Source organism: Sorex fumeus, unplaced genomic scaffold (genome assembly GCF_029834395.1).
Source record: "Sorex fumeus unplaced genomic scaffold, SorFum_2.1 ptg000345l, whole genome shotgun sequence".
Taxonomy (NCBI): domain Eukaryota; kingdom Metazoa; phylum Chordata; class Mammalia; order Eulipotyphla; family Soricidae; genus Sorex; species Sorex fumeus.
Window position 1 is genome coordinate 113,667 of NW_026606401.1, and position 70,539 is coordinate 184,205.

The 70,539-nt window shown below is 51.9% G+C and overlaps 2 protein-coding genes and 2 pseudogenes across 2 annotated transcripts; 2 read left to right on the forward strand and 2 right to left on the reverse strand.

Annotated features, from left to right (window-relative positions):
- The first annotated feature begins 15,189 nt into the window (after positions 1-15,189).
- LOC130018970 (paired immunoglobulin-like type 2 receptor beta) lies at positions 15,190-18,969 on the forward strand. Its single transcript, XM_056109621.1, has 4 exons — positions 15,190-15,241; positions 15,471-15,857; positions 17,284-17,433; positions 18,962-18,969. The coding sequence occupies exons 1-4, from the start codon at positions 15,190-15,192 to the stop codon at positions 18,967-18,969; spliced, it is 597 nt and encodes a 198-aa protein (XP_055965596.1).
- A 1,731-nt stretch (positions 18,970-20,700) lies between these two features.
- LOC130018971 (paired immunoglobulin-like type 2 receptor beta-2) lies at positions 20,701-26,709 on the forward strand. The gene is made up of 4 exons (XM_056109622.1): positions 20,701-20,752; positions 20,982-21,368; positions 21,436-21,498; positions 26,663-26,709. The coding sequence occupies exons 1-4, from the start codon at positions 20,701-20,703 to the stop codon at positions 26,707-26,709; spliced, it is 549 nt and encodes a 182-aa protein (XP_055965597.1).
- A 14,881-nt stretch (positions 26,710-41,590) lies between these two features.
- Positions 41,591-48,338, reverse strand: LOC130018972 (metallo-beta-lactamase domain-containing protein 1-like; annotated as a pseudogene).
- Positions 48,339-67,470: 19,132 nt separating this feature from the next.
- The window catches only part of LOC130018973 (metallo-beta-lactamase domain-containing protein 1-like), a 3,906-nt pseudogene continuing 837 nt past the window's right edge, over positions 67,471-70,539 (reverse strand).

Consider the following 70,539-nt stretch of genomic DNA (forward strand, 5'->3'; position numbering starts at 1 on the left):
TTCTCAGGCCTGCAAAGGAGGAAAAGAACTTGTCAGTGCAAGGGGAAACCTGAGAAGTGATGCTGAGGTTGGGGACAGGAAGAAGGGAAGTTACTTTGTTTTTCCATCACAGAAGCTGAGAGCACTTATTCTGTGAAATCCTGGTTGCCCACCCCTTGGCCTAGTTCTTCAGCCCTGGACCGCCTCAGCCTGTCACGGTGGGCAGAGCCCCCAGAGAAGGTGCTGAGGGTGGCCAGGTGCCAGCCCCCATCTCTCAGCCTCTTGCTCTGAGGGAGCCCAAACTTGGTCAGGACCTGTCCCGCACCAAAGGCAGCTGCTCCCCCCACCACCCAGAATGGCCACAGGGAGGCCCTTGTGCAATACAGGAACAGAGCAGCCTTGGTCACAGGAAGTGCTGGTCACACCCGGGCTCCCTGAGCCGTCCCAGACTGCTCCTGCCTACGCTGTGCCCCAGGCAGTCCCCCAGAACAGCACCACTGCCACCCTCCCCGAGCAGAGCAGGGCATGGGCTTGGCCCCACTGCTGCTGCTGCTGCCCCTTTGGCCTCCCTGCTGGAAGGGGAGTGACCAGACAGGGGAACCCCATGGGGTGCGGCTGGCAACTGGGGGACGTGCTCTGGGAGTGGAGGGCAGAAGCAAAGGACTACCCTGGTTCTGGATCACCTGCTCTCACCCTGTCCCCTAAGTCTGAACAGAGGACACTGCTCAGTAGACGGTCCTGCCCTGTCCAGGGACATGGAGCCACAAACATGACACTTACACTTCTGTGTTTCTCCTCCCCAACCAGCTGCCCCTGAAAACTGTGACACCAGCTACTTGGTCTCTCAGCCACAATACCTGGAAGCCCCCGAGGGCGGCTCCGTCCGCATCCCTTGCTCCTTCCAACATAGCTGGGAGTTAGCTGAGAATCCTCAGGTGAGAATAGGCTGGAGATGGAAGCAGTTCCATGGACAGTACATCTACATCCAGATTCCGAATTGGACCAATAAGGAGTTCAAGGACCGTGTCCGCCTGGACTGGACACAGGGCCAGACCCAGGGCGCCCTCCTCATCTGGAACCTGCAGAGGGGCGACTCAATCACGTACTACTGCCAAGTGACGCTGAACACAAAGAGATGTGGGACACAGAGGATTCAGTCCATCCCGGGGACCAAACTCAGCGTCATCCCAGGTGAGTGAACTGCTCGGGCCAACCCCTTTGTCCTAAAGCCTCCCCTTTTCGCATTCTCCATTCCAGTTACATTTCTGAAGAATTTGATCATCAATATAAAATTTGCGGGCTGTTGACAGTGGGTAGGAGAGTGGGTAGGACACTCACCTTGCATGTGACTGAGCTAAAATTTCAACTGTATTAGAGCAAACACCAAAATCTTCCTGGTCTTTCTTTTCTTCTTTTCTTTTTTTCCTTCTTTCCTTTATCTTTTTCCTTATTACTTTTTAAATCATATTTTCAGTAATTTCTTTCCTTGAATGGATGAGCATGAGCTTAAACTCTCCACCACAAGTGTCATTTCAAGTTGGAAAGTTTACTTTGATGAGAGAGAACGGGAGGATGAGAGAGACACAGAGAGAGAGAGGGAGAGAGAAAGAGAAAGAAAGAGAGATAGAGGAGAAGGCAACTGGGGCACTGTAGCGATAGTACAGCGGGGAGGGCACTTACCTTGCATGTGACTGACCCAGATTTGATCTCTGAGCACCACTAGGAATGGCCCCAAAACAAGCAACAACAAAAACAGTTTTTCAAAAATGAAGACAACTATCAAGGAGGTAGAGAAGCTTCCGGTCCTGGGCCTTTGCTGGGGCCCTTGATCCCAATTTCTGCAGCTTCTTCCATGGCCCAGAAGGTTTCAATCCTTAAGGCTTCAGGTTCAGCTTTCTCAGGGGTGGCCCAGCATGACATGACCACCACAACCTGGCATTGTGAGGTGCCCAGATATACTAGACCCATCACTTTTGGAGCATGGGACCCGAACCACAATGATTGAGCTCCAATATGTATCTGCCAAGGATGAAGGTAGTGGGTAGGAGAGAGCCTGGAGGGAAGGGATGGGGTCACGAGGTCACGGGAATGAGGGCAGGAACATGGATGGCTGACCTACTGAAAACACCTTTGGAAATCGTTGTTTAGAATATACAAATAGAGGCTGAAAGTGTGATACAGCTGGCAGGGTGCTCGTCTTACATGCGGCCAACCCGGGTTTGAGTCTTGGCCCCCCATATGGACCCCTGAGCCCTCTAGGAGTGATACCTGAGACAGAGCCAGAAGAAAGCCCTAGGCACTGCCAGGTGAGGTCTAAAAACCAAAAATTATACATATAATATATGTATATTATAGCATTGTAACACTGTCTTCTCTTTGTTCATTGATTTGCTCGAGTGGATACCAGTAATGTCTCCATTGTGAGATTTGTTGTTACTGTTTTTGGCATATCGAATATGCCACAGGGAGCTTGCCAGACTCTGTTGTGCGGGCGGGATACTCTTAGTAGCTTGCCGAGAGGAACGGAGGAATCGAACCTGGGTTGGTCGCGTGTAAGGCAAACACCCTACCCGCTGTGCTATAATATAAATATATATGTTAAGAGGCAAAAAGTGTATAGGACTGACAGACAAGGGTCTCTGTGAAGACACTGAACCTCCTTCCTTAGCCCTGTGAGGGAGAAAAGGAGAACTTGGCAGTGCAAAGGGGAACCTGAGAAGTGACGCTGGGCTTGGGGACAGGGAGGAGGGAAGTCACTTTATTTGCTGCCACTGCAGAAGCTGAGAGCACTTCTTCTGTGAAATCCCAGCTGCCAACCTCTTGGCCTAACCCTTCAGCCCTGGACTGCCTCAGCCTGGGCACGGGTGAGCACAGTCCCTAGAGTGGGCACTGAGGGTGGCCAGGTGCCAGCCCCCATCTCTTGACCCCTTGCTCTGACAGAGCCAAGCACCCGGGTCAGGACCCGGCCCTGCACCTAAGGCAGGTAGGACACCCTCACTGGCCACGGGGAAACCCTTGTGCAATACAGGAACAGAGCAGCCTTGGTCACAGGAAGCGCTGGTCACACTCAGGCTCCCTGCGCTGTCCCTGCCTGCTCCTCTCTCCTCTGTGCTCAGGAGCCCCTGGCAGCTCCCCAGAGCAGCCCTGCTGCCGCCCGCCCTGAGCAGAGCACGGCATGGACCCGGTCCCGCTACTGCTGTTGCCCCTGTTGGCCTCCATGCTGGACGGTGAGTGACCGGACAGGAGAACCCCTCCGGGTGCGGCTGGCACCTGGAGGACGCACCTCTAGGAGTCCAGGGCAGGGCGCCTATGGACAGGAGTAAAGGGCTTCCCTGGTGCTGGGTCATCCCTATCCATTAAGCCTGGACAGAGGACACTGCTCAGATTGACCATCCTGCCCTGCACATGGGGTGTGGGGCTCACACTTCTGTGTCTCTCCCTGCAACCAGCTGCCCCTGGAGACTGCAACACTGACTTTGGGGTCAACCAGCCAGAGCACCTGGAAGCCCCTGAGGGCGGCTCCATCCGCATCCCCTGCTCCTTCCACCACAGCTGGGAGTTAGCCAAGAATCCTGAGGTGAAGATAGGCTGGAGGTGGAAGCACTTCCATGGAGATTTCATCTACAACCAGACTCTGAATTGGAACCCATGAGGAGTTCAAGGACCATCTCCATCTGGACTGGACACAGGGCCAGAACCAGGGAGCCCTCCTCATCTGGGACCTGCGGAGGCGGGATGCGACCACGTACTTCTGCAGGGTGATGCTGAACACAAAGAGATGCGGGCCATGGGTGATTCAGTCCATCCAGGGGACCAAACTCAGCATCCCAGGTGAGTCAGCTGCTCGGGCCAGCCTCTTTGTCCTAAAGCCTCCTCCTTTTCGCATTCTCTATTTCAGTTACATTTCTGAAGAATTTGGTCATCAATAAACAAAATTTGGGGGGCTGGAGACAGTGGGTAGGACAGTGGGTAGGACGCTTGCCTTGCATGTGGCTGACCCAGGTTCAATCCCTACTACCTTATATGGTCTCTTACCTCACCAAGAAGGATCCCTGAGCAGAGAGCAGAGGGAAGCCCTGAAGAGTGCCAGGTATGCTTGTCCAAATACAATTTTTAATTCATGGAATTAAAGTGATATTCGTACTCATTTGTTCTTTAAATAAATATAGGAAAATAAAGTAATTTTGAGTTGACTTTCACCATGCAAAGTCATCACAGCAAAAGAATCTTGTCAGCCATTGACACTCCTAAGTTTGCGTTTACTTATGGATTCTTAACCTGCAGAGAATTTGCTTTGTAGACTAACCCATTGCATTACTGGATAGGGGCAGTTGTCTACTTTCTTATTTCTAAGCCCCAAATTCTTATTTTTCTACATATTAAATTTTTCATAAGTAAGTAAGTAAGTAAGTAAGTAAAGGCCCTCCCATTGATCATCGATTTGCTCGAGCGGGCCCAGTAACGTCTCCATTGGAGACTTTGTTGTTACTGTGTTTGGCATATCGAATACGTCATGGGGAGCTTGTCAGGCTCTGCCCTGCGGGCGAGATACTCTCAGTAGCTTGCCGGGCTCTCCGAGAGGGGCAGAGGAATCAAACTCGGGTCAGTCATGTTGGCTGCGTGCAAGGCAAACGCCCTACCACTGTGCTATCACACCAGCCCTGTTTAAAAAATTGTTTACATTCAGACTTCAACACCAATCCCACCACCATTGCACCTTCCTCCCATTATTACTTTGACATTCCCCCCCACGCCCAGCCTGCCCCTGAGACAGATGCTAAATAGATTATTGAGCTTGTCTAGCTGAGCTGGAGCTCGTTTGTGACTCCCATAAACCTAACTTTTGACCATTGAATTTCTCCAGAAACTTGGTTCCAAATTGTTGGGGTCTGCACAGCGGCAATTTTGGGGTATCAGGAAGCCTGAAGACACCTTAGCTGCTCATGCACTTGCCGCAGGGGTACATGCTGACCTCCTGGGTGGCACCCCTTAACCCCCAAGTTCTACAAAGCAATATAGAGTTCAAAAGATTTTCTGGTAATGAGGGGCCTCCCAAGTCATTCTCAGGGGCCCCAAGGGCCACTCCTGGTCACTGTCGGTCAGCCAGGCCAGCATTCCAATCAAGGGCCCAGGACACAAGGCTGTTGAGCCCTGTGTGTTGGGGTCACCCAGGCCGCACTTGGGGTTCTGCAGAGCTGAACCTACCGTACTCAGGAGGTCACATGGTGCCAAGGGTCAAACTGGGTTTTCCACAACCAGACAAGAGCATGGAGTCCTTAGCTATCTCTGCCACGGTCAAGGAAGAAAACTGGGGCTGTGTCAGGCGGTGCTCAGAAACCGGCCTAGCTCTGTGCTCAGGGACAGACACTGAGCTGGGGTCTGCACCGTGACATGGCTAAACTACATTTAGGCTGGTGCCCGAGCCCTGTGCTCTCTCTCCTGCTCTCCGGGTCGGGGGGCAGGGGGCGCGGGGATTTGAGCAGAACTCACAAGGGAAAACTTCTGTGAGCTGAGTGAAGAACTGTACTCTGTAACAGGAAGCAATCACAGGGAATTAGAAGATAAGCCCTAATGGTAGTGGGGGGACCCAGGAGGAAAGCAGGTGACCCTGTAGAACATCTCCAAGGCCCAGGACGGTGCTGGGTGACGCTGGGAGCAGGATGGGGGGGAGATGGAAGGGGTGGCAGGGGTCTGGAAATCAGAGCAATGCTGAGAGTTGTGCAAAGGGCAAGGGAGTGAGACCCCCACTGCCCCACAAAACAACCTGGAGTTTTGCTTTTGTGAGAACTGGGGGGAGGGGGGTGTGTTTCAGGAGGAGACTCCCAGCACAGCAAAATCGGGGCTCAGCCCCCAGAACTGGGAGTCTGCTAAGTGGGTCGGGCCATACATGCCGGGCAGCCAGGCTGGGGTCCTACTACCCTGTTCAGAATATCCCCCTGCGTTCACACGATCCCTCTGGAGCCCACGACCACGCGCTACCCCTGAAGCCACACACACTTTTCTGTTGGCCAACAGTAGGGACACAGACCCAGCACTGAGCTGGGCCCTCTCCAGCTGTGCCAGGGAAGCCCTGGACTGCCCCTGGTCCTCGGGCATTAAAGCCTCCTCAGAGCACAAGGTCCCCAGGGAGTACCGCCTGTCCCCAAGCCAACAAGGTTCCTGGGTTTGGGTTTGGGTTGTTTTGTTTTTGTTTTTTGTGTTACACCTGATATAATTCAGGGGCTACTCCTGGCTCTGTGCTCAGGGATCACTCCTTGTGGTGCTTGGGAGACTCTATGGGATACTAGGGATAGAACCCAGGTCGGCCACGTGCAAGGCAAATGCCCTCCACGCTGGACTATCGCCCAGACCCCAGGCTCTTTTCAAGAGTCTCGATGCCACATGCCAGCAGGGCTCTGAGGATCACTCTGGCCCAAAGTCTCTGAATTTCCTGGCACTGACCTCCCTGGAGCCCTTGCTGGGCTGGCCCGAAGTGGGGGAAGGAGAGAGAGCTCAAGATGCTGATAGATGCATCAGTATGTTCACAAAACTGTGTCCACTGACAAGAGGGGTCGCACACGTCCTGGTAATCAACTGCTGTGTGAGCGGTGGCGTTTTGGCAGCTGTAGCAGAGTATCAGCTTCCCACCCTCCTGCAACTTCAGCCAGGAATCAGAACAGCCTGCGTCCCGGGTTTTTCCGTGTCCTTAGAGTATTTCCTTAGGGCTCGTTCTTGAGAACAACTTTCACCAGAGTTTCCCCATCAGACCCCCATAGGTATCACTTTATAGATTTTCTTCTTTGGGGAGGATCTATAGTCCAGACAGGAGGGCGTTTGCCTTGTGCTCAGCAGACCTGGGTTCCATCCCCAGCACCTCATAGGGTCCCCCAAGTACGACCAGGAATGATCCCTGAGTGCAGAGCCAGGAGTAACCCCTGAGCAGTGCTGGGTGTGACCCAAAAGAAAAAAAATTAAAGATTTTCCTCTGTGTCTACAGAAGAATAAGGGCTAATTATCTCTTTTTTCAAAAACTTTTTAAAACTGAATCACTTTGATATAGAACCTTATAAAGTTGTTTATGATTTCAGTCATACAGTATTCCAACACCCATCCCTCCAACAGTCTACATTTCCCAGCACCAGTGTCCTCAGGTTCCCTCCCATCACCCTCTAATGCTGACCCCCTGCCTGCCTCTATGGCAGGTGCATTTCTTCTCCACCCGCACCTCTCACCCCGTCTCTTCTTTTGGGCATTGTGGTTTGGAACATTGATACTGAAAGTTTATCTAGAATGAGAGATAGTTATCTCTTACGTGCATTATAAAGATTGAAGATTGAGGGTGGGGGGAAGGGCTATGGTGCCACCAATAGGTCAACCTGTACCTGCAGGGCGAGAGCATCAGCAGCTGATGGTGCCTGCAGGCTTCCTGGTACACCAAAATTGCCGCTCTGCCTTTGGCTGGACCCAATACTAGAGGCCAAGTTTACTAAGAACTTAAATGACCAAAAGTGAGGTTTGTGGGAACCATACCCACAAACCACCTCCAACTCAGCTAAACAACCTATTTCAGAGACCCATAAATCTCAAAAGAAATCAAAAGCCACAATTATCCCCAGACCTGTGCATGGCTGAACAGACCTGGGTAAATTGTAGGGGCACATGTTGTCCAGGGGCCTGCCCAAGCAGAGCCCCTGGCAGCCACTTGCTTCCACAATCCAAAATTGCAGCCATACCCCTGGCCTGACTCCATCATCTCAGGATGAACCTCACCAACATAGAATCTGCAGAAAATTCAAGTATGTGGGTTTGTGACTGAAATCTCCAGGCTTTCTCAAAGTTGGGATGGGCTACCTTCCCCCACCACCCTGAACTTCCGGAAGTGTTGGCAGTTATATCCACACCCCATAGTGGCCAACCAATTGGAAAGCTACTCCACCCTTACTGTCCTGATAAAAATACCTTGTGCCCTGAACAAACACCATGACCCTTTAGCACCTGTATTGGAAATCATAATGCACAAAAGGAAAAGGAGAGAGAGAGCAAAAAGGAAGGTGCCTCCCATAGAGGGAGGCGGGGGTGGGGAAGTGGGGCTTGGGGATGGTGGTTGGGAAAAAGGGGACATTGGTAGTGGGAAATATACATTGGTGGAGGGATGGGCGATGGATCATTATATGACTGAAACCCAATTATGAACAACTTTGTAATGGTCTATCTAACAGATATTCAATTTAAATTCAATTTTAATCACTTGATCGCTTTGCATCCTGTTCCTCATCGATTTGCTCGAGCAGGGACCGGTAATGTCTTCATTTGTCCCTGTTGCATGCTAGTGTAGCCCAATGGCGTCTGCTCGCTCCAGGAACATGAAGAGCCTCAAACTGATTGTTCAGGGTCTTGACAAAGAAGTCTGACCATCTTGTAGGTTATGTGTACCTAGGTCGAGAACTCAACATGATGAATGACCTGGCACCTGGCCGTGCCATCTTTTGACATCTCGTGGAATCCAGTCAGTAACGGCTCTTGTCTAGAGGTCATCTCCAAATCAAATTACGTGTCCAGCCCATCTGATTTTCGACAACTTGGCAAACGAGACAGCATCCCTGATTCTTGATCGTCGATGGAGGTCGGAACTCCGGATTCTTTCTCTCACTTGAGTGAAGCGTGATACTCCAACCATAGCTCTTTCGATTCTTCTTTGGGAGGCCTGAATAGTGTTTTCATCCTGTTTTCATAGGGCCCAAGTCTCTGAGGCATATGTTAATGCAGGAAGAACAGTGGAATTGAAGAGGTGTGCAGGAGCTAGAGGTTCTTTATCCTCTTAGCTATTGGTTCGACACACTTGAAGGCGTTCCAAGCTGCTCTCTTTCTCCTGTGCAACTCAGGTGCCAAGTCATTCGTCATGTTGAGTTCTCGACCTAGGTACACATAACTGTTTCATTCGGAGATGGTCATTCCATTGAGAGTGAATGGAATGTCAGAAACCAGTCTGTTTCTCGTAAACATTGTCTTTATAAGATTCAGCTCTAGACTGACATTTCTACACTCAAAGTCAAAGTTGGCCAGCATTTGTGCTGCTTGGCTAATGTTTGGAGTTATTAGAACGATGTCATCAGCTAAGTGGAGGTGGTGTAGTTGCTAAGCGTCTATCTTCACTCCCATTCCTTCCCATTCCAGTCATCGCATGACATTCTCGAGGGTGGCACTGAAAAGTTTCGGTGAAATGGTATCACCCGGCCGAACCCCTCTCTTGATGTCAATGATCACCTCCCTGTAGAATGGTGAGATCCTGGTAGTGAATCCGTAATACAGCTCATGGAGGATCCTGATGTATTGAGTTTGAACGCCCTGTTTGGCTGGGGCTTTGATGACCGCTTCAGACTCAACAGAATCAAAGGCCTTCTTTAAATCAATGAACATGAGACAGAGCGGCATCTTGAACTCCTGACGAACTTCAATGAGCTTGGTTATTGTGTTTATATGGTTGATTGTGCTGAATCCTTTGCAGAACCTGGCTTGCTCGCATGGTTGTCCTTCACTAGTGTTCTGCCAATCCTATTCAGGATGACAAGTGAACAGCTTGTAGATGACAGACAACAGGCAGATTGGGCAATAGTTGCCAATGTCGTGAATGTCTCCCTTCTTGTACTGTAGAATAGTCCTGCTGGTTTTCCATTGGGATGGACCTTGCATTCAGACAGGTAGCGTGTGAAGAGCCGAGCCAGTGTATTGATGAGTTCTGATGGCAGGTTCTTCAGGTTCTTCAGGTGTTCAGGTCTGACCTTGTTTGGGCTGGGTGCTGTTTGCCTCTTTACCGATGAAATGGTGTGTTGGATTTCGGAATGGAGAACGTTGGGAATGACATATCCATCCTGTGAAATTTGGTATGTGGGCAGGTGGATGTGGCTATCGAAGAGATCCGAGTAGAAATCAAGGATAATCTTCTCCATTGCCCTTCTGGAAGATGTGATAGATCCATCAGGATGTCAGAGGGCAGTCATCTTGGTCTTGTAGTTAGCGAAGGACAGGCGGGCATTGCGAATGCTTTTCCCAGCTTCTGCCGCATCGGCCAGCACTGCTGCTCTTCTCTCTTTGAGGTCTTCCTTTATCGTTTCTCTGACTGCTTTGCGAGCTCGGATGTTCACTTGTGGTTGCTTGAGGTTCTCACCAAGCCACGTTGGCGAATGAGCTCGAGAGTTTTCGAAGACAGTCATCTTTTTCTGGCTATCTTTCTCTTGGCGTTCTTTGCACAATCATGGAGGTGCTGAACCAGTCGATCGTATTCTTCGTCAACGTTGTTAATGATGGCATCTTCCCATATTGTCACAATAGTGCCAAAGAGCTCCCAGTTGGTGGTCGTTCTGGAAGTTCTCTTCTTAAACTTTGCAGCCCTTTCTCCCTGCTTCATGAAGTAGAATTTTGCACAAAGGAGATGGTGGTTCGATCCTGTTGGGCATTTTGGGACAACAGCGACATAGGTCAGGCAAGACCGTCGATTGAATATGATGTGGTCAATTTCATTGTGGAACCATCTACCGGGAGACTCCCATGTCCAGTGTTTAGACTCGCCCTTCTGAAACTGTGAGTTACCATGGATGGTCTTGGTCGACATCATGAACTCAGACAGTCTCTCACACAGTTCCTTCCATTCTAGGTCTCGGGTCCCAATGAGGAGTTCTTTGGCTGATCTTCTCGGTCCTATCTTGTCATTAAAATCACCAACAATAATCTTGTAAAAGGTGTGGTCTTCCTTATAGAACTTCTACAGCTCCATGTAGAATTTCTCAATTTCTTCTTTATCATAATTGGATGTTGGTGCATAGACAACGAAGATAGAAACTGCTGGCAGTGAGCCACATCTATTCAAGTGTAAACGACCAATTTGGGTTGTTAGGCATTCGAATGAATCAATGCTCATGGCCAAGTTTGTGTTGACAAGGACACCGACACCACCGACGCCTCTTTTGTGGCATGTTCCGAGGAACAGTTCTTCTCCAGTATCAAAAATGGCATGATGTGGTTGATGTCTTCTCGTCTCGGTCAGACCAATGATGTCGTACTTGATCTTTTGTGCTTGCACCATCAGGGCCTTGATGGATACATCTGATGCCAGCATACATGCATTGAAAGTACAGATAGTAATTTTAGTCCTTCTTCATTTCGGCAGCCTAGTTCAGCCTTGAGATTTTATCAGCCTCTCCTTCCTCATCCTTCTTTACACTGCTGTATTGGTGGCTCTTTCAGGGTCAGGGCAATGAGACCCATTGTATTTACTGTTTTTGGCATAATGAATATGCCACAGATAGCTTGCTAGGCTCTGCCAGGCAGGCGGTATACTTCAGGATACTCTCAGTAGCTTACCAGGCTCTTCGAGAGGGATAGAGGCTTTTAGGGCGGCCTCTAATCACCCTTGCAGGTGTTCCCATGTTTTAAACCATATTTAAATAAAAGGCCCTCCCGTTGATCGTCGATTTGCTCGAGCGGGCCCAGTAATGTCTCCATTGGAGACTTTGTTGTTATTGTGTTTGGCATATTGAATACTCTCGGTAGCTTGCCGGGCTCTCCGAACCCCATCAAATATGGTGTGGTAATCTTGGAAGATGGATATTAAGTGTTTAACAGATATTTAATTTAAAAAACAATTTTAATAATAATAATAATAATAAAAAGTAATGTGGAGTTCATACCCAATTCAATCAGCTTAATCAATGGCTGAATAAATAGCAGTACCTCTAGACACAAAAAAAAGTATTTGGGGCACCAAAAAGAGTGTTCCAGGGATTAGAGCTCATCCTGGCTGAAGTCCTGGACCACCTGGTCCCCTGAGCACTGCTACGAATAACACCCACCCAGACGAGGTGGAGCAGAGCCCCGGACACCAGGGGAGTCATCCAAAAACCCAAAACCCAAACATAGCTTTTTGCTTGTTTCAGAAAATCATCTCATCCATGGAAGATTTTAACTAAGTACACACTCACTCCTGACAGCATAGATTCCCGCTGGTGTGGTGTCTTTCTGTCCATCTGTCCAATCTGTTCTCTTGTCTTTTGGCACCCATTATTTCTGCTGATTCCCTGTTTGGGGTCAGTTTTCCTAGTGATTTTCTGACTTCCTTCCAGGTAGGCTCTCCTCAGACTAGGAGACTGTTTCCATATCAACTGACTATTTCATTCACCTAGAGCAAATTCTTCCCCTAAATGAGGATGAATTTGGTGGGGCGGAAGATAGGCCAGTGGGGATGCGATACATGATACGCCTGGGTTTGAGCTTCCAAAATCAGGACCAACTCAGCATTACCAACAGGATCCAGATATGGGGGAGAGAAAGGAAATATTGCTAAGGGAGGGCAGCAGTGGTGCCCTCAGGAAATAAATTTTATTTCCTCGGGAAAAAAATTGTTTCCTCGGGAAATACATTTTCTATATGTGACACTGCTCTGGCCCTTTCCCCGGCCACCCACTTTATACAGTCTGTCCACCCCCCCCCCCCACCACAAAAACTCCAGGCCTCCGCCTCCTCCCTGAGGCCCTTTGTGAGCAGGGCCATAGCCACACATTTGTCAGGATTCTAGTTTCTGGAGAAGGGAGGATGGCGCCCCCGTGAGTCACTCTCTCTTTCTGAACAGAAATGTCCCCTCAAGGTCACTGTTGGGGATGCAGCCAGGCCAGGGGCGGAACGTGGCATGAGACGTGCCCCTTTACTGCGATGTGTATATTTGTGTGTGGCCTTTGAAATTCCTTTCCTCAGAAACTGGAAGAAACCTGAATGCCCAAGAACAGATGACTGGTTAAAGAAACTTTGGTACATCTACACAATGGAGTACTATGTAGCTCTTAGAAAAGATGAAGTCATGAACTTTACATACAAGTGGTACAATATGGAAAGTATCATGCTAAGCGAAATGAGTCAGAAAGAGAGGGATAGACATAGAAAGATTGCATTCATCTGGGGGATATAAAGTAACAAAGTATGAGATTAATACCCAAGAATAGCTGAGATCAGCACCAGGAGGATTACTCCATAACTTAGAGGCCAGCCAGGTATCCTAGAGGAAAGGGCAGTTCAGATAGAGAAGGGAGCACCAAATAAAGTATGTTTGGAGGATCCTCCCAGGAGGGGAGATGCATGTCGAAAGTAGACTATGGACTGAACATGTTTGCCACTCAATGCCTCTTTTGCAGACCACAACACCCAAAAGGAGAGAGAGAACACAGGGGAGTGCCCTGCCACAGAGACAGGGGGGATGGGGGGATGGGGGTGGGAGGGATATTATCCATGGTGGTGGAAAATGGGCACTGGTGGAGGGATGGGTATCTGATCATTGTATAATTGAAACCAAAGCACAAAAAATTGTAAATCTACAACTTTAAAAAAATAAAATAAAATAAAGGGAAAAAAATCTGTACTGCAAATTAAGAGAATTACCAGAGAAATGTGAGCTTGTCAAAGTGTAGATTTTAAGTGTAGATTTGGTCTTTAGCAAGTGAACTTAAAGAAACGGATTACAGTTTGAATGAATGAGTCTGTCACTGTTGTCCATAACTGGTGGTTGCTGTTTACATTCCTTTATTGAGGCTATATAAGCTTTTAGCAAGTATATATTGAACTTCTGTTTCATGGTCAAGATAGGATCAGAGGCCATGAATACTAACAACTAATTTGTTTTGTTTTCTTGTCTTTTCTCCATGACTATTATCTACTGCATCATCTTGATTTATAAGTAAAACTTGGAGAACTCACAAGAATTATTGTTTTGTGGGTTTCCCAGGAATGATATAAAAATATTGCTGTTATTTTTAGTGAAGGAAATCAATTATGTATAGTTTCATTTCATTTCATTTCATCATCCTGTTATTCGTCGATTGTCTCGAGCAGGCCCCAGTAACGTCTCTTTCATCCTAGCCCTGAGATTATATTCAAGGCTATTTAGGGGCAGTCTCTGCCCCCGCGCCTGGGTGTTCCTTCCCGGAGTCCCTTGGAGGGGAGCGGGTTGAGCTTTCCTCCCCGCCCCGACCAGGGCTACGGCAGCCGAAGACCTCCAGGACCAGCCACCACCATGCTGAGACCACTCTCCGCACACATGTATAGTTTATTTCAACCTAAATAAAATGTGAATTTTGTTTAAAAAATAAATAAAAGTGGGGATAGGGTTGTAGTTGGTGTGGGGAGGGAAAATGCAAGCACAAAAAAAAAAAATTCCTTTCCTGGTCTTTTGCTTCTGCTGGAGCTTCTGGGGTCTGTTGCTGTAGATAGGTGAGGTCTTATCAGGCCTTACTTCCGGTTTTTCCTATTTTCTGCAAGGTCTGCTTTTGCCATTGCCTTGGAGGGGATCTTCCCTATCCTGCCTACATCACCTTGGTTCTGAGAGACCCATCAGGAGGCAGCAAGGCTTGAGGCACCTGACAGCATTTACTTGGTGCTGTCAGCTAGGGACCTGCTTTGGGGACATTCTGCATTGCCCTGTGGAGTGGGCAGTGGTGACTGGTGGGTCAGTGCCCTCCCCAGGCAGTAGGGCTGGGAGGAGACTTTGCAACTGCGTCCCCAGCAAGTGGGATGGGAGGGAAGCCAATGTCACCCTCAGGCAGGCCTGGATGCTCCGTGAGCTCTCCAGCTCTCCCCAACTCTCTCAAGCAACTTTCACAGCCCAGGGCTCTGGCCAAGGCTATCCCAGGGGAGATAAGACACGCTCCAACCACGATGGGATGGGACAGAGCTAAAAGAGCTGACAGACAACGATCTCTGTGAAGACACTGAACTTCCTTTCTCAGGCCTGTGAGGGAGGAAAAGAACTTGGCAGTGCAAGGGGGAACCTGAGAGATGACGTTGGGGTTGGGGACAGGGAGAAGGGAAGTCGCTTTGTTTGCTGCCACCCAGAAGCCAAGAGCACTTCCTCTGTGAATTTTTTGGCCACCCACCCCTTGGCCTAGTTCATCAGCCGTGGACCACCTCAGCCTGTGACGGTGGGCACAGCCCCCAGAGAAGGTACTGAGGGTGGCCAGTTGCCAGCCCCCATCTCTCAGCCCCTCGCTCTGAGGGAGCCCAAACCCGGTCAGGACACCTGGTCAGGACCTGTCCCACACCTAAGGCTGGAGGGGCCCCCTCACTGGCCATGGGAGGCCCTTGTGAAATACAGTAACAGAGCAGCCTCAGTCACAGGAAGTGCTGGTCACACTCAGGACCCCCCGGCAACACCCAGAGCAGCTCCGCTGCTGCCCATCCTAAGCAGAGCATGGTATGGGCCTGGCCCTGTTGCTGCTCCTGCCCTTGCTGGCCTCCTTGCTGGACGGTGAGTGACTGGACAGGGGAACCCCATGGGGTGCAGCTGGCACTGGGAGACGTACCTCTGGGGGGGCGGGACAGAAGCAAAGGGTTACCCTGGTGCTGGATCACTCCCTCTTCCCCTGTCCCCCAAGCCTGGACAGAGGACACTGCTCAGAGGGACGGTCCTGCCCTGCCCAGGGACATGGGGCCGGAGATGTGGCGCTCATGCTTCTGTGTCTCTCCTCCCCAACCAGCTGCCCCAGAAGACTGTGGCAATGGAAACTTTGGGATGGACCAGCCAGAGCATCTGACAGCCTCCAAGGGTGGCGCTGTCTGCATCCCCTGCTCCTTCCACCACAGCTGGGAGTTAGCTGAGATTCTTGAGGTGAATATAGACTGGAGGCGGAAGCAGTTCCGTGGAGATTTCATCTACGACATGACTCTGAATTGGACCCATGAGGAGTTCAAGGGCCGTGTCTGCCTGGACTGGACACAGGGTCAGACCCGGGGCGCCCTCCTCATCTGGAACCTGCTGAGGGGGGACGCGACCATGTACTTCTGCCAAGTGACGTTGCAAACAAAGATTTACGGGCCAAGGAGGTTTCAGTTGTTCCGGGGGACCAACCTCAGCATCACTCCAGGTGAGTCAGCTGTTCGGTCCAGCCCCTTTGTCCTAAAGCCTCCTTCTTTTCGCATTCTCCATTTCAGTTACATTTCTGAAGAATTTGGACATCAATAAACAAAATTTGGGGAGCTGGAGACAGTGGGTAGGATGCTTGCCTTGCAAGTGGCTGACCCAGGTTCAATCCCTACTACCTCATATGACCTCTGATGTCACCAAGACTGATCCCTTAGCGCAGAGCAAAAGGAAGCCCCAAATTTTATAAGGCAGTTTAGAGTTCAAAAGGTTTTCTCTTATTGAGGTGCCTCCCATCAGTCTCAGGGGCCTCAAGGACCACTCCTGGACACTGTTGGTCAGCAAGGGCAGCTTTCAATCAAGGACCCAGAACTTAAGGCTGTTTGAGCTCTGGGGTGTCGGGGGTCACCCAGGCCGCACTTGGGGTTCTGCAGAGCTGAACCTCCTGTGGTACTCAGGAGGTCACATGTTGCCAAGGGTCAAACTGGGTTTTCCACATGCCAGACTCGAGCATGGAGCCCTTTGCTGTTCTCTCTGCCATGGTCAAGGAAGAAAACTGTGGGGCTGTGTCAGGTCGTGCTCAGGGCATGATTCTTGATGCTGGGGACTGGACCGGGTCAGCTGTGCATAAGAAGTGCCTAATCTGCTGGTCTCTCTTTCTAGCCCTTAGCTGCTCTTTGATGCTGACTTTACTGTTTTTGTTTTAGTTTGTGATTTTTGCTTTTTGGGTCACAACCAGACAAGCATAGGGGTTTCTCCTGGTTCTGCACTCGGGAATTACACCTGGTGGTTCTCAGGGGACCATGTGAGATGCTGGGAATAAAACTCGGGTTGGCTGCATGCAAGGCAAAGGTCCTACCCGCTGTGCTATTGCTCCAGCCCCTGACTTTACTTTTTAAAATTCTTTTATGGGACCTGGAGTAATGGTACTGCGTGGGGTGGGCGCTTGCCTTGCCTATGACAGACGCGGTTTCAATCCCCGGCATCCCGCTGGTCCCCCAAGCACTAACGTGAGTGATTCCTGAGTGCAGATTTGGAGCAACCCCTGAGTATTGCTGGGTGTGACACCCCCTAAAAAAAGCTTATAGATAGATATTTTAAGGATGGGGCAGGAGCAATATTGTTGTGGGAAGGGCGCTACCTTACACCTGGTGAACCCAGGTTTGATCACTGGCATCCTATACAGTACCCAGAACACTGCCAGGTGCAATTTCGTAGTGCAAAGCCAGGAAACCTCCCCCCCCCCAAAAAAAAAACCCAAAAACAAATAAAAAGAAAAAAAAACAAAAGAAAAAATATTTTATGGAAATTCCACTGCACTATAGCATTGTGTCATGTAATATAGTGTCTTGAAAGTTGTATTGGAATATTGGCATCAGAGTCTTCTGGGCCTCCTGAAGAGAATTTGCTGATGTCCTGTGTCTCCTCAGCCCAACCTGATGCTGGCCTAGATATGACCAACAGCACACAGAGCTCTCCCCTGACACTGGACACCATGGTTGTAATCATGGTGATCGTCACACTATTGAAAATGACAATTTTGGGGCTGATCTCCTACCTCGTGTGGAAGAGAAGTCAAGGTAGGTGATGCCAGGCCCTGCCCCTGCCCCGACCTTCTACCAGGTGACTCCAGTTCCTGTGCCAGGAAGACAGTCAGAGGCAGGGCTGGGCCGGTGGTTCCCTGTGAGGCCGTCAGCCAGGCATAATCCCAGAACCACAAGGTCCGTTGAACCCTGAGCACCAAGGGGACACACACACACACATACACACACAAAGATGCACACAGAAATACACAGACATACACACAGAAACACAGAGATACACAGACAAATACACACAGAGAGACACACAGAGATAGACACACACACACACACACACGACAGACACACACACACAGTCTGGAGATGGATGTGAGAGAGGCCACATGCCTTGTGATGTGGTTTGGGGGAAGATCCTTCAGTTCCCCGGGGGGGGGGCAGCATCGCAGCCCTGGCAATGTGGGGGTTTCAGAGGCTGCTGAGAAGCTTCTGGGTTCTGTTACCCCCATACGGGTGAAGGCTTCCTGCACGGGTGGGCGTCCTCTGAGATGGGCCCCCAAGGCTGTGGGGGAAGGGGAGCCCCAGGAGGCTATGGGGAGGGGAGCCCTGATATTCTAGGGAAGAAGGAGGCCGAGGGGGAGGGGAGTCGGAACCACAGTGGCCTCCTAGGAAGGGCTCTGAGAGGTTCCTCATGGGAAGGTGTGGGCACAAGGCAGGGGCTAGGCAGGATCCAGCCGTGGGTGTCCAGGCAGAGAGAGCAGTGGGCAGGTCACTCCTCAGGTCTGGTCAGGGCAGGAGAGCCACAACTCCAGACAAAGGTAGGGGGCCCCCTCTCACCCCTGCCCCCAAGAGAGGGGGAGAAAGATACAGGGGTTCAGGCTGCAGAGCGGGGCTCCCGATGGGCTGCGAGGACAAGAGCAGGTTGGGGGTGGGGGGAGCCTCGGGCCCTCCCCGTGGGCTCATGGCGCTGCTTTGCAGCTAGTCTTGGGGGGGTCTCTGGTAGGTCAGAGTAGAGACATGGGTTTGGGAGGGGGACAGCGGCCACCAAGACACATTGTCTGTGGACAGAGGAGAGGACAGCCGCCCTGTCTGACCCTTTCTCTCTTGCTCCCCGGACTGACGTCTCCCCCACCCTTCATTGCTTTCTCTAGCTCCAGAAGCAGCCCCTCCCTGCCTGTCCCAGACCCTCCCAACAGGAGCCCTGAACTGAGGGACTCCCCAACCCCACCGTCACCGGCATGGGAGGACCCAGCCAGGGCTCCAGTGGCTTTTCTGCCCCTCCAGCGCCTCACAGGAAACGCAGCACAGTCCACTGGGGCCCTGCAGCCCCGCCTGAGTTGATGGAGCCTCAGCCCTGGCAACTTCCTCCAAGATTTGTACAAGGCCAGGGAACAAGTGTCCTTCCCAGGCTGGCCCCAGGCCACCCAAATCAGCAGCCCCCGCCGTCTCCTGTGGTCTGGGCTGTACTCCCCGAGGCCAGGATGGAAGAAGTGGGGGTTCTCCGGAGCTCTTCCAAGCCACACAACCCGTGAGCCGTCAGCTCAGGCCTCAGCGACCTGGCCCTCTGCAGGATCCTGAGATGGAGCCAGGGAATCTGCTGGATACAGCTGCCTGGACCACTGCCTGGTGCCCAGTACCCCACTGGAAGGCCAAGTGCGCGTCTCCAGAGAACATAGCAAGAGGACACTGTGGGAATGAGCAGCTCAAAAGAGAAAGGGCCCTAACCAGCTGGCCCTGCACCCAGGCCACCCTGCCCACTTCTCCTTCCAACCCCCACGTACCAAGGCCTGGGCATAGGCTACAGGAAACACTTCGGGCTTCCCTTGGTCTCTGGTCCATCCTATTCCAGACAGTCTGACCCAGAGACAAAGAAGGGGAGACACAGGGATGGGTTCAGACCCCAAAGATGCGCGAACATCAGGCACCCCCTTCCTCATACACGTGTCCTGGCGCTGCCTCTCCCGCACTCCCTGCCTTCCTCTTCATCCTAAGAAATGTTCTGACACTCTGTCTGGGATGCAGAACACAGTCGTTTGTGCTATTGCTCCAGCCTATACGATATATAATAGTAATATATATATATATATATATATATTTTATGAGGCAGCTACTGAGAGTATCTCGCCTGCACAGCAAAGCCTGGCAAGCTACCCCACACCTAAGTATTTGATATGTCAAACACAGTAACAAGTGTCACAACGGAGATGATACTGGGCCCACTGGAGCAAATCGATGAACAACAGGAGGACAGTAACAATGATTTTATGAGGCAAGAAGTGTGTAGGGCTACTCAAAGTAATCTACGGACCGAACATGATTGCCACCCAATGTCTCTTCTGCAGACCACAGCACCCAAAAGGAGAGACAGAACAAAAGGGAGTGCCCTGACACAGAGGCAGGGTGGGATGGGGGATGGGGGGGTGGGAGGGATACTGGGATTGGTGGGGGTGGAGAATGGGCACTGGTTGTGGGATGGGTACTCGATCATTGCATAACTGAAACCCAAGCACAACAACTTGTAAGTCTACAACTGTACCTCATGGTGTTTCACTAATAAAAAAAAAAAAAAAGAAGTGTGTAGGGCTAACAGACAAGGGGCTCTGTGAAGACACTGCACCTGCTTTCTCAGACCTGCGAGAGAGGAAAAGAAGAATTTAGCAGTGCAAGGGGGAACTTGAGAGGTCACGCTGGGGTTGGGGACAGGGAGAAGGGAAGTCACTATGTTAGCTGCCACTGCAGAAGCCGAGAGCACTTCTTCTGTGAAGTCATGGCCGCCCGCCCCTTGGCCTAGTCCTTCACCTCAGCCTGGGCATGTGTGGGCACAGCCCCCAGAGTGTGCGCTGAGGGTGGCCAGGTGCCAGCCCCCATCTCTCATATCCCTCTCTCTGAGGCGGGGCTGAGAGAGGCCCAAGGTCAAGATGTCCCTCCTGGGAGCTTCGACAGGCCCTGCAGCCACTCCATCCCCGGGTAGGAATAGCCAGGGAGGAGCAGAGACAAGGGCAGAGCCAGAAATGCACACCGGCGAGCTCCCTCAAGGTGTCCGGGGCAGCTAAGCAGGGGTGCAGGGGAGAGGGGAGAAAGTTGAGCACACGGCTTAGGACCCGACCCCACACCTAAGACAGTGGGGACCCTGCACTGGCCAAGAGAGGCCCTTGTGCAATACAGACAGAGCAGCCTTGGTCACAGGAAGCGCTGGTCACGCTGGGGTTCCCTGCGCTGCCTCCGCCTGCTCCTCCCTCCACTGTGCTCGTAAGCCCTCAGCTGCCCACAGAGAAGCATCGCTGCCGCAAGCCCTGAGCAGAGCACGACATGGGCCCGGCCCTGCTGCTGCTGCTGCCCCTGCTGGCCTCCATGCTGGACGGTGAGTGACCAGACAGGGGAACCCTATGGGGTGGCGCTGGCACCTGGGGGACGCACCTCACGGGGTCCAGGGTAGGGCCCCCATGGCCAGGAGCAAAGAGCTCCCCTGGTACTGGGTTATCCCTATCCATTAAGCTTGGACAGAGGACACTGCTCAGATGGACGGTCCTGCACTGCCCAGGGACATGGGGCATGGGGTTCAAACTTCTGTGTCTCTCCTCCCCAATTAGCTACCCCTGAAAACTGTGGCAATCAAAACTTTGGGGTCGACCAGCAAAAGCACCTGTCAGCCCCCGAGGGCGGCTCTGTCCGCATCCCCTGCTCCTTCCACCACAGCTGGGAGTTAGCCAAGAATTCTGAGGTGAAGATAGCCTGGAGGTGGAAGAACTTCCATGGAGATTTCATCTACAACCAGACTCCGAGTTGGACCCTTGAGGAGTTCAAGAACCGTCTCCGCCTGGACTGGACACAGGGCCAGAACCAGGGCACCCTCCTCATCCGGAACCTGCGGAGCAAGGACGCGACCACGTACTTCTGCCGAGTGTGGCTGAACACAAAGAGATGCGGGCCACGGGAGTTTCAGTCCATTCAGGGGACCGAACTCAGCGTCACCCCAGGTGAGTCAGCTGCTCGGACCAGCCCCTTTGTCCTAAAGCCTCCTCCTTTTCACACTCTCCATTTCAGTTACTTTTCTGAAGAACTTGGTCATCAATAAACCAAATTTTGTGGGCCGGAGACAGTGCATAGGTCAGTGGATAGGACGCTTGCCTTGCATGTGGCTTGTCGTGCCTTGCCGTGCCTTGCATCCCGGGTTCAATCCCTACTACCGCATATGGTCTCTGGCGTCAACAAGAGGGATTCCTGAGCACAGAGCAGAAGGAAGTCCTGAATACCGCCAGGTATGCTCACCCAAATACAATTTCTTAATTCATGGAATTAAAGTGATATTCAAACTCATTTTTAAAATAAATATAGGAAAATAGAGTAATTTTCAGTTGACTTTCACCGTGCAAAGTCCTCACAGCAAAGAAATCTTGTCAGCCAGTGTCACTCCTAAGTTGGTGTTTACTTATGGATTCTTAACCTGCAGAGGGTTTGCTCTGCAGACCAACCTCACTGCATAATTGTATAGGGACAATTTGTCTACTTTCTGATTTCTAAGCCCCAAATTCTTGTTTTTCTACTTCTAAAAATTTTTATAAAGCTGTTCACAGTAATTGTTTACATTCAGTATTTCAACACCAATCCCACCACCATTACTTTGACCCTTCCCACCAACCCCCAACCTGCCCCTTTGGCAGATGCTAAGCAGATTATTGAGCTTGCTAGCTCTGGGCGTGACTCCCACACACCTAACTTTTGTCCGTTTAATTTCTCCAGAAACTTGGTCCCAAAGTGTTAGGGTCTGGCCAGAGGCTCAGTGGCAATTTGGGGGTATCAGGAAGCCTGAAGGCATCTCAGCTGCTGATGCACTCGCCCCATGGGTACAAGCTGACTTGCTGTGTGCACCGTACCCCCTAAGTCCCAAATTCTATAAAGCAGCATAGAGTTAAAAATATTTTTTGTTATTTGGGGGCCTCCCAAGTCTTTCTCAGGGTCCCCAGGGGCCACTCCTGGCCACTGTCAGTAAGCCAGGCCAGTCTTTGAATCAAGGGACCAGGACACAAGGTTGTTTGAACCCCGTGTGTCAGGGGTCACCAGGGCCGCACTTGGGGTTCTCCAGAGTTGAACCTGCTGTACTCAGGAGGCCATGTGGTACCAAAGATCAAACTGGGTTTTCCACATGCCAGACACAAGCATGGAGCCCTTTGTTGTCTCTCTGCCATGGTCAAGGAAGAAAACTGTGCAGCTGTGCCAGGCGGTGCTCAGAATCCCGGCCCAGCTCTGTGCTCAGGGACAGACGCTGAGCTGGGGTCTGCACCGTTGCCATGGCTAAACTGCATCCAGGCCAGTGCCCGAGCCCTGTCCTCCCTCTCTCTCTCTCTCTCTCTCTCTCTCTCTCTCTCTCTCTCTCACCAGCTCTCCGGCGGGGGAGGGGGTGGAATTTTGAGCAGAGCTCACAAGGGAAAACTTCTGTGAGCTGAGTGAAGGAGAGCTGTACCCTATAACGGGAAGCAGTCACACGGAATTAAAGGAGATAAGCACTAACGGTAGTGGGGGGACCCAGGAGGAAACCGGGTGACCCTGCAGACTACCTCCAAGGCCCAGGACGGTGCTGGGCGACGTGGGATCGGGGTTGGAGGGAGGATGGAAGGGGTGGGAGGGGTCTGAAAATCAGAGTGGCGCCGAAAATTGTGTAAAGGGCAAGGAAGTGAGACCCCTTCTCCCCAACAAAGCAACCTGGAGTTTTGCTTTTGTGAGAACCAGAAAGTTTCAGGAGGCTTCCCAGCACAGCAAAGTTGGGGCTCAGCCCCCCAAAACTGGGGATCTGCTGAGTGGATGGGGCCCTACATGCTGGGCAGCCAGACTGAGGTCCTCCTACCCTGCTCAGAATTTCCCCCCGTAGTCAGATGGTCCCTCAGGAACCCAAGACCCCCACAGCCACACACACTTCCCCGTCTGCTGGCTTCAAGGACACAGACCCAGCACTGAGCCGGGCCCTCTCCAGTTGTGCCAGGGCAGCCCTGGACTCCCCCCTGGGCCTCAGGCATCAAAGCCTCCTCAGAGCACATGGTCCCCAGGGAGCACTGCCTGTCCCCAAGCCAACCAGGTTCCTGAATATGGGTTTGGGGTTTTTTTTTTTGTTGTTTTTGTGTCACACCTGATAAAACTCACAGGCTACTCCTGGTTCCGTGCTTAGGGATCACTCCTGGTGGTGCTCAAGGGACCATATGGGATGCCAGGGATCGAACCCAGGTGGGCTGAGTGCAAAGCAAACACCCTCCTGTTGCACTATCACCAAGAGTCCAGCTCCAGTTTCTTGAATCTCGGCGGTGGCCACATGCCAGCAGGGCTCTGAGGATCACTCTGGCCCAAGGTCTCTGAATCCCAGCACTGGCCTCCCTGGAGCCCTCACTGGGGCCGGCCCTTGGGGGGAAGGAGAGAGAGTTCAAATGCTGATAGAAACTTCGGTGCGTTCACAAAACTATATCCACTGACACCTGGTGGACCAGCCCGGCCGCTGCTCCTGCACACATATCCGGGTAATCAGCTGCCTTGTGGGCAGTGTTGCTTTGGCAGCTGTAAGGGACTATCAGCTTCCCGCCCTCCCGCAACTTCAGCCAGGAATCAGAATGGCCTCGTGTCCCAGGTTTCTCTGTGTCCTAGAGTCTTTCCTTAGGTTTTGCTCTTTTTTTTTTAAAAATTTATTTCTTGAATCACAGTGAGAGCAGTTACAAAGATTTCAGGTTTAAGTCCTGGTCACACAATCATAAAACACCTGTCCCTTCACCAGTACACATTTTCCACCACCAAAAATCCTAGAGTACCCCCCATCCCACACCCTCCCCCTACCTGTGTGGCAGATGATTTCTACACTACTCTCTCTCTACTTTGATTACATTCAGTATTTCATCACCAGACCCACCATTATTATTTGGTATTTTACCCCAATACTCAGATCTGCTGAAAAAGCAGCATTAGACAATTTGTTTTCTATTGTTGATTATGAATAGCATATGATGTTGCCTGCAAAACAAACACCCTACCCGCTGTCTCCTATTATGTTACTTTATATTCCACAAAAAGGTGCAGTCATTCTGTTTCTGCCCCTCTGTGACTCATTTCACTTAGTATTATATTCTCTATGTTGATTCACTTATATGCAAATTTCATGGTTTCATCTTTTCTACCAGCTGCATAGTATTCCATTGTGTAGACATACCAAAGTTTCTTTTTATTTTTATTTTTTGAGTCACACCCGGCAATGCACAGGGGGTCCTCCTGACTCTGCACTCAGGAATTACTCCTGGCGGTGCTCAGGGGACCATATGGGATGCTGGGAATCAAACACGGGTCGGCCACATGCAAGGCAAAACGCCCTACCTGCTGTGCTATTGCTCCAGCCCCTACCAAAGTTTCTTTAACCAGTCATCTATTCTCGGGCACTCGGGTTTTTCCAGATTCTGGCTATTGTATATATGCTGTAATAAACATACACATGCAGATGTCATTTCTACTGTGCTTTTTTGCATCTCTGGGATATTCCCCAAAGCATCCATAGAAGATTTTAACTAAGCACACACTCACTCCTGACAGCACAGATTCTGGTGTGGTGTCTGTCTGTCCATCTGTCTGATCTGTTCTCTTATCTTTCAGAACCTGTTATTTCTGTTGCTTCCCTGTTTGGGGTCCGTTTTCCTCGTGGTTTTCTGACTTCCTTCCAGGCAGGCTCTCCTCAGACTAGGAGACTGTTTCCATAGCAACTGACTATTTCATTCACCTGGAGCAAATTCTTCCCCTAGATGAGAATGAAGTGGGGAGGCCTGGGGGGAGATAGGTCAGTGGGAATGCGTTATATGTGGGACGTCTGGTATTGAGCTTCCAAAATCAGGACCAACTCAGCATTACCAATGACCCAATATGACAACGGGGAGGAAAAAAAATATTGCTGAGGAAAGGGAGCAGTGATGCCCTACGGAAATAAATTTTGTATATCTAACACTGCTCTGTCCCTTTCCCTGGCCACCCACTTTATAAAGGATGCCCCTCCCCACCCCTTGGCCCAAACCTCCACCTCCTCCCTGAGGCCCTCTGTGAGCAGGGTCGCAGTCATGAGCTGGTCAGGAGTCTCGTTTCTGGGGAAGGGAGGATGGTGCCCCCATGATTCACTCTCTCTTTCTGAACAGAAATGTCCCCTCACAGTCACTCTGGGGATGTAGCTGGGCCAGTGGCGTGAAACGTGCCCCTTGATTCTGAGAGACACATTAGGAGACCTGAGCACCTGACAGCATTTACTCGGGGCTGTCAGCCAAGGGCTGCTTTGGGGACATTTTGCACTGCCAGAGGGAGTTGGCAGTGGTGACCCTGATGTGTCTGGGCCCTCCCTAGGCAGCCTGGCTGGGAGGAGATGTTTAAGCCTTGTCCCCTGGTGAACGGGCAGGAGGGAAGCCGGTGTCACCCTCAGGGCAGACCTGGTCACTCCAGGTTCTTTACCTGCCCTTGCCCAGCTTTTCAGCTCTCCCCAACTCTCTCAAGCAACTTTCACAGCCCAGAAAGTTCCGGTCTCTGGCCACTACTTTCCCAGGGGAGATAAGACTCGCTCCAACCACGACCGGATGGGGCCGAGCTAAAAGGGCTGACAGACAATGGTCTCTGTGAAGATACTGCACCTCCTTTCCCAGGCCTGTGAGGGAGAAAAAGAAGAACTTGGTGGTGCAAGGGGGAACATGAGAGGTGATGCTCGGGTTGGGGACAGGGAGAAGAGAAGTCGCTTTGTTTGCTGCCACCCCAGAAGCCGAGAGCACCTCCTCTATGAAATCCTGGCCGCCCACCTCTTGGTCTAGTTCTTCAGCCTTGGACCGCCTCAGCCTGCGCACGATGGGCACAGCCCCCAGAGTGGGCGCTGAGGGGGCCAGGTGCCAGCCCCCATCTCTCAGCCCCTCGCTCTGAGGCAGAGGCTGAGAGAGGCCCAGGGCCACCGGGTCTCTCCTGACAGCCTCCTCTGGCCCCGCGGTCGCCCTGTCTCAGGCAGGAGGTGATCAGGAAGAAGCAGAGACAAGGGACGTGCCAGAGACACACACCAGCCCTCGGGCTGTCCAGGGACAGCTAAGCAGGGGTGCAGGAGAGTGGGGAGAGAGCCCAGCACCTGGGTCAGGACCCTGCCCCACACATAAGGCAGGTGGGGCCTCCTCACTGGCCACGGGGAGGCCCTGTGCAATACAGGAACAGAGTAGCCTTGGTCACAGGAAGTGCTGGTCACGCTCCAGCTCCCTGCGCTGTCCCCACCTGCTCCTTCCTCCACTGTGTTTAGGAGCCCCCGACAGCCCCCCAGAGCAGCCCCACTGCTGCCCACCATGAGCACAGCATGGCATGGGTCGGGCCCCGCTGCTGCTGCTGGCCCTGCTGGCCTCCCTACTGGGCAGTGAGTGGCCTGGACAGGGCAACCCAGGGCTGTGTCTGGCACCTGGGGGACGTGCCTCTGAGGGTGTAGGGCAGAAGCAAAGGGCTGCCCTGGTGCTGGGTCACCCCCTCTTCCCTTGTCCCCTAAGTCTGGACAGAGGACACTGCTCAGATGGACGGTCCTGCCCTGCCCAGGGACATGGGTCCAGAGACATGGGGCTCACACTTCTGTGTCTCTTCTCCCCAACCAGCTGCCCCTGAAAACTGCAACACTGGCCATGGGGTCAACCAGCAAGAGCACCTGGAAGCCCTCGAGGGCGGCTCCATCCGCATCCCCTGCTCCTTCCACCACAACTGGGAGTTAGCTGAGAATCCTGAGGTAAAGATAGGCTGGAGGTGGAAGCACTTACATGGAGATTTCATCTACAACCAGACTCTGAATTGGGACCATAAGGAGTTCAAGGACCGTCTCCGCCTGGACTGGACCCAGGGCCAGACCCAGGGTGCCCTCCTCATCTGGAACCTGCGGAGGCGGGACACGACCACGTACTTCTGCCAAGTGACGCTGAACACAAAGAGATGCGGGAAACGGGTGATTCAGTCCATCCGGGGAACCAAACTCAGCGTCACCCCAGGTGAGTCGGCTGCTCGGACAACAGCTGCACACACCTCCCCCCCCCCGCCCTGGAATCCTGCAAGGACCCTGGAATCCTGTCCCCAGGTCCCCTCTTCCTTCCTTTCTAACTCCTCTAAGCTCCCAGGACCCCTGTGGGCTCTGCCACATTATCTTTTTCTATTGTTGATTATGAATGTCGACCTAGGCTGACACAACGAAGGAAGACAAAAATGATCGTGTGTACTTTCAATGCACGTACGCTAGCATCAGATGCATCCATCGAGGACCTGATGGTACAAGCGCGAATGATCAAGTACGACATCATTGGTCTGACCAAGCCAAGAAGGTACGAATCTCACCATGCCGTTTTCGACACTGGAGAAGAATTGTTCCTCGGAACATGCGATAAAAGAGGTGTTGGAGGCGTCGGTGTCCTTGTCAACACAAACTTGGCCAAGAACATTGATTCATTAGAATGCCTAACAACCCGAATCGGACGTTTACATTTAAATAGATGTGGCTCACTGCCTGCAGTTTCTATCTTCGTTGTCTACGCACCAACATCTCATTATGATGAAAGAGAAATCGAGAAGTTCTACATGGAGCTAGAGAAGTTCTATAAAGAAGACCACACCTTCTACAAGATCATTGTGGGTGATTTTAATGCCAAGATAGGACCGAGAAGATCAGCTGACGAACTTCACATCAGGACCCATGGCCTAGAATGGAACGAACAGGGTGAGAGACTGTCTGAGTTCATCATGTCGACCAAGACCATTCATGGTAACTCACAGTTCCAGAAGGCAGAATCTAAACGATGGACATGGGAATCTCCCGGTGGACGATTCCACAACGAAATAGACCACATCATATTCAATCGATGGTTTTGCCTGACCGATGTCGCTGTTGTCCCAAAATTTTGAATGGGATCGGACCACTGTCTCCTTCGTGCAAAATTCTACTTCACAGAGCGGGGAGAAAGGGCTGCAAAGTTCAAAAAGAGAACTCCCAGAATGACCACCAACTGGGAACTCTTTGGTACTATTGCGACAACATGGGAAGATGCCATTGTTGACAACATTGACGAGGAATACGATCGACTGGTTCAGCACCTCCATGAATGTGCGAGGAACGCCAAGAGAGAGATAGCCACAAAAAATCGCCTATCTTCGAAAACTGTTGAGCTAATTCATCAGCGTGGTTTGGCGCATGCCTCAGGCAACCGCAAGCTAACGTCCGAGCTCACAAAGCAGTGCAGAGATGCGATCAAGGAAGACCTCAAAGAGAGAAGAGCAGAAGTACTGGTAGATGCGGCAGAAGCCGGGAAAAGTATTCGTAACGCCCGCCTGTCCTTCGCCAACTACACGACCAAGATGACTGCCCTCCGACGTCCTGATGGATCCATCACATTCTCCAGAACGGTAATGGAGAAGATTATCCATGACTTCTACTCAAATCTCTTCGACAGCCATGTCCACTTGCCGACATACCAAATTCCACAGGATGGATATGTCGTTCCCAATGTTCTCCCTTCCGAAATCCGACACGCCATTTCTTCGGTAAAGAAACAAACAGCACCTGGCCCAGACAAGGTCAGAGCTGAACACCTGAAAAACCTGCCGTCAGTACTCATCAATACACTGGCTCGGCTCTTCACTCGCTACCTGTCTGAATGCAAGGTTCCGTCCCAATGGAAAACCAGCAGGACCGTACTACTCTTCAAGAAGGGAGACATCCATGACATTGGCAACTATCGCCCGATCTGCCTATTGTCTGTCATCTACAAGTTGTTCACTCGAGTCATCCTAAATAGGATTGGCAGAACACTAGATGAAGGACAACCATGCGAGCAAGCCGGGTTCCGCAAAGGATTCAGCACCATCGATCATATCCACACGATAACCAAGCTCATTGAGGTTTCTCGGGAGTTCAAGATGCCGCTCTGTTTAACGTTCATTGATTTAAAGAAGGCCTTTGATTCTGTTGAGACGGAAGCGGTCATTGAAGCCCTAGCCAATCAGGGCATTCAAGCCCAATACATCAGGATCCTCCGTGAGCTGTATTGCGGATCACTACCAGGATCTCACCATTCTACAAAGAAGTGATCGTTGATGTCAAGAGAGGGGTGCGGCAGGGTGATACCATTTCACCGAAAGTCTTCAGTGCCACCCTTGAGAACATCATGCGACGACTGGAATGGGAAGGAATGGGAGTGAAGATAGATGGTTGGCAACTACACCACCTCCGCTTTGCTGATGACATTGTTTTAATAACACCAAACATCAGCCAAGCGGCACAAATGCTGGCCGACTTTGACCGTGAGTGTGGAAAGGTAGGACTACAGCTGAATCTTACGAAGACAATGTTCATGAGAAACAGCCTTGTTCCTGACACCCCATTCGCTCTCAACGGAATGACCATCTCCGAATGCAACAGCTATGTGTACCTAGGTCGAGAGGTCAACATGACAAATGACCTGGCACCCGAGCTGCGCAGGAGGAAGAGAGCGGCTTGGAACGCCTTCAAGAACGTCGAAGAAATAGCTAAGAGGACGAAGAACCTCCGGCTCCGGGCACATCTCTTTGATTCCACTGTTCTTCCTGCATTAACATATGCCTCAGAGACCTGGGCCCTACGCAAACAGGATGAGAACGCTATTCAGGTCTCCCAAAGAATAGAAAGAGCTATGCTTGGAATATCACGTTTCACTCAAATGAGAGAAAGAATCCGGAGTTCTGACATCCATCGACAATCAAGAATCAGGGACGCTGTCTCATTTGCCAAGGTGTCGAAAATCAGATGGGCTGGTCACGTAATGAGATTTAAAGAAGACCGCTGGACTAGAGCTGTTACCGACTGGATTCCACGGGATGTCAAAAGACCGTGTGGCCGCCCACCTACCAGATGGTCAGACTTCTTCGTCAAGATCATGAACAATCGGTTTGAAGCCCTTCATGTTCCCGGAGCGAACAGATGCCATTGGGCTACACTAGCAAGCAACAGGGACAAATGGAGATGTTACTGGCGCGCGCTCGAGCAAATCAACGACTAACGGGAAGTTAAGTGATTAAGTGATTAAGTGATTATGAATAGCATATGATGTCACCTGCAAGACAAACACCCTACCCGCTGTCTCCTATTATGTTACTTTATATTCCACAAAAAGGTGCTTTATCTTCCCCACAACTGGGCTCCTTTTGGCCTGCCCCTCACATCCCACATCCTGCCCCCCACATCCTCTGGAGCCTCTGGGGTCTCCGGGACCTTTCTCTGTCTCCAATCCAAGGCGGAGCCCCAGAAGTTGACTTTCTCAGATGTGGCCAGTGTCTCCTTCGTCAAGTGGCTATGCGAGGACCTCTGGTAGCCCCCAGGGCTGTCCCTCCTTTTCGCTGCACTCAGTCAGAAGACCCCTGACAATGGCCAACACCCCCATTACCATGTGCCCCACCAGGCTCAGAGTGCCCCAACAGTGCCTAAATGGCACCTCCTGCGGTGACCGCAGCCCAGTGGCTGCGGCTCTCACCCTGACGGACCCACCATGCCCTCGGACCTGTTGGTCACCTCCAAGGGGTGTGTTGTGGCATAGACACCAATCCCACCACCATTGCACCTTCCCCCCACCATTATTTTGACTCTTCGCACCACCCCCCAGCCTGCCCCTTAGGCACATGCTAAGTAGATTATTGAGCTTGTCTAACTGAGCCGGGATTGGTTTGTGGGTATCTATCCAATACACTTAACTTTTGGGCTTTTCATTTCTTAAGAAATTTGGTCCCAAGTTGTTGCGGTCTGGCCAGAGGCACAACGGAAATTTTGGGGTTTCAAGACTCCTGAAGGCACCTCAGTTGCTGATACACTCACTCTGCGGGTATAGGCTGGCCTGCTGGATGGCACCGTACCCCCAATCCCCAAATTCTATAAACAGTGTAGAGCTCAAAAGATTTTTGTTATTGAGGGGATAGCTCAGTCATTCTCAGGGGCCCCAGGGGCCACTCCTGGTCACTGTCAGTCAGCCAGGCAAGCCTTTCAATCAAGGGCCCAGGACACAAGGCTGTTGAGCCCTGTGTGTCTGGAGTGAGCCAGGTCACATTTGGGGTTCAGCAGAGCTGAACCTGCTGTACTCAGGAGGTCACTTTTTGCCAAGAGTCAAACTGGGTTTTCCAAGGACAGACACGAGCATGGAGCCTTTTGTGGTCTCTGCCACGGTCAAGGAAGAAAACTGTGTGGCTGTGCCAGGCAGTGCTCAGAAGCCCAGCCCAGCTCTGGGCTCAGGGACAGACGCTGAGCTGGTGTCTGCACCGCGCCACAGCTAAATTGCATCCAGGCAGGTGCCCAAGTCCTGTGCTCTCTCTCCAGCTCTCTGGGTGGGGAAACTTCTGTGAGCCGAGTGAACGAGAACTGTACTCTGTAACGGGAAGTACTCACACGGAATTAGAGGAGCTAAGCCCTAATGGTAGTAGGGGGACCCAGGAGGAAAGCAGGTGACCCTGCAAAACATTTCCAAGGCTTTTGGCTTGTTTCAGAAAATCATGTCACCCACAGAATATTTTAACTAAGCACACACTCACTCCTGACAGCACAGATTTCTGCTGGTGTGGTGTCTGTCTGTCCGTCTGTCTGATCTGTTCTCTTGTCTTTCAGTCCCTGTTCTTTTTGTTGCTTCCCTCTTTGGGGTCATTGAGGAAACATAGTTTTCTGACTTTCTTCCAGGCAGGCTCTCCTCAGATTAGGAGGCTATTTCTAGAGAAACTGACTTTTTCATTCACCTAGAGCAAATTCTTCCCGTAGATGAGAATGAATTGGACCAGAGGGGTGGTGGGGGGAGATAGGCCAGTCGGGATGTGATACACATGGGACGCCTGGGTTTGTTCGAGCTTCTAAAATCAGGACCGCGTCAGCATTACCAATATGAACCAGATATGGGGGAGAGAAAGGAAATATTGCTCAGGGAGGACAGCAGCGGTGCCCTCGGAAAAGAAATTTGGTTTCCTCAGGAAAGAAAGAGCCCGGCAAGCTACCGAGAGTATCTCGCCCGCATGGCAGAGCCTGGCAAGCTCCCCGTGACGTATTCGATATGCCAGACACAGTAACAACAAAGTCTCCAATGGAGACGTTACTGGGCCCGCTCGAGCAAATCGACGATCAACGGGAGGGCCTCCGGAAATAAATTCTGTTTATTTAACACTGCTCTGGCCCTTCTCTGGGCCACTGATCTTATACAAGCTGTCCCTCCCCCCTCAACCTTGACCAAACACCAGCCCTCGACCTCCTCCCTGAAGCCCTCTGTGTGCAGGGCCCCAACCATACATTTGTCAGGTCTCTCATTTTTAGAGAAGGAGGATGGCACCCCGTGAGTCACTCTCTCTTTCTGAACAGAAATGTCCCCTCACGGTTATTCTGGGGGATGTAGCTGGGCCGGGGCAGACCATGGCATGAAACAAGCCCCCTGATTCCAAGAGACCCATCAGGAGGCTGCGCGGCCTCAGGCATCTGACAGCATTTACTCAGGGCTGTCAGCCAAGGGCTTGCTTTGGGGACATCCTGCACTGCCCTGTGGAGTGGGCAGTGGTGACCCTAGTGAGTCTGGGCCTCCCCAGGCGGCCTGGCTAGGAAGAAGACGTGTAAGCCTTGAACCCCGGGTCAGCGGGCGGGAGGGAAGCCGGTGTCACCCTCAGGGCACTCCTGGACACTCCTGGTTCCTCACCGGCCCTTGCCCAGCTCTCCCCAATCCTCTCAAGCAACTTTCAAAGCCCAGAAAGTTCTGGGCTCTGGCCATGGCTTTCCCAGGGGAGATAAGACACACTCCAACCACGACAGGACGGGGCAGAGAAAAGGGCTGACAGACAACGATCTCTGTGAAGACACTGAACTTCCTTTCTCAGGCCTGCAAGGGAGGAAAAGAACTTGGCAGTGCAAGGGGGAACCTGAGAGGTGTCACTGGGGTTGGGGACAGGGAGAAGGGAAGTGACTTTGTTTGCTGCCACCCAGAAGCCAAGAGTACTTCCTCTGTGAATTTTTTGGCCACCCACCCCTTGGCCTAGTTCATCAGCCGTGGACCACCTCAGCCTGTGACGGTGGGCACAGCCCCCAGAGAAGGTGCAGAGGGTGGCCAGGTGCCAGCCCCCATCTCTCAGCCCCTTGCTCTGAGGGAGCCCAAACCCAGTCAGGACCTGCCCCGCACTTAAGGCAGCTGGGATCCCCCTCACTGGCCATGGGAGGCCCTTGTGCAATATAGGAAGAGAGCAGCCTCGGTCATAGGAAGTGCTGGTCACAGTAGGGCTCCCTGTGCTTTCCCTCCCTGCTCCTCCCTCCGCTGTGCTCAGGAGCCCCCTGCAGCCCCCCAGAGCAGCCCTGCTGCTGCCCGCCCTGAGCAGAGCACGGCATGGGCCCGGACCCACTGATGCTGCTGCCCCTTTAGCCTCTCTGCTGGACGGTGAGTGACTGGACAGGGGAACTCCTCAGGGTGGGGCTGGCACCTGGGGGACATGCCTCTGGGGAGCAGAGCAGGGTCTCTATGGCCAGGAGCAAAGGGCTGGCCTGGTGCTGGGTCATCCCTGTCCATTAAGCTTAGACAGAGGACATTGCTCAGAGGGACGGTCCTGCCCTGCCCAGGGACATGGAGCCAGAGACGTGGGACTCTTACTTCTGTGTCTCTCCTCCCCAACCAGCTGCCCCTGGAGACTGCAACACTGGCCATGGGGTCAACCAGCCAGAGCACCTGGAAGCCCTCGAGGGCAGCTCCGTCCGCATCCCCTGCTCCTTCCACCACGGCTGGGAGTTAGCCGAGAATCCTGAGGTGAAGATAGGCTGGAGGTGGAAGCACTTACATGGAGATTTCATCTACAACCAGACTCTGAATTGGACCCATAAGGAGTTCAAGGACCGTCTCCGCCTGGACTGGACACAAGGCCAGACCCAGGGTGCCCTCCTCATCTGGGACCTGCGGAGGGGGGACGCGACCACGTACTTCTGCCAAGTGACTCTGAACACAAAGAGATGTGGGCCACAGGTGCTTGAGTCCATCCAGGGAACCAAACTAAGCGTCACCCCTGGTGAGTCAGCTGCTCGGGCCAGCCCCTTTGTCCTAAAGCCTCCTCCTTTTCGCATTCTCCATTTCAGTTACATTTCTGAAGAATTTGGTCATCAATATTAAATTTTGCAGGCTGGAGACAGTGGGTGGGACAGTGGGTAGGATGCTTGCCTTGCATGTGGCTAAGTCGGGTTCAATCCCTATTACCTCAGATGGTCTCTTACCTCACCAAAAGGGATCCCTGAGTACAGAGCAGAAGGAAGCCCTGAATGCCTCCAGCTATGCTCACCCAAATGCAATTTTTAATTCATGAAATTCATGTGATATTCATACCCATTTCTTTTATAAATAAATATAGGAAAATAGAGTAATTTTGAGTTGACTTTCACCATGCAAAGTCATCACAGCAATGAAATCTTGCCAGCCAGTGTCACTCCTAAGTTTGTTTTTCCATATCAATCTTATCCTGCAGAGGGTTTGCTTTGCAGACCAACCCATTGCATAATTGTACAGAGACAGTTGTCTACTTTCTTATTTCTAAGCCCCAAATTCTTGTTTTTCTACTTTTTTAATCTTTCATCAATCTATTCACAATATTATTGCATTCATTATTTCAACACCAATTCCACACCATTGCTCCTTCCCCCTCACCCTTACTTTGACCCATCCTACCAACCCCCTCAGCCTGACCCTCAAGCAGATGCTAAATAGATTATTGAACTTGTGTAGCTGAGCCAGAGAGGGCTGGAGTGATAGTACAGCAGTTAGGGCATTTGCCTTGCATGAGGCCGACCCAGGTTTGATTCCCAGCATCCCCTATGGTCCCCTGAGCACTGTCAGGAGTAGTTCCTGAGTGCATGAGCCAGGAGTAATCCCTGTGCATCGCTGGGTGTGACCCAAAAAAGAAAAAAAAAAAGCTGGGCCAGAGCTGGTTTGTGGGCGTGACTCCCACCTACCTAACTTTTGGCCATTTAATTTTCCAGAAACTTGGTTCCAAATAGTTGGGTCCTGCCAAAGGCACATTAGCAATTCTGGGGTTTCAGATGCCTGAAGTCACCTCAGTTGCCTATGCACTTGGCCCGGGAATCTAGGCTGACTTTCTGGGTGGCACCAAACCTCCTAAGTCCCAAATTCTATAAAGCAGTTAGAGTTCAAAAGATTTTCTTTTATTGAGGGGTTTCCCAAGTCATTCTCAAGGGCCTCAAGGGCCACTCCTGGCACTGTTGGTCAGCTAGGCCAGCCTTTCAATCAAGGGCCCAGGAATTAAGGCTGTTTGAGTCCTGGGGTGCCGGGGTTCACCTAGGCCAGACTTGGGGTTCTGCAGAGCTGAACCTCCTTTGGTACTCTGGAGGTCACATGGCGCCAAGGGCCAAACTGGGTTTTCCCACATACCAGATTCAACTAAGGAGTCCTCTATTGTCTCTCTTCCATGGTCAAGGAAGAAAACTCTGGGGCTGTGCCAGGCGGTGCTCAGGGCACGATTCTTGATGCTGGGGACAGGACCGGGTCAGCTGCGCACAAGAAGTGCCTAACGTGCTGATCTCTCTTTCCAGCCCTTTTTTTTTTTTTTATTAGTGAAAAACCATGAGGTACAGTTATAGGCTTACAAATTTTGTGCTTGGGTTTCAGTTATACAATGATCAAGTCCCCATACCTCCACCAGTGCCCGTCATCCATCCCCATGGGTCCCAGCATCCCCCCCCCTCATCCCCCCCCCCCCCGTCCCATCCTGCCTCTGTGGCAGGGTATTCCCCCTTGTTCTCTCTCTCTTCTTTTGGGTACTGTGTTTTGCAAGAGAGGCTTTGAGTGGCAATCATGTTTGGTCTATCGACTACTTTTAGCATGCTTCTCCCACCCTGGGAGGGCCCTCACAACACCCTTCATTTGGTACTCTCTTCTCTATCTGAGCTTCCTTTTCACCTAGAGCCTGTGGCTGGCCTTCCATTCATGGAGCAAAATTCCTGGTACTAATCTCAGCCATTCCTGTGTGTCACTCTCACTTTTTGTTGCTTTATGTTCCCCAGATGAATGCGATCTTTCTGTGTCTATCCCGCTCTTTCTGACTCATTTCGCTTAACATGATACTTTCCATGTAGTACCACTTGTATGTAAATTTCATAACTTCATCTTTTCTAACAGCTACATAGTACTCCATTGTGTAAATGTACCAAAGTTTCTTTAACCAGTCATCTGTTCTTGGGCACTCAGGTTTTTTCCAGATTCTGGCTATTGTAAAGAGTGCTGCAATGAACAAACAATTGCAGATGTCACTTTGACTATACCTTTTTGCCTCTCTGGGATATATTCCCAGGAGTGCTATAGCTGGGTCAAATGGCAGATCAAATTCTAATTTTTTGAGAGTCGTCCATACTGTTTTCCAAAAGGGTTGGACCAGCCGGCATTCCCACCAGCAGTGAAGGAGGGTCCCTTTCTCGCCACATCCGCGCCAGCACCGGTTGCTTTTGTTCTTGTGGATGTGGGTCTTTCCAGCCCTTATCTGCTCTATGATAATGCTGACTTTATTTTTGAAAATGGTTTTATGGGGGCCAGAGCAATGGTGTAGTGGGGTGGGCATTTGCCTTGCATGTGACTGACCGGGTTTCAATCCCTGGTATCCCAGATGGTCCCTGGAGCACTACCATGAATGAGTCTGTGTGCAGAGCCAGAGTCACCACTGAGCATTACTGGTGTAACACCCTTCCAAAAAAAAAATATATATATATATAGTTATGTTATGGATGGGCTGGAGTGATAGCACAGCAGTAGGGCGTTTGCCTTGAGCGCAGTCAGCCTGGCCGAGCCAGGTTTGATTCTTCTGCCCCTCTCAGAGAGCCTGGCAAACTACTGAGAGTATTCAATATGCCAAACACAGTAACAAGAATTCTCATAATGGAGATGTTACTGGGCCCGCTCGAGAAAATCGATGAACAATGGGAGGACAGTGTGTGTGTGTGATGTTATGGATGGGATGGGAGTGATAGCACAGTGGGGAGGACACTTGTCTTAGATGTGGCCAACCCAGGTTCGATCACCAGCATCCCACACAGTACCCTGAACACTGCCAGGAGCAATTCCTTGTGCAAAACCAGGAATAAACCCTGTGCGTCAACAGGTATGGCTCAAAAAACCAAACAAAACCAAAAAAAAAAAGAGAAAAAAAAAAGAAAAGAGAAAATGTTTTATGAAAATTCCACTGAACTACAGTATGGTTTCATGTCATGTAGTATCTTGAAAGTTGTATTGGAATATGGGCATCAGAGTCCTCTGGGCCTCCTGAGGAGAATCCGCTGATGTCCTGTGTCTCCTCAGCCCAACCTGAAACTGGCCTGGATGTGACCAACAGCACAGAGAACTCAGGGCCCCGGAGGCTGGATGCTGTGGTCATAGTCACGGTGACCATTGCCCTTCTCAAAATGACAATTTTGGGGCTGATCTCCTACCTCGTGTGGAAGAGAAGCCAAGGTAGGTGGTGCAGGGCCCCTCCCCCTCCCCAGCCTCCTACTGGGTGACACCAGCTCCTGTGCCAGGAAGAGAGTCAGAGGAGGGGCTGGCAGGTGGGTCCCTGTGAAACCATCAGCCAGGTGTGATCCTAGAACCATGGGGTCCACTGATTTCTGAGCACCATGAGGACACTCACTCACACACGCGCACACACACACACACACACACACACATGACCACACACACACACACACACACACACATACATGCGCACAGAGATACACACACATGCGCGCACACACAGACACACCAAGATACACAGACACACAGAGATGCACACAGAGATACAGATATACACACAAATGCACAGACACACAAACATATATATACACACAGAGAGATGAGAGATATATATACACACATACATAGAAACACAGAGATACACAGACACACATATGCACAGAGACTCACAGAGATACACAGACACACATATGCACAGAGACTCACAGAGATACACAGACACACACGCAGATACACATGCAAACACACACACACACATATACAGCCTAGAGATGGGTGCTGAGGAGGCCGCGTGCCCCGCGGTGTGGTTTGGGGGAAGCCCCTTCAGTTCCCCAGTTGGGCAGTGTGGGGGCTGCAGAGGCTGCTGAAGTGCTGCTGGGTTCTGTTGCCCCCACAGAGGTGCAGGCTTCCTGCATGGGTGGGTGTCCACTGAGATGGGTCCCAAGGCTGTGGGGGAGGGGGCCCCAGGAGGCAGTGGGGGGAGGGGAGTGGGAACCACATCGGCCTCCTGGAAAGGGACCTGAGAGGTTCCTCTTGGAAAGCATGGGCACAAGGCAGGGGCTGAGCCTGTTGTGGGTGTCCAGGCAGAGAGATCAGCCAGCAGGCAGCTCCGCAGGTCCTGGTCAGGGCAGGAGAGCAACAGCACAGAGACAAAGGTGGGGGGCCGCTCTCAACCCTGTCCCCACGGGGGGGAGGAGGCAGGTACAGGGGTGCAGGGTGTAGAGAGGGGCTCCTGATGGGCTGCTGGGGACAAGAGCAGAGCGGGTGGTGTGGGAAGCCTCGGGCCCTCCCTGTGGGCTCATAGTGCTACTTTGCAGCTAGTCTTGGGGAGTCTCTGGTGAGTCAGAGTAGAGACATGGGTTTGGGCGGGGGACAGCGGCCACCAGGACACATTGCCTGTGGCAAGAGGAAGGGACAGTCACCCTGCCTGACCCATTCTCCTCTGGTCCCCAGGCTGACACCTCCCCCACCCTCCCCTGCTCTCTCCAGCTCCAGCAGCAGCCCCTCCCTGTCTGTCCCAGAGCCCCCCAACAGGTGTCCTGAACTGAGGGCCTTCCCAAACACGCCATCCCCAGCATGGGAGGACCCAGCCTGGTCTCCAGTGTCTTTTCTGCACCCCTGGGGCCTCGCAGGAAATGCCGCACAGTCCACTGGGGCCCTGCAGCCCCGCCTGAGCTGCTGGAGTCGCAGCCCGGGCACCTTCCTCTCAGACTCGTACCAGGACAGGGAATAAGTGTCCTTCCCAGGCTGCCCCCAGGCCACCCTCATTAGCACCACCCCACCCCCCCGTGGTCCCCTGTGGTCTGGACTGTGCTCCCTGAGGCCGGGATGGAAGAACTGGGGTTCCTCCAGAACTCCTGCCAAGCCACACAGCCAATGAGCCATCAGTTCAGACCTCCGTACCCTTTGCCCTATGCAGGATCCTGAGATGGACCCAGGGACTCTGCTGGACACAGCTGCCCTGACCACTGCCTGGTGCCCAGCACCCCACGGAAAGCCAAGTGCGCGTCTCCAGAGAACATAGCAAGAGGACACGGTGGGAATGAGCAGCTCAAAAGAGAAAGGCAGAGACCCGTGCCCAGCACCCTGGCCACCCTGCACAGTTTTCCTTCCAGCCTACACGTACCAAGGCTGTCTCCCGGAACCTGGGCAGAGGCTATACGAAACACTCCAGGCTCCCCTTGGTCTCTGGTCCATCCTATTCCTCCTGGTGTGACCCAGAGACAAAGAAGGGGAGACACAGGGATGGGTTTGGACCCCCAAAATGCGCGAGCATTAGGCACCCGCTTCCTCATACATGCGTCCTGGCGCTGCCTCTCCTGCACTCCCTGCCTTCCTCTTCATCCTAAGAAATGTTCTCACACTCTCTCTGGGGTGCTGAACTTGGTCATTTGGGAGGGCTGGTGGGGACCAAGGACTGCCTGAAAATGCCTCTGGGGTTTATCGCGCCCGAGGATTCCTCTTTCCCTTGAACGAGAGACCAGTCAGGCCCTGGAAGGCTGCTTCAGGGTGTCAGAGCCCCTGGAGGAGGAGGGGGAGGAGCAAAAGAGGAAGAGGAGGAGGAGGAAGAGGAAGAGGAGCAACAGGAGGAGCTCACTGACCAGAAGAGAACCATCACAGAGTCCAGTGCGGACAACCTCAAGTCAGACCCTCTGCCCTGCCCACAACCTTAAACTCCTAACTTACATTCTCAGCCAGCCCGATAAGCCCCAGTCCCAACTTGATGGTTAAGATTGGGGAGGGAGGAGGTGGGGATGGGGTCACACGAGAACACATCAAAGTTGGCTCTTCCTGATGAAACCATTCTCAACTCAGCCCTGAGTAACTGGTCTGAGTGGCGGGTACCCAAACGTGGGTTCTGTGAATCTGTGTCATCAGCCTGTTCACAGGCCAAAGGCCTGTGTCTCAGAAGTAACCCAGAACCTTCCTGTGCCCTTCCAGGGCCTGGCGTAGAGGCAGGACCTTCCTGCTCTCCCAGCAGGTCAGGCCCGCCTGTCTCGAGCTTCATAGCGGCTGCTCCTGGGGCTGGAATCGCCTCTCCCCAGTTGTGTAGGTCTCCTTCCACTCAGTTCTCATCAAGCTTCCGCTCCTGGGATGTTCTCCCAGAGTGCTCTAAAGGAAGATACCTCCCCCCCCCCCCCCACGGCCCCCTTCTTTCCCCTTCCTGTTGGATCATTCTCTTTCCTCAGTCAGCACAGGTATTTCCTCTCTGATAACTCTGAAGTCACCTCGAGGAGAGACGGCCGTTTGTCTGTCGCTCACTGTCTCCTATCCTTCTGAGCAAGCAGTGGCTGGAACGTTTCAGGTGTTGAAAGGCTCTTCAGGACTGAGAGAATGAATGATGACCGGGTAGAGGGACAAGGGTGATATGGTGTGCTGTGTGTTTTTGTGTGTGTGTGTGTGTGTGTGTGTGTTGTGTGTGTAAGGGGCATACCTGGCATTGCTAAGGGATCCCGCCTGGCAGAGCTAGGAGACCATGTGGAATACCAGGGATTTCACCTGGTTGGCTGCATGCAAGGCAAATGCCCTCTTAGCTGTACCTTGGCTCGAGCTTGGGTGTCCTACAGCGGGCACCTTCTTTCTGCAGCCTGCACCCTAAGAGAACTAGCAGGCTAGAGTATCCAGGGGCCGTTCTAGCCCACTGCATTTGCAAGATTCCCTGTTCATGGCCAGCAGTAGGCTTGGGGGCAAGATGGTTGGTGGTTTCCCGTTTTTATTTTTAACCACATCCCCGTTTTACAAATGAGGTCCCAGAGGAGGCAACACCGCCCAGGCCAGTCCTTGGACTCAGCTTGGTGATGAGAGAGAAAAGAGGGGTCGGTCCTCAAAGGAGACTTTGAAGCCCGTGGCCATCACCCGCTGGCTGCTCGGCCCATGCACCTCCGGGTCCTTAGTTCCTGAAGCAGAAGCAGGGTCCCCGGGATCCGTAGTGCCCAGTAGCGGTGCCAGATTCACGGGACACTCGTGCAGCAGGACCGCGGGGCTCCCCTGATCACCCGGAAGGGGGCCCCGTGGCCGGGAACCACCAAGTCGGCGGTGGCCAGGACCCTTCTGCGGCTCCGCTCCTGCGCCACCGGGTTTTTGCTCAGCGCCCACCACGACTCCTCGTCCCCGTGGCGCTCGAACACGTCGCCAGCCACCACCACGGGTGCCCAGGGCCAGTGCCCTCCACCACCACGCTCACGTCCCGCTGGCCGCCATGGCCCAGCGTGGCCCACACCTTGAGCCTGGGTCCGAGCCATAGGGGCCGCTCCTTGCTCAGCGTGTGCGGGAGGTAGAGGCCCCTGGGGAGGACACCAGCAGGAGTGCCCCAGGGAATAGCCCCAGGTTCCCGACGGGGTCCCTGTGCCCGTGCATGCCCACCACCAGCCCCATGTCGCCTGGGCCCACTCCCTGCCTCTCCAGGGACCCCAGCAGCACCTCCCCAGCCCAGGGCGCCACCCCGCCCCCCGCCCCGTCCCCGTGTCCAAGAGGATGGGGCCACCGGCCACCTCCCACAGCGCCGTCTTCGTCTCCGCGCCCTCGCGACGGGCAGATCTCGAGACTGCGGCCGGGCCCACACCACGGGCAGGACGAGGGTCACCAAGCAGTTAGCCTGCACCATCCCGCTCGACCCCCCCGGGCTCCACAGCAGAACCACCACTGAGCAGGGGCCGCCTGGCACCCGCAGCAGGATCTCCCCAGGCAGCAGCTCAGTCCCACCAGACTTCTCATCACCGGAGAAGGCTGTGCTGCAGAAAGAACATAGATTGCAGGTGCCTGCCCTGCTCTCCAGGTTGCAGCACCGGCCTGGACTGTCCACCACTCCCACCACCCCCCCATGTGCACCCAGAAGGGGACCATGTCATTTTCCTCATTTGGACTCTGGCTGCTCTACATCTTCCACTCCTTTGATCCTTTGATTATTTCTTCTTCTTGTTCTTCTTGTTCTTCTTCTTGTTCTTGTTCTTCTTGTTCTTGTTCTTGTTCTTCTTCTTCTTCTTCTTCTTCTTCTTCTTCTTCTTCTTCTTCTTCTTCTTCTTCTCCTTCTCCTTCTCCTTCTCCTTCTCCTTCTCCTTCTCCTCCTCCTCCTTCTCCTTCTCCTTCTCCTCCTCCTTCTCCTCCTCCTCCTCTTCTTTTTAATTTTTAAATGAGTCACTGTGAGGTACAGTTACAGACCTACAAACTTTCGTGCTTACATTTCAGTCATATGATGATCCAGTACCCATTCCTCCACTGGTGCCCATTCTCCACCACCAATGATCCCAGTATCCCTCCCACCACCTCCACCCCATCCCCCCACCCGACCCCGCCTCTGTGGCAGGTCATTCCCTTTTGGTCTCTCTCTCCTTTTGGGTGTTGGGGTTTGCAATATAGGTATTGACAGGCCATCAGGTTCAGCCTATAGTCTACTTTCAGTACCCATCTCCCATCCCGAGCAGGCCCACCAAGCACCCTTTACTTGATGGTCCTTCTCTATCTGACCTGCCTTTCCCCCAGCATGTGAGGCCAGTTTCCAAGTTGTGGAGTAATCCTCCTGGTACACATCTCTACTATCCTTGGGTGTAAGTCTCGTTTGATCGCTTCTTCCTGGTCAGATCTCCATTAGGAAGAAGGATGGAAAAGCGAGGAATTTTTGTCCTCGGCGAGGTCCCGTAGGCCGGCCAGCGGCCAAGCGGCAGCTCCATTGGAATTCGCTTCCACCACACTTTCCACTTTGAGCAGAAGGGGCTGCTCTCCACTGGCAAAGACCACTGACTGTCTCCTAAACTGCAGGTTTGGAGAGCCCCATTCGCTTCAGTTTTTTTGTTTTTGGCATGCGGCGCTCAGGGTTGACTCCTGGCTCTGTGCTATGGGATCACTGCTGGGTGACTTCGGGGAACGTATGGGTCACTGGGCATCCAACCCAGGTCAGCTCTACCCGCAGGACCATGCTCAAAACCCAGCTCCAGTTTCAAGACTCTCAGTGGCTGCCACATGCCTGCAGGGCTCTGAGGATCACTCTGGCCCAGGGTCTCTGAATCCCCCAGCACTGGAGCCATTACTGGGACTGCGGCTCAAGATGCTGATGGATGCTTCATGCGTTCACAAAACTTTGTCCACTGACACCCAGGGGTCCAGTCCGGCCACAGCTCCTGCACGCACATCATGGTAATCAGCTCCCATGTGGGCAGTGGCTTTCTGGCAGCTGTAATGGAGCATCAGCTTCCCGCCCTCCCACAACTTCACCCAGGAATCAGAATGGCCACGAGTCCTGGTTTTCCCAGTGTCCTAGAGTCTTTCCTCAGGGGTTGCTCTTGACAATAACTTTCACCAGAGTTTCCCCATCAGACCCCCAAGGAAACACTTTATAGATTTTCTTCTTAGGGGCTGGAATGAAAGTACAGTGGGTAGTGGAAGGGTGTTTGGGTTCTATCCACTGCTGGGACCCATCCCACAGGGTTCCTCAAGCACCACCGGGAGTGATTCCTGTGTGCAGTGCCAGGAGTAACACCTGAGCATTGCTGGGTGTGATCCAAAAAGCAAAAATAAATAAGTAGTGATTTTTTCTGTGTCTACAGAAGAATGAGGGATCTCTCTCTCTCTTTTTTTACAAATAACTGTTTAATTGAATCACTGTGAGATAGAACCTTACAAAGCTGTTCATTATTTCAGTCATATAATATTTCACCACCCATCTCTCCACCAGTGTATATTTCCCAGCACCAGTGTCCCCAGGTTCCCTCCCATCACCCACCTTCCCAACCTCCTGCTGCCTCTATGAAGAGCTTTTCTTCTCTCTCTCTCTCTCTCTCTCTCTCTCTCTCTCTCTCTCTCTCTCTCTCTCTCTCTCTCTCTCTCTTTATTGTCTGTCTCTTTGTGTGTTAGTTTGGGACTATGCCCAACAGTGTTCTGGGTTACTCCTTGCTCTGGATTCAGGAATTACTCCTGGCAGTGCTCAGGGTACCCTATGGCATGCTGGAGATGGAACCTGGGTCAGCCATTTGCAAGGCAAGCATCCTGCACTCTGAATTATCTCTCTACTCCCTCTCTCTCTTTTCTCTCCCTCTCTCACTCTTCTCTTTCTCTTTCCTCTCTTCTCTTGCACTTCTCTATTCTATTCTACTGCCCTCTTGTGTCTAAAAAATTACTCTTTCTTGACCACTGATTTTGTCTTCACTGTATTTCTAAAACTTGACCTGCAAACTTTCCGCATATGCGCCGCCAAAGCGAGCCCAACCTGCAAACTTTCTGAATTAAAATGATAACCATGATAACCTCCCTCCAACTCCAACTCTGTCCAAGCTGACCTCGACAGCAGCCTGACCTCTATCCTGTACCAGCCTCCCATCCCAGAAGTCCAGGAGGTAAGACTCCTTACCACCTGAGGGGTGCCATCCAGGACATCTATGCCATTAGCAGCTTTTGGGAGATCATTTGGGTGGCTAGAGACCACTGTGATCAACCCAAGACTGACAGCGGGGACCTGTTCTGGGCATAGCCTCTGGATTTTCAACTTGAAGACGGTGGACTCAGGGGAAGTGGCACCAGCCTGTTCTCCATCTCCTGCTCTGAGTGGTCCCAGGCAGCTGCACCTGCAGCTCATCCACTCCAGTGGGTGGTGGGGGATTCTGCAGACAATCTGGGGAGGGAGAAGGGGCCCACCATAGACTTTAGTGACTATTTCTGACCTCTAAAATAGGTCAGCTAGATAGGGTAAGAAAGACGGGTAAGAAAGACGGGGACATATTTTTCTGGGAAAAGGGCGATTTTTTTGTTTTGTTTTGTTTTTGTTTTTTTAAGCTATTTGCCTTAGCAGATCAAAGCCGTGTGATCTGAGTTTGGAGATTTTTTTTATAGTGTAGGAGCACTGCTATTTATTTAGCCATTGATTAAGCCGGTTTTGGAATTTTGGTGCTGTTTTGCAAATCAGGTGTTCAATGAACGGTGCTTGTTTCACAGACTGGTCCGATTTTGGTAAACGTGATTCCATCACAATCCAGAGGTGGAAGCACACCCCCTAGAGGTTCCCACAGTCCCTGCAGCCATTGCATATCCGACACCAGTCCCAGTCAAGGATTGATGGATTTTCTCTGAGCCATAAAGCATGTGGGTACCTGGCTTCTTTTGCTTAGTGACATAATTGTTTATTATTTTTAAATTTTTTAATTGAATCACCGTAAGATACATAGTCACAAAGCTTTCACCATGGATTTCAATCTTGCAATGTTCCAATACCAGTGTACATTCTGATCACCCATGTCCCCTGGTCCCCTCTCGCCAGCACCACCACCCAGCCGACCTCTGTGGCACGCACTTTTCTTCTTTTTCTCTCTTCTCCCTGAAATGTTTCTGAGTGGTTTTGTGTAATCAATGGATTGACCAAAGACCATCTGGGTCAATTCCAGACTGCGAGGGGACTCTAAATACAGTCGCTACGAACAGAAGGTGTTTGTGGGCAAATAGTTCTTTCTCTTGGATAAAAACCTGTGAAAGAGTGGGAATTTTTGTATGACTTTGTGGGAGAACAGCTTTCGATTTAGGAAGAAACTGAGCAGATGGTAGCATGTTCTCGTACTTTCTCTCCTTATGCTCACACATCCTCCATCAACCTGGAATATCGGTTGCAATTCCTGAGTGACCAATGATGCCTTGGTATTAGTTAATGTCCACTTCTTCTTCCAATTTCTTTGCCTTTTGGAAGTGTCGGTAGGGATCCTCCCAAGCTGTGCTCCAGAGGTCTGGGACCCCCACCATGATTCCAGGATCCTGGCTGGAGTAATATATAGAGGGGAGGGCTCTTGCCTTGCATGCAGCTGACCCGGGCTTGATCCCCAGCATCCCATATGGTCCCCCAGCACAGCCAGGAGTAATTCCTGAGTACATAGCCAGGATTAACTCCTGAGCACCACCAGGTGTGGCCCAAAAACCAAAAAAACAATAATGATTCCAGGATCCTCCCCAAGAGTTCTAGACTAGCAGGGCCAGAGGGACAGTGCAGGTCCTAAGAATGTGAGTGGTACGCTGGCTCTGCAGTGCTGGGAGTTCCCCGGGCCACCCCAAGTGAAAACCCCACACCCTTCAGTGCTCAAGAGCCTCTGGACTGCACCCAAGATCCTTAGGCACCAGCTGATCAAATCCAGGTCGGCCACAGGCAAAAGCATCAGACTTGACCCTGTAGAATGTCTCTGGTACCAGATTTATTTACTTTTCACCTAATACAATTTTTCTGTTGCAGAACCCCCTTCAGAATGAAACGTTCCATTAAATTTCTCATTCTTTTTTTGCTTTGGGTGAGTGTTGAGAATCCATTCAAACCTTGGCTCCCTCATCCCAATTTAATTCCACTTTTCCTTTTTTTCTCCCTTGTCTTTCTTGTCTTCCTTCTTTACTTACCCTACTTCTGTTTTGGTTTTTTTTTTTGGTTGTGTTTGTGTTATTTTTGTTTGTGTTATTTTTGAGCCCAATGATGCACGAGAAATCCTCCTGACTCTGTGCTCAGGGATCATTCCTGATAGGGCTTTTAGAACATATGGGATGCCGGGGATCGAACCCAGATTGGCCATGTGCAATGCAAGTGCCCTCCCTGCTGTACTTCTGCCCCAACCCCCTCTATTTCCTTTTTGTCCCCTGGTCTTTGGGTCATACTTGGGGATGCTTGGGGAGGGCTCTCAGTTTGGTGCTTAGGGAAGCTTGTGGTGCTGGGGATGGAACTGGGGGTCCTGCAAGCAAAGTGTGTGCCTCCAGGCCTCTGAGCATCTCTCGGATGTCCTTCCTTCCTTCCTTCCTTCCTTCCTTCCTTCCTTCCTTCCTTCCTTCCTTCCTTCTTTCCTTCTTTCCTTCCTCCCTTCCCTCCTCCTCCTCCTTCTCCTCCCCCTCCCTCCCTCCCTCCCTCCCTCCCTCCCTTCCTTCCTTCCTTCCTTCCTTCCTTCCTTCCTTCCTTCCTTCCTTCTCTTTCACTCCCTGAGATCTATCACAAGCCTGACGGTCCAAATGTACTTGGGGTCACCCACCCTGCTGTGGCCAGGGACTTTTCCACGTCTCAGGGGTCCCACACAGCACGCGGATCAAACTGGAGTGTGGCACATAACAGCACCCGCCTCCAGTCCCCTGCGCGTTCGCCACAAGATCCCAAGACTTTCATGCAAGTTTTCGCTTTCTTAGTGACTATTTGGATTAGACGAATATATTTTTAAAAACATAGCCTGTGTCTCGTGAATGTAACATCTGGATTCCCTGAGGTTTCTCTCTCCCTGTTATTCCTTTGGGAGGTGGGCAGCACCTGGGGGCTAATTGACACTTTGCTCCGGAGTTCCCCTTGCAGTTGCGGGTGGGGGGTGTGGGTGGGAACAGTGGTGTCAAGGATCAATCATCTGCATCAGCTGCGTGCAGGACAAGCTCCATTTGCCTACCCATCTCTCTAATCTCCCCTTCGTTTGGAGGGGGCCTTTTGGGGTCACACAGCAATGCTCAGGGGTCCTTCTGACTGTGCTCAGGCATCACTCGTGTGGAAATGAGCTGCCAGGCCGCCTTTCCCTCCCGTCTCCCTACATCTCTGAGGCTGGTGGATTTTCACCTACCAGACGGGGTCGCTGCTGGCCGTGGTGCTGCCCAGGTGCACCCCGTGGCCTCCTACACTCCATGGCAGGGCTCTGCAGGGTAGTGGGCCCCGGGCATCCACTTCACTGCCTTCCCCGTGTCCATCTCCGTGCGGCTCCAGACTGGGATCCTGGAGGCCATGTCTGCGCTGCTGACCCTAGAACCCACCCACTGATGGTCATCGAGCTGGCCAACACCCACTATGAGTCCAGGCACCGCAGCGACTTGCTCAACGCTCCTGCGCACCGCCTTTAGCCACCTGCCCGTGTTCTTTGTAAACGCCTGGGCCATGAAGTTCAGCCTGGCGCTGCCCGACAACAGCCACCCAGAGTGACTCATCGTACCAAGGAGGTGGATGCTCTGCTGTGGACCCCCGGGTGTGGCCCCCAAACAAACAAACAATTAGTTCAGAAAAAGCCTATGTTTATTCCTGATCTCAAAGAATTTTCTCTAGCCTGTACTCCGGGGGTGTATTTCCAAGATGTTACTATCACCTCCTCACATTTCCAAGTTATAAAATACATCAGAAACAGGGTGAGAGGCAGATGAAGAGACAAATCAAGTCAATAATATTTTGGCTATTGGAGGAAGAGAGAGAAAGGGAGAGAGACACAGAGGATACAGAGAGAGTGACAGGGAGACTTGAAAAGTCAGGTCAGGTCAGATTTTTGCCAAAGGAAAAACATCTCAAAATGCAAAATAAATAAATATGAGACAAGGATGGTATCTTCACGGTAGGTATCTATGACAAAAAGAAAAATAATTTAATTATTAATTTTGGGTTTGGGGCCACACCTGGTGATGCTCAGGACTTACTCCTGGCTCTGCACTCAGAAATTGCCCCTGGTGGTGTTGGGGAACCCTATGGGATGCCAGGGATCAAGCCCCAGTCGGCTGCGTGCAAGGCAGGCAAGTTCTCGCTGTACCATCTCTCCAGCCCCAGAAAAAGAAATATTTTTATTGAGCAAAGATTTCTTAGTGTCATCAGGCTGCCAGAAGAAATGCCAGAGGTGGCAGCGGAGAGAGCAGAGCGGGGAGGGTGCTTGCTTGCATGTGGCTGACGCAGCTTCAGACTCTGGCATCCCGAATGGTCTCCGGGAACCGCCAGGAGGGATTCCTGAATGCAGAACCAGGAGTCACCCTGAGCACTGCAGAATAGGTTCAAAAACAAAACAAAAAAATTAAAAATGCCCATATGCCACTGGCTGTGGGGCTTTGCCTCTAGACCTTTATCTTCCCCCCAGCTGGGTCCTGACAGCTGAGTGGTCAGCAGGGTTGTTTCTGCCAAGCTTCTGTCTGCCTTGTGCATGGTCACCATCACCCATGTCCTCAGGCCAGGCAAGAAGGAGGGTAGTGTCGCAGTCATGGACCCTGGCAGCCTGCTCCACACTCTCCTTGCGATCCTTTCCCAGGTGGTTTCTTGAACCTCCACTGTCGCTGATTTCCTGAGGTGCTGAACTTTTGGGTCCCCCGAGTTTCTTTGCTGAAGTGCCACCTGCAGTGGCTTGGGGAAGGGGCCACCTGAGGAATAAGGCGGGTCTCAGGCCTCAGGTAAGGGGCGCCCGTTCCGGACAGTCAGTGTCCCGACAACACTGAGAGCAGAGGCTGGTTCTCTCATCCCCTCTGTGCTGGGCTGGAGGCCACAGCGCCCCTAAGTCAGCAGCTGCTTTACACCCAGACAAGGCTCTCGGGGGAGCAGCCCTGCCTGTACCCTGCTCTGAGCCCCCTCCTCGGCTGTCTGTGTCTCCCTTCCCATCTCTCCAGCGACTCATTTCTTTTGTCTTTTTTCTTTTCTTTTTCTTTTTGGGTTGCACCCACCAATTCCCAGGAGTTACTCCTCCCTCTGCACTCAGGATTTACTCCTGGCAATGCTTGAGGAACCCTATGGGATGCCAAGGATCGAACCAGTGTCGGCCTTATGCTAGGCAAACTCCCTGCACCCTGAATGAATACTCCGACTCTATTGTTTCTTTTTTCTTTATAAGAGATGTCTATTGTAGCGTTGGAGAACTGTTCCTCCTCCAGAACCCTGGGAAGGGATGTTTGTACCTCCCCTACCATTTCCCTAGTCCCTCAGCTCTTCTCTCTCTCTCTCTCTCTCTCTCTCTCTCTCTCTCTCTCTCTCTCTCTCTCTCTCTCTCTTTCTTTTTGGGTCACACTTGGCAATGCTCTGGGGTTATTATTGGCTCTGCACTCATACATTATATTGACAATGCAAGGGGAACCATATGGATGCCGGAGATCAAACCATTGTTGGCCGCTTGCAAGGCAAATTCCATCCCCGCTGTATTATGGCTCTGGTCCCACAGAGCATTTTTATAAGCAGTGAGACAGTGCAGTGGTGAGACAAAGAGAAGAAGAAGAACACATGAATGAAGTGTTGCGATTGGTTGTGTCATGACAATACACTGAGGGACATTGAGGCAGGCAGGGAATTAGACACCTGTCTTAGTGGGGGTCCTTGTGGCTGAGACTTGTGACAGTACATTGGGTTTTAGGTCCCAGGGAGACATTTACTAATCTCCTGATTTGGTGGTCCCGCTCCCTTACTGCCATGGTCACAGGTACGTTTGGGTCCCTCTGTTCTGTCCTGGTCAGCTCTGTTTTATGACCTAATCATCTCAGCCCAGTTCCCAGGACGGACTGCTTGCACTCCTGCCTCTGGCTGCCTGTTTCCCTGGCCCGTGTTCCTAACTTCCCCATCACTCCAACAATTCATCGAGGGAACACACTTCTTGATCCCAAGGTCACAGGGAGGGCAAAGCAAAACTTGCCCTTGAACCCTACGTGTCACAACTCCCACACCCAGCCAGGCACCCAGAAACCAAGAAATTGCATTTTGTGGAAACTGATAGAAGGTGGATTTACATTTTGATTATTCCAAGTGTCCCACTCACGAATACTGACTCGGTTGACACTCTGCTGACAGCCTTGGGTTGTACCCGAGGCTGCTCCATTCATTCGAGACACACAAGATTCCTCCCACAGAATGTCCACTGGTTCAGCCCTTCTGGACAACAGTATGGACGATTCTCAAAAAATTAGAAATTGAGCTCCCATTTGATCCAGCAATACCACTCCTGGGAATATATCCCAGAGAGGCAAAAATGTATAGTCGAAGTGACATCTGCACTTGTTTGTTCATTGCAGCACTCTTCACAATAGCCAGAAACTGGAAGAAACCTGGATGCCCAAGAACAGATGACTGGTTAAAGAAACTTTGGCACATCTACACAATGGAGTACTATGTAGCTGTTAGAAAAGATGAAGTCATGAAATTTACATACAAGTGGTACAATATGGAAAGTATCATGCTAAGCGAAATGAGTCAGAAAGAGAGGGATAGACATAGAAAGATTGCATTCATCTGGGGGATATAAAGTAACAAAGTATGAGATTAATACCCAAGAATAGCTGAGATCAGCACCAGGAGGATTACTCCATAACTTAGAGGTCAGCCGGGTATCCTAGAGGAAAGGGCAGTTCAGATAGAGAAGGGAACACCAAATAAAGGGTGTTTGGAGGATCCTCCCAGGAGGGGAGATGCATGTCGAAAGTAGACTATGGACTGAACATGTTTCCCACTCAATGCCTCTTTTGCAGACCACAACACCCAAACGGAGAGAGAGAACACAGGGGATTGCCCTGCCACAGAGGCAGGGGGGGATGGGGGGATGGGGGTGGGAGGGATATTATCCATGGTGGTGAAAAACGGGCACTGGTGGAGGGATGGGTATCTGATCATTGTATAATTGAAACCCAAGCACAAAAAATTGTAAATCTACAACTGTAAAAAAAAAATAAAAAATAAAAATAAAAAAAGAAGAAAAAAAAAGTTATTAACATCTTAAAAAAAAAAAAAGATTCCTCCCACAGGGGCTGGAGCAATAGCACAGCGGGTAGGGCGTTTGCCTTACACGCAGCCACCGGAGTTCGATTCCCAGCATCCCATATGGTCCCCCGAGCACCGCCAGGAGTAATTCCTGAGTGCAAAGCCGGGAGTAACCCCTAAGCCTTGCCGGGTGTGAGCCCTCCCCCCCCCCAAAAAAAAAGAAAGAAAAGAAAAAAAAAAAGATTCCTCCCACAGCACAAAGTTCCAGCTAGCCTCTGCCTTGGTGGCCCCTAGTGGTCATTATGGGGCACTGCAAATCTAGAAGAAAAGGCAGAGCGTTTTGGAGCTAAAATTTCAACTGTAATTAGAGTGGACACCAAAATTTTCCTGGACTTTCATTTCCTCGTTTCTTTCTTCCTTCTTTCCTTTATCCTTTTCCTTCACTTGTATCACTTGTTCAATTGTTCATCGATTTACTCGAGTGGACACCAGTAACGTCTCCAGTCGTCCCTGTCGCGAGCTAGTGTAGCCTAATGGCATATGGGGGCTCTTTCGTGGTAAAGGGAATGAGACCCGTTGTTGTTACTGTTTTTGGCATATCCAATACGTCAAGGGAAGCTTGCCAGTCTCTGCCGTGCTCATGGGTTACTCTCTGTAGCTTGATGGGCTCTCCGAGAGGGAGAAACTTCATTGCTCTCTCCCAGGAACTTTGTTTTATAGTCCTTTTCCTTATTAACTAAAAGTAAGTAAGTAAAGGCCCTCCCGTTGATCATTGATTTGCTCGAGCGGGCCCAGTAACGTCTCCATTGGAGACTTTGTTGTTACTGTGTCTGGCATATCGAATACGTCACGGGGAGCTTGCCAGGCTCTGCCGCGCGGGCGAGATACTCTCGGTAGCTTGCCGGGCTCTCCGAGAGTGGCGGAGGAATCGGTTGGCCATGTTGGCTGCGTGCAAGGCAAATGCCCTACCGCTGTGCTATCGCTCCTGTTTTTTAATCATATTTTTAGTAATTTCTTTCCTTGAATGGATGAGCATGCGATTAAACTCTCTTTTCACCACAAGTGTCATTTCAAGTTGGAAAGTTTACTTTGATGAGAGAGAACGGGAGGATGAGGGGAGAGAGAGAGAGAGAGAGAGAGAGAGAGAGAGAGAGAGAGGAAAAGGCAATCAGGGCAATGGACCGACAGTACAGTGGGGAATGCACTTACCTTGTATGTGGCTGCCCCAAATTTGATCTCTGAGCATCACTAGGTATGACCCCAAAACAAGCAACAACAAAAACAGTTTTTTAAAAAAATGAAGACAACTATCAAGGCAGGACTAGAAGATTCCAATCCTGAGCCTTTGCTGTGGCTCTTGATCCCAATTTCTGGAACATCTTCCATGGCTCAGAAGTTTTCAAGGCTTTGGGCTCAGCTTTCTCAGGGGTGGCCCAACATGACACGACCACCACAGGATGGTGTTGTGATGTGGCCAGATCTACTAGACCCGTCATTTCTGGAAGCATGGGGCCCGAACCACAGTGATTTAACTTAAATATGTCAAGGATGGAGGATAGGTGTAGGAGAGAGCCTGGAGTGGAGGGATGGGGTCACGAGGTCTTGGGAATAAGGGTGGGAACATGGATGGCTGACCCTACTGCAAACACCTTTGGAAATCATTGTCCACATTAAAGAAATAGAGGCCAGAACTGTAGTACGGCTGGCAGGGTGCTCGACTTGCATGTGGTCAACCTGGGTTTGATCCTTGGCACCCCATAAGGATCCCTGAGCCTATTAGGAGTGATCCCTGAGCACATACATAGTCGAGAGAAATCCCTAGGCATTGACCGGTCTAAAAAACCAAAATTATACATATAATATATTATATGAGACAGACACCAAGCATAGTAGACACACTGTCTGTCACACTGTCCACCCGTTGTTCATCGATTTGCTTGAGCGGGAACCAGTAACATCTCCATTGTGAGACTTGTTGTTACTGCTTTTGGCATATCGAACACACTACTGGGAACTTGCCAGGCTCTGCTATGCCGGCAGGATACTCTCGGTAGCTTGCCAGGCTCTCTGAGTGGGACGGAGGAATCGAATCCTGCAAGGCAATGCCCTACCCGCTGTGCTATTGCTCCAGCTTATCTGATATATAATAGAAATATATATTTTATGAGGCAAGAAGTGTGTAGGACTGACAGACGATGGTCTCTGTGAAGTTACTGCACCTCCTCTCTCAGGCCTGCGAGAGAGGAAAAGAAGAACCTGGCAGTGCAAGGGGGAACTTGAGGGGTCATGCTGGGGTTGGGGACAGGGAGAAGGGAAGTCACTTTGTTTGCTGCCACTGCAAACAAAGAGAGCACTATTTCTGTGAAATCATGGCTGCCCATCCCTTGAACCACCCCTTGGACCAGTTCTTCACTTCAGCCTGGGCACGGGTAGGCACAGCCCCCATAGTGGGAGCTGAGGGTGGCCAGGTGCCAGCCCCCATCTCTCGGTCCCTCTCTCTGAGGCCAGGCTGAGAGAGGCCCATGGCCAAAACGTCCCTCCTGACAGCCTCAACATGCCCCGCGGCCACCTTGTCCCGGGCAGGAATAGCCAGGGAGGAGCAGAGACAAGTTTAGAGCCAGAAATGCACACCGGCGAGCTGCCTCGGAGTGTCCAGGGCAGCTAAGCAGGGGTGCAGGGAAGAGGGGAGAGAGTCCAGCACCTGGGTTAGGCCCCGACACCACACCTAAGGCGGTGGGGCCCCTGCAATGGCCTATAGAGGCCCTTGTGCAATACAGAAACAGAGCAGCCTTGGTCACAGGAAGCGCTGGTCACGCTGGGGCTCCCTGCACTGTCCCCGCCTGCTCCTCCCTCCACTGTGCTCAGGAGCCCCCAGCCGCCCACAGAGAAGCATCCTTGCCGCAAGCCCTGAGCAGAGCACAACATGGGCCCGTCCCCGCTGCTGCTGCTGCCCCTGCTGGTCTCTGTGCTGGATGGTGAGTGACCGGACATGGAAGCCCACGGGGTTGAGCTGGCAACTGGGGGATGTGCCTTTTGGGGGTCTGGGCAGGGCCCTCTTGGCCAGGAGCAAAGAGTTGCCCTGGTGCTGGGTCATCCCTATCCATTAAGCCTGGCCAGAGGACACTGCTCAGATGGACGGTTCTGCCCTGCCCAGGGAATTGGGGCATCGGGATCACACTTCTGTGTCTCTCCTCCCAAACCAGCTGCCCCTGGAGACTGTGACAATGAAAACTTTGGAGTAGACCAGCCAGAGCACCTGGCAGCCCCTGAGGGCGGCTCCGTCCGCATCCCCTGCTCCTTCCACTACAGCTGGGAGTTAGCCGAGAATCCTGAGGTGAAGATAGGCTGGAGGTGGAAGCACTTCCATGGAGATTTCATCTACAACCAGACTCTGAATTGGACCCCTAAAGAATTCAAGGACCGTCTCCACTGGAACTGCATACAGGGCGAGAACCGGGGCGCCCTCCTCATCCGGAACCTTCGCAGGGAGGACGCGACCTCGTACTTCTGCTTAGTGACACTGAACACAAAGAGATGCGGGCCAAGGGTGATTCAGTCTGTATGGGGAACCATGCTCAGAGTCATTCCAGGTGAGTCAGTTGTTTGGGCCTAAAGCCTCCTGCTTTTCGCATTCTCCATTTCAGTTACATTTCTGAAGAATTTGGTCATCAATTTAAAGTTTTGCAGACTGGAGAAAGTGGGCAGGGCAGTAGGTAGGATGCTTGCCTTGCATGTGGCTGACCCTGGCTTAATTTCTACTACCTCATATGGTCTCTGATGTCACCAAGAGGGATCCCTGGGCACAAGGAAGAGGGAATTCCTGAATGCCACCAAGTATGCTTGCACAAATACAATTTTTAATTTGTGGAATTAATGTGTATTCATATTCATTTGTTTTTAAATAAATATGGGAAAATCAAGTAATTTTGAGTTGACTTTCACCGTGCAAAGTCATCACAGCAAACGATCTTGTGAGTCAGTATCACTCCCAAGTTTGTGTTTGCTTATGAATCTGAACCTGAAGAGGGCTTGCTCTGCAGACTGACCTCATTGCATAAATGTATAGCGAGTGTTTGCCTAATTTCTTATTTCTAAGCCCCAAATTCGTGTTTTTAAATTTGCATAATGCTGTTCACAATAATTGTTACATTCATTATTTCAACACCAATCCCACCACCTTCCCCCCACCATTACTTTTACTCTTCCCACCACCCCTCAGCCTGCTCCTTAGGCAGATTATTAAGCTTGTCTAGCTGAGTCGGGGCTGGTTTGTGGGTGTGACTCCACATACTCAACTTTTGGACTTCTGGATGGGGCCCTACATGCCGGGCAGCCAGACTGGGGTTCTCCTACCCTGCTCTGAACATCACCCCGCAGTTAGATGGTCCCTCTGGAGCCCACAGCCACGCGTTGCCCCTGTAGCCACACACTCTTCCCAGTCGGCTGGTGGCAGGACGCAGACCCAGCACTGTGCTGGGCCCTCTCCAGCTGTGCCAAGGTGGCCCTGGACTCCCCGTGAGCCTCAGGCATCAAAGCCTCCTCAGAGCACATGGTCCCCAGGGAGCACCGCCTGTTCCCAATTCAACCAGTTTCCTGGGTTTGGGTTTGGGGTTTTTGTTTTTTGTTTTTGTGTCACACCTGATAAAACTCAGGAACTACTTCTGACTGTATTCCGGGATCACTCCCGATGTATCCGGGGAACCCTGTGGGATGCCAGGGATCGAACCCACGTCGGCCACGAGCAAGGCAAACAAAACGCCCTCCCCACTGGACTATCTCCGAGACTCCAGGCTCCAATTTCTAGAATCTCAGTGGCAGCCACATGCCCGCAGGGCTCTGAGGATCACTCTGGCCCTAGGTCTCTGAATCCCCTGGCACTGACCTCCCTGGAGCCCTTGCTGTGGCTGGCCCTGGGGGGAAGGAGGGAGAGCTCAAGATGCTGATAGATGCTTTGTGCGTTCACAAAACTGTGTCCACTGACACCCGGGGGAACCAGACTGGCCGCTGCTCCTGCACACACACCCTGGTAATCAGCTGTGTGGGCGGTGTCTCTTTGGCAGCTTTTACGGATTAGCAGCTTCCCACCCCTCCGCAACTTCAACAAGGAATCAGAATGGCCGCGTGTCCCGGGTTTCTCTGTGTCCTAAAGACTTTCCTTAAGGGCTCACTCTTGAGAACAACTTTCAACAGTTTTCCCATCAGATCTCCAGCGGAAATACTTGATAGATTTTCTTTTGGGAGCCGTAGCAATAGTACAGCAGGTAGAGCATTTGCCTGCAATCGGCTGACCTGGATTCCATTCCTGGCTTCCCACAGGGTTCCTCAAGCACCACTTGGAGCAATTCCAGAGAGTGATCCTGAGCATCGCAGAGCCAGGAGTAATCCTGAGCATTGCTGAGAGTGTGTCCCAAAAAGCATAATAAATAAAGATTTTCTTCTGTGTCTACAGGAGAATGAGGGATAATTCTGTCACTGTCCTCCCGTTGTTCATCGATTTGCATGAGCGGGCCCAGTAACGTCTCCATTGGAGACTTTGTTGTTACTGTATTTGGCATATCGAATACATCACGGGTAGCTTGCCAGGCTCTGCCGTGCGGGTGAGATACTCTCGGTAGCTTGCTGGGCTCTCCGAGAGGGGCGGAGGAATCGAACTCGGGTCGGCCATGTTGGCTACGTGCAAGGCAAACTCCGTACCGCTGTGCTATCGCTCCAGCCCTAGGGATAATTATCTCTTTTAAAAAAATACTTATTTTTATTGAATCAAAGTGAGACAGACAAGTACAAAGCTGTTCATGCTTGGATTTCAGCCATACAGTGTTCCAAAACCCATCCTTCGACAGTGTACATTTCCCAGCACTAGTGTCCCCAGGTTCCCAGCCATAACTTCACACCCCTGACCCCCTGCCTGCGTCTATGACAGCTGCTTTTCTTCTCTCTCTCTCTCTCTCTCTCTCTCTCTCTCTCTCTCTCTCTCTCTCTCCCTCTCCCTCTCCCTCTTTCCTTTTGGCATTGTGGCATTGTGGTTTACAATATTGATACTGAAAGGTTACTAAGAATGAGGGAGAACTGTCTCTTATGTGCATTATACAGATTAAAGATTTTGGGGGGTATGGTGCCGACAACAGGTCAACCTGTACCTGCAGGGCGGGTGCATCAGCAGCCTGATGCTGCCTTCAGGCTTCCTGACACCCCAAAATTGCCTCTGTGTCTTTGGCGAGACCCAACTACTAGGGGCCAAGTTTATCAGGAAATTAAATGGTCAAAAGTGACATATGTGGGAATCACGGCCACAAGCACCTCTAGCTCAGCTATTCCGGCTCATTTATTGGCCTTATTTCAGAGACCCATAAATCTCAAAAGAGATCAAAAGCTGCAGTTAATATGAGACTCGCGCATGTCTGAACTTATGGGCGTCAATTGAAGGTGGCCGCCCAAGCAGAACCTCAGATTGCTTCCACAATCCAAAATCACAGCCATACCCCCGACCTAGCTCCACCATCTGAGGACAGAAATTCTCAAGATATAATCTGCTGAAATTTCAAGTATGTGGGTTTTGTGACTGAAATCTCCAGACTTTCTCAGAATTGGGATGGGTTGTCTCTTCCCACCTCCCTATACTTCCGGAAGCCTCAGCAGTCACATCCACACCCCAAAGTGGCCAACCAATTGAAAAGCTACGCCAGCCTTACCGTCCTGATAAAAATACCAGATGCTCTGAACAAACACCATGACCTCTTAGCACCTGTATTCCAAATCATAATGCAAAAAGGAAAAGGAGAGAGAAAGCAAGAAGTAAAAGTGCCTACCATAGAGGGATGTTGGGTGGGGGACTGGGGTGTTGGGGGATGGTGGTAGTGAGACAGGAGACATTCGTGTGGGAAATGGAGATTGGTGGAAGAATGGGTGCTGAAACTTTGACTGAAAACCAATTATGAACAGCATTGTAATGGTCTATCTCATGAATATTCAATAAAATTAATGATAATAATAATAAAAGTAATGTGGAGTTCATGCCCAATTCAATCAGCTTAATCAATGGCTGAATAAATAGCAGTAATCCCAGATTTCTAAAAAAAAAAAAAGATTTGGGGCACCACAGAGAGTGTTCCAGGCCTAGCGCTCATGCTGGCAGAAGCTCTGGACCACCTAGTCCCCTGAACACTGCCAAGAACAACACACGCCCCCCGGACCAGGTGGAGCAGAGTCCCAGACACCAGGGGAGTCACCCAAACCCCAAAACCCAAACTAGCTTTTTGCTTGTTTCAGAAAATCATCTCACCTACGGAAGATTTTAACTAAGCACACATTCACTCCTGACAGCACAGATTCCTGCTGGTGTGGTGTCTGTCTGTCCATCTGTCCGATCTGTTCTCTTGTCTGTCATACCTGTTATTTCTGTTGTTTCCCTGTTTGGGATCAGGTTTCCTCGGGCTTTTCTGGCTTCCTTTCAGGTAGGCTTTCCTCAGACAAGGAGACTGTTTCCATAGCAAGTATTTCATTCACCAAGACCAAATTCTTTCCATAGATGAGAATTAATTGGGGGACATTGGGGGAAGATAGACCAGTGGAAATGGGTTACATAGGGGACGCCTGGGTTTGAACTTCCAAAATCAGAACCACCTCAGCATTACCAACATGACCAGATACAGAGGGAAGAAGGAAATATTACTGAGGGAGAGCAGTAGCAGTGCCCTTAGGAAACAAATCTGGTTTCTTCAGGAAAAAAATTGTTTCCTCCGGAAATAGATTTGTTTCATATAACACGGCTCTGGCCCTTTCCCCGGCCACTACCTTATACAGGCTATTCCCCGCATCCCCACCTTTGGCCTAAACTCCAGGCCTCTGCCTACTCCCAGAGGCCCTCTGTGAGCAGGGCCGCATCCATACATTTGTCAGGACTCTGTTTTGGGGGAAGGGAGAATGGCGCCCCCATGAGTCACTCTCTCTTTCTGAACAGAAATGTTCCCTCACAGTCATTCTGGGGCATGCAGCCAGGCCAGGGGCAGACCATGGCATGAAACTAGCGCCCTAATTCCAGGAGACCCGTCAGTAGGCAGCGAGGCCTGAGGCACCTGACAGCATTTATCGGGGCTGTCAGCCAAGAGCCTGCTTTGGGGACATCCACACCTCCCTGTGGAGTGGGCAGCAGCGACTCTGGTGAGTCTGGGCCTCCCGAGGCAGCCTGGTTGAGAGGAGACATGTAAGCCTTGTCCTCCAGTGAGCGGGCAGGAAGGAATCTGGTGTCACCTCAGGGCAGTCCTGGCTGCTCCGGTTCCTCACCTGCCTTTCCCCAGCTCTTCGGCTCTCCCCAATCCTCTCAAGCAACTTTCACAGCCCAAAAAGTTCTGGCCTCTGGCCACAGCTTTCCCAGGGGAGATAAGACAAGCTTTAACCACTACAGGATGGGGCAGAGCTGAAAGAAGGGCTGAGAGATAACAATAGCTGTGAAGACACTGAACTTCCTTTCTCAGGCCTGCAAAGGAGGAAAAGAACTTGTCAGTGCAAGGGGAAACCTGAGAAGTGACTCTGAGGTTGGGGACAGGAAGAAGGGAAGTTACTTTGTTTTTGCCATCACAGAAGCCGAGAACACTTATTTTGTGAAATCCTGGTTGCCCACCCCTTGGCCTAGTTCTTCAGCCCTGGACCGCCTCAGTCTGTCACGGTGGGCAGAGCCCCCAGAGAAGGTGCTGAGGGTGGCCAGGTGCCAGCCCCCATCTCTCAGCCTCTTGCTCTGAGGAAGCCTAAACTTTGTCAGGACCTGCCCCGCACCAATGGCGGGTGCCCACCCTCACCCCCCCGCAATGGCCACAGGGAGGCCTTTGTGCAATACAGGAACAGAGCAGCCTTGGTCACAGGAAGTGCTGGTCACACTCGGGCTCCCTGAGCTGTCCCCGACTGCTCCTGCCTACGCTGTGCCCCAGGCAATCCCCCAGAGCAGCACCACTGCCACCCTCCCCGAGCAGAGCAGGGCACGGGCTCGGCCCCACTGCTGCTGCTGCTGCCCCTTTGGCCTCCCTGCTGGAAGGGGAGTGACCAGACAGGGGACCCCACGGGGTGCGGCTGGCAACTGGGGGACGTGCTCTGGGGGTGGAGGGCAGAAGCAAAGGACTGCCCTGGTTCTGGATCACCTGCTCTCACCCTGTCCCCTAAGTCTGAACAGAGGACACTGCTCAGTAGACGGTCCTGCCCTGTCCAGGGACATGGAGCCACAAACATGACACTTACACTTCTGTGTCTCTCCTCCCCAACCAGCTGCCCCTGAAAACTGTGACACCAGCTACTTGGTCTCTCAGCCACAATACCTGGAAGCCCCCGAGGGCGGCTCCGTCCGCATCCCTTGCTCCTTCCAACATAGCTGGGAGTTAGCTGAGAATCCTCAGGTGAGGATAGGCTGGAGATGGAAGCAGTTCCATGGACAGTACATCTACATCCAGATTCCGAATTGGACCCATAAGGAGTTCAAGGACCGTGTCCACCTGGACTGGACACAGGGCCAGACCCAGGGCGCCCTCCTCATCTGGAACCTGCAGAGGGGCGACGCAACCACGTACTACTGCCAAGTGATGCTGAACACAAAGAGATGTGGGATACAGACGATTCAGTCCATCCCGGGGACCAAACTCAGCGTCATCCCAGGTGAGTGAACTGCTCGGGCTAACCCCTTTGTCCTAAAGCCTCCCCTTTTCGGATTCTCCATTCCAGTTACATTTCTGAAGAATTTGGTCATCAATATAAAATTTTGCGGGCTGTAGACAGTGGGTAGGACAGTGGGTAGGACACTCGCCTTGCATGTGGCTGAGCCGAGTTCAATCCCTACTACCTCATATGGTCTCTGACGTCACCAACAGGGATCCCTGAGCACAGAGCAGAAGGAAGCCCTGAAGGCCACCAGGTATGCTTGCCCAAATACAATTTTTTTATAATAGTTTATTTCTTTATTGAATCACTGTGGGAAAAGTTACAGAGCTTTCGGGTTTAGGTCTCAGTCATGCAAGTATCAAACACTTTTCCCTTTACCAATACCCATTTTTAACCGTGAACCCCAACAGAACCCCACCTCCCACCCCTCCCAATTCCTGTGAGGCAGATGAGTTCTAGTTAATACTCTATCTACTTTGACTAGATACATTGTTTTCGATAGAAGATGCACAATTATTGGTTAGAGTTTACGACCCCCCCCAATCAGATATGCTGAAACAGTGTTGTGAAATGATTTGCTTTCTACAGCTTGGTTTAAGAATAAAATGATGTCCCGCGGCCGCAATAGCGGCCGCACGGTTTTGGATTTCTGCTGTTTCACTTATTAACCCTGGAAGTATTTCTGTTAAAAGTTAGATAGTTAAGAGATTGGTTTCTGTGTTCTGGAGTTGTGGCCGTGCCGGAGAGTCGCTCGTGGGGGGCAGCTGGTGACCTCGGTCGGGCGTGAAGGAAGGCCCAGAACGCCCCCCTTCCCATGAGGCCCCTGCTGCCCCCCGCCCCAGGCTCAAACATGCTGTCCACAAGGCTCCCGTGCGGCCGCCATCTTTCCAAATACAATTTTTAATTCATAAAATTCATGTGATTTTCATACCCATTTCTTTTGTAAATAAATATACAAAAATAGAGTAATTTTGAGTTGACTTTCATCGTGCAAAGTCATCACAGCAATGGATCTTGCCAGCCCGTATCACTCCTAAGTTTGTGTTTACTTATGAATCTTGTCCTGCAGAGGGTTTGCTTCGCAGACCAACCCATTGCATAATTGTATAGAGACAGTTGTCTACTTTCTTATTTCTTAGCCCCAAATTCTTGTTTTTCTACTTTCTAAATTTTTCATCAATCTATTCACAATATTACGTTCATTATTTCAACACCAATCCCACCACCATTGCACCTTCCCCCTCACCCTTACTTTGACCCTTTCTACCAACCCCCTCAGCCTGACCCTCATGCAGATGCTAAATAGATTATTGAGCTTGTCTAGCTGAGTCAGAGGGGGGCTGGAGTGATAGCACATTGGGCAGGGCATTTGCCTTGCACAAGGCTGACCCAGATTTGATTCCAGCATCCCATATGGTCCCCTGAGCACTGCCAGGAGTAATCCCTGTGCATCGCTGGGTGTGACCCAAAAAGAAAAAAATGAGCTGAGCCAGAGCTGTTTTGTGGGCGTGACTCCCACATACCTAACTTTTGGCCATTTAATTTTCCAGAAACTTGGTCCCAAATTGTTGGGACCTTGCCAGAAGCACATTAGCAATTCTGGGATTTCAGGAAGCCTGAAGTCACCTCAGCTGCCTATGCACTCGCCCCGCGGGTATAGGCTGACCTTCTGGGTGGCACCAAACCCCTAAGCCCCAAATCATATAAAGCAGTTTGGAGTTCTAAAGATTTTCTGTTATTGAGGGGTTTCCCAAGTCATTCTCAGGGGCCTCAAGGGCCACTCCTGGCCACTATCGGTCAGCCAGGCCAGCCTTTCAATCAAGGGCCCAGGACTTAAGGCTGTGAGTCCTGGGGTGCCAGGGTTCACCCAGGCCACACTTGGGGTTCTACAGAGCTGAACCTCCTTTGGTACTCCGGAGGTCACATGGTGCCAAGGGCCAAACTGGGTTTTCCCACATGCCAGACTCGACTAAGGAGTCCTCTATTGTCTCTCTTCCACGGTCAAGGAAGAAAACTGTGGGGCTGTGCCAGGCGGTGTTCAGGGCACAATTCTTGATGCTGGGGACAGGACTGGGTTAGCTGTGCACAAGAAGTGCCTAACCTGCTGGTCTCTCTTTCCAGCCCTTATCTGCTCTATGATAATGCTGACTTTATTTTTGAAAATGGTTTTATGGGGGCCAGAGCACTGGTGTAGTGGGGTGGGCATTTGCCTTGCATGCGACTGACTGGGTTTCAATCCCTGGTATCCCAGATGGTCCCTGGAGCACTACCATGAATGATTCTTGTGTGCAGAGCCATAGTCACCATGAGCATTACTGGGTGTGACACCCTTCCAAAAAAATTGTATATATATATATTATAGATGGGATGGGAGTGATAGCAGATTGGGGAGGACACTTACCTTAGATGTGGCCAACCCAGGTTTGATCACCAGCATCCCACACAGTTCCCTGAACACCGCCAGGAGCAGTTCCTTTAGTGCAAAGCCATGAATAATCCCTGAGCGTCAACAGGTATGGCCCAAAAAAAACAAAGAAAACAAAAAAAAAAAAGAAAAGAGAAAATGTTTTATGAAAATTCCACTGAACTACAGTATTGTTTCATGTCGTGTAGTATCTTGAAAGTATTATTGGCATATTGGCATCAGAGTCCTCTGGGCCTCTCGAGGAGAATCTGCTAATGTCCTGTGTCTCCTCAGCCCAACCTGAAACTGGCCTGAATGTGACCAAGAGCACAGAGATCTCGGGACTTCTGAGGCTGGACACTGTGGTCACAGTCACAATGACCGTCGCCCTACTCAAAATGATAATTTTGGGGCTAATCTCCTACCTCGCGTGGAAGAAAAGCCAGGTAGGTGGTGCCAGGCCCTTGCCCCTCCCCGGCCTCCTATTGGGTGACTCCAGCTCCTGTTCCAGGAAGACAGTCAAAGGAGGGGCTGGCCATGGGTCCCTGTGAAGCCTTCAGCCGGGTGTGATCTCAGAACCACGGGTTCACTGAAACCTGAGCACCACAGTGACTCTCTCTCTCTCTCTCTCTCTCTCTCTCTCACACACACACACACACACACACACACACACATGCACACAGAGATACACACATATGTGCGTACACACAGAGACACACCGAGATACACAGACACACAGAGATGCACACAGAGATGCAGATATACACACAAACGCACAGACACACAAACATATATACACACACAAAGAGATATACATACACACATACATAGAAACACAGAGATACAAAGACACACATATGCACAGAGACACACACAGATACACATGCAAACACACACACACATCCTAGAGATGGGTGCTGGGGAGGCCGCGTGCCCTGCGGTGTGGTTTGGGGGAAGCCCCTTCAGTTCCCCAGAGGTGCAGTGTGGGGGCTCCAGAGGCTGCTGAAGTGCTGCTGGCTCCAGAGGCTGCTGAAGTTGCCCCCACGGGGTGCAGGCTTCCTGCATGGATGAGTGTCCACTGAGATGGGTCCCATGGCTGTGTGGGAGGGGGCCCCAGGAGGCAGTGCGGGGAGGGGAGTGGGAATCACATCGGCCTCCTGGAAAGGGATCTGAGAGGTTCCTCTTGGGAAGGTATGGGCACAAGGCAGGGGCTGAGCAGGGTCCTGCTGTGGGTGTCCAGGCAGAGGGATCAGCCAGCAGGCAGCTTCGCAGGTCCTGGTCAGGGCAGGAGAGCAACAGCGCAGAGACAAAGGTGGGGGGCCGCTCTCAACCCTGTCCCCAAGAGGGGGATGAGGCAGGTACAGGGATGCAGGGTGTAGAGAGGGGCTCCTGATCGGCTGCTGGGGACAAGAGCAGAGCGGGGGTGTGGGAGCGAGGGACTCTGCTGGCCACAGCTGCCCTGACCACTGCCTGGTGCCCCACAGGAAGGCGGAGTGCGCGTCTCCAGAGAACATAGCGAGAGGACACTGCGGGAATGAGCAGCTCAAAGGAGAAAGGCAGAGACCTGGGCCCAACACCCAGGCCACCCTGCCCACTTCTCCTTCCGGCCCACACGTACCAAGGCTGTCTCCCGGAACCTGGGCAGAGGCTACAGGAAGCACTTTGGGTTCTCCTTGGTCTCTGATCCGTCCTATTCCAGCTGGTGTGACCCAGAGACAAAGAAGGGGAGACACAGGGATGGGTTCAGACCCCAAAGATGCACGAGCATTAGGCACCTGCTTCCTCATACGCGCGTCCTGGCGCTGCCTCTCCCTCACTCCCTGCCTTCCTCTTCATCCTAAGAAATGTTCTCACACTCTCTCTGGGGTGCTGAACTTGGTCATTTGGGAGGGCTGGCGGGGACCAAGAACTGCCTGAAAATGCCTCTTGGATTTATCCTGCCCGAGGAGTCCTCTCTCCCTTAGAGGAGAGACCAGTCAGGCCCTGAAAGGCCGCTTCAGGGTGTCAGAGACCCTGGAGGAGGAGGGGGAGGAGAAAAAGAGGAAGAGGAGGAGGAGGAAGAGAAAGAGGAGCAACAAGAGGAGCTCACTGACCAGAAGAGACCCATCACAGAGGCCAGTGAGGACAACCTCAAGTCAGACCCTGTGCCCTGCTCACAATCTTAAACTCCTAACTTATATTCGTAGCCAGCCTGATAAGCCCCCGTCCCAACCTGATGGTTAAGATTGGGGAGGGGGGAGGTGGGGAAGTGGGTCACGAGACCAGATTATAGTTGGCTCTTCCTGTTGAAACCATGCTCACGTCAGCCCTGAGTAAGTGGCCTGAATGCCGGGTACCCAAATGTGGGTTCCGTGAGTCTGTGTCATCAGCTATTCTCAGAAGTAACCCAGAACCTTCCTGTGCCCTTGTGGGGCCTGGCATAGCGGCAGGGCCTTCCTGCTCTCCCGGCAGGTCAAGCCTGCCAGTCTCGGGCTCCATAGCGGCTGCTCCTGACTCCTGGGGCTGGAATCGCCTCTCCCCAGTTGTGTAGGTCTCCTTCCACTCAGTTCTCGTCAAGCTTCTTCTCCCAGGACGTTCTCCCAGAGCGCTCTAAAGGAAGAGCCCCCCCCCCCCCCCCGCCCAGGGCCTCCTTCTTTCCCCTTCCCACTGGATCATTCTCTCTCCTCAGTCAGCACAGATACTTCCTCTCTGATCACTTGGTAAAGTCACCTAGAGGAGGGACGGCCATTTGTCTGTCGCTCACTGTCCTTACCCTCCTGAGCGAGCAGTGGCTGGAACGTTTCAGGTGTTGAAAGGCTCTTCAGGACTGAGAGAACGAATGATGACCGGGTAGAGGAACAAGGCTGATGATGGTGTGTGTGTGTGTGTGTGTGTGTGTGTGTGTGTGTGTGTGTAGGGGACACACCTGGCATTGCTCCGGGATCACGCCTGGCAGAGCTAGGTGACCATATGGAATACCAGGGATTTCACCTGGTTGGCTGCATGCAAGGGAACTGTCCTCTCAGCTGTACCATGGCTTGAGGTTGGGTGTCCTACAACGGGTACTTTCTTTCTGCAACCCGCACCCTATGAGAACCAGGTGGCCAGAGTATCGAAGGGCTGTTCTAGACCACCACATTTGCAAGATTCCCCTGTTCATAGCCCACCGTAGATTGGAGGGAAAGATTGTCAGTGGTTTCCAGTTTTTATTTTGAACCACATCCCCGTTTTACAAATGAGGTCCCAGAGGAGGGAACACCGCCCAGGCCAGTCCTTGGTCTCAGCTTGGTGATGAGAAAGAAAAGGGGGGTCGGTCCTCGCAAGAGACCTTGATGCCCGCGGCCATCTCCTGCTGGCTGCTCGGCCCATGCGCCTCCGGGTCCTTAGTTCCTGAAGCAGAAGCAGAGTCCCCGGGCTCCTCAGTGCCCAGCAGCTGCATTCGTGTCTCGGGTCCCTGGGCTGTAGGGCCGCGGGGCTCCCCTGATCACCCTGAAGGGTGCCTCGTGGCCGGGAACCACCAAGTCGGCGGCGGCCAGGACCCTCCTGCGACTCTGCTCCTGCGCCACCGGGTCTTGGCTCAGCCCCCACCACGACTCCTCGTCCCTGTGGCGCTTGAACACGTCGCCAGCCACCACCACGGTGCCCAGGGCCGTGCCCTCCACCACCACGCTTACTTCCCGTTGGCCACCATGGCCCAGCGTGGCCCACACCTCGAGCCCGGGCCGGAGCCACAGTGGGGGGCTCCTCTCTCAGCGTGTGCGGGAAGTAGAGGCCCCCCAGGAGGCACACACAAGTCGTGCGACACCAGCAGGAGCGACCTGGGGAACAGCCCTTGGTTCCCGACGTGGTCCGAGTGCCCGTGCGTGCCCATCACCAACCCCACGTCGCCCGGGCCCACTCCCTGCCCTGTCAGGGCCCCCAGCATAGCCTTGCTAGCCCAGGGGCACCCCGCTCCCGTGTCCACGAGGATGGGGCTGCCGGCCGCCTCCCACAGCACTGCCTCCGCCTCCGGGCCCTCGGACCGGGCAGATAGCGGGCCTGCAGCCGGGCCCACACCACGGGCAGGACGAGGTTCACCGAGCAGTCAGCCTGCACTGTCCTGCTCACCCCCTCGGGCTCTGTGGAGCCCCACAGCAGAACCACCACTAAGTAGGGGCCGCGTGGCACCCGCAGCGGGATCTCTCTGGGCAGTGGCTAGGTCCCCACCGGACTTCTCATCGCCAGAGAAGGCTGTGCTGCAGAAAGAACATAGGTTGTGGGTGCCCGCCCTGCTCTCCTGGTGGCAGCACCGGCCTGGACTGTCCATCACTCCGACCCCCTCCATGTGCATCCAGAAGGGGACCATGTCATTTTCCTCATTTGGACTCTGGCTGCTCTACATCTTCCACTCCTTTGATTATTTCTTCTTCTTCTTCTTCTTCTTCTTCTTCTTCTTCTTCTTCTTCTTCTTCTTCTTCTTCTTCTTCTTCTTCTTCTTCTTCTTCTTCTTCTTCTTCTTCTTCTTCTTCTTCTCCTTCTCCTTCTCCTCCTCCTCCTCCTTTTCCTCCTTCTCCTTTCCTCCTCCTCCTCCTCTTCCTCCTCCTTTTTTTAATTTTTAAATGAATCACTGTGAGGTACAGTTACAGACCTACAAACTTTCGTGCTTACATTTCAGTCATATGATGATCCAGTACCCATTCCTCCATCGGTGCCCATTCTTCACCACCAATGATCCCAGTATTCCTCCCACTACCTCCACCCCATCCCCCCACCCCACCCAGCTTCTGTGGCAGGGCATTCCCTTTTGGTGCCTCTCTTTTTTTGGTATTGTGGTTTGCAATATAGGTATTGACAGGCCATCAGGTTCAGTCTATAGTTTACTTTCAGTACCCATCTCCCATCCCGAGCAGGCCCACCAAGCACCCTTTACTTGATGGTCCTTCTCTATCTGACCTGCCTTTCCCCCCAGCATGTGAGGCCAGTTTCCCAGCCATGGAGCAATCCTCCTGGTACACATCTCTGCTATTCTTGGGTGTAAGTCTCATTTGATCGCTTCTTACAGATCAGATCTCCATTCAGGAGAAGGATGGAAAAGCAAAAAATTTTTGTCCTCGGCGAGGTCCCATAGGCCAGCCAGTGGCCAAAGTGGTTGCTCTCTTGGAATTTCGCTTCCGCTACACTTTCCACCTTGAGCAGAAGGGACTGCTCTCCACTGGCCTAAGACCACTGGCCGCCTCCTAAGCTGCAGGTTTGGAGATCCCCATTTGCTTCAGTTTATTTTGTTTTTGTGTGCGGTGCTCAAGGTTGACTCCTGGCTCTGTGCTAAGGGATCACTGCTGGGTAACTCCGGGAACCGTATGGGTTGCTGGGGATTGAACCCGGGTCGGTGGTGTACAAGCCAAATGTCCTACCCGCTGGACTAAGCTCAGACTCCAGCTCCATTTTTCAAGTTTCTCGGTGGCTGCCACCTGCCCACAGAGCTCTGAGGATAACTCTGGCCCAAGGTCTCTGAACCCCCAGCACTAACCTCCGTGGAGCCCTTGCTGGCACTGGTCCCCGGGGAAGGAGGGAGAGCTCAAAATGCTGATAGATACTTGTGCGTTCACAAAATTGTGTCCACTGACACAATTTTGTGAACCCGGGGGACCAGTCCTGCTGCTGCTCCTGCATACCTTGGTAATCAGCTGTTGTGTGGGCGGTGTCACTTTGGAAGTTGTAATGTATCAGCTTCCAGCCCTCCAGCAACTTCAGCCAGGAATCAGAATGGCCATGCATCCCAGGTTTCTCCTGTCCTAGAGTCTTTCCTCGGGGTCGCTCTTGACGATAACTTTCACCAGAGTTTCCCCATCAGACCCCCAGAGAAAACACTTTATAGATTTTCTTCTTAGGGGCTGGAATGAAAGTACAGTGGGTAGTGGGAAGGGTGTTTGGGTTCTATCCAATGCTGGGACCCATCCCAGAGGGTTCCTCAAGCACCACAAGGAGTGATTCCTGTGTGAAGATCCAGGAGTAACACCTGAGCATCGCTGCATGTGATCCAAAAAGCAAAATTAAATAAGTAGTGATTTTTTTCTGTGTCTACAGAAGAATGAGGAATCTCTTTTTTTAAAAAATAACTGTTTAGAGGCTGGAGCGATAGCACAGCGGGTAGGGTGTTTGCCTTGCATGCAGCTGACCTGGGTTCGATCCCCGGCATGCCATATGGTCCCCCAAGCACCCCCAGGAGTAATTCCTGAGTGCAGAGCCAGAAATAACCACTGAGCATCGCTGGGTGTGATCCAAAAAGCAAAAAAGAAAATAAAATAAAAAATAACTGTTTAATTGAATCACTGTGAGATAGAACCTTACAAAGCTGTTCATGATTCCAGTCATACAGTATTCCAACACCTATCCCTCCACCAGTGTATATTTCCCAGCACCAGTGTCCCCAGGTTTCATCCCATCACCCACCACCCCCGACCTCCTGCTCCCTCTATGGCAAGAGCTTTTCTTCTCTCTCTCTCTCTCTC

Bases quoted from the DNA above. Each gene is read 5' to 3' on its own strand.
- LOC130018970 (XM_056109621.1), top strand. From the start codon at position 15,190: ATGGGCCTGGCCCTGTTGCTGCTCCTGCCCTTGCTGGCCTCCTTGCTG. The intron at 15,242-15,470 runs GTGAGTGACTGG...CTCCCCAACCAG, and splicing joins GCTGGCCTCCTTGCTGGACG to CTGCCCCAGAAGACTGTGGC. The intron at 15,858-17,283 runs GTGAGTCAGCTG...GTGTCTCCTCAG, and splicing joins CAACCTCAGCATCACTCCAG to CCCAACCTGATGCTGGCCTA.
- LOC130018971 (XM_056109622.1), top strand. From the start codon at position 20,701: ATGGGCCCGGCCCTGCTGCTGCTGCTGCCCCTGCTGGCCTCCATGCTG. The intron at 20,753-20,981 runs GTGAGTGACCAG...CTCCCCAATTAG, and splicing joins GCTGGCCTCCATGCTGGACG to CTACCCCTGAAAACTGTGGC. The intron at 21,499-26,662 runs GTCAGTGGATAG...CACTGTGTTTAG, and splicing joins GGGCCGGAGACAGTGCATAG to GAGCCCCCGACAGCCCCCCA.